We start from the raw sequence: 72,089 nt of genomic DNA, 5'->3' as shown, positions 1-72,089 counted from the left end.
ATATTAGATATTGGTGTGGCTAACGATAAATTTAAGAGGCGGTGACAATGTTTTAAAAATAAGACAACACCAGCCAGACGAACCTAGAATTAGAAGAGTGGTCAATTTGATTTGATTTGATTGTTGGATTGAATAAGCTATTAAATTATTGAGAGTCGGTCATAAGGGCAGTGCATTGTCAGTGTAAAATATTTTACACGGTCAATGCATCACAACCCTTAAAAAATATTTTATGTGATTTAAAAAAAAGTCAAACTTCTATGATAATTAACGGGTATGATTTTACTAACAGTGTAAAACTGCTTTACACCGTCGCTATATATATATATATATATATATATATGAAAAAATGAACAAATTTGGTGTGGCTAAAGCCACACTTAGCCTCAATGTAGGCCGGTCTATGTCCAACACCCAAGTTATTAGTGAATAAAAGGTGTAGAGTGGGATATGATCAAAATCGTACTCATGGTTGCATGTGTGGTGGTTTATATACTATTGGTGATAATTGGACTTATGTAGTATCTAGTTTGTGGTCGGCCCAGAACAATTGCTCCTAAACTTTTTGTGTCATGATGTACCGGAAGCCTTACAAGGAATTAGATTGGGTATCCTTAGTCTGTATCTTTTGTTGGAAAGTGAAAGAAATTTAGAGACAATTGCATTAAATGCTAGTACCATCATTGAGATGTTTCACAAGTTTTTTTAAACGCTACCCTAGGTTTGTAGGTTAGGGCGTGACGTTTCCCCCTATAGTGCTCGAGTGTACTCAAGTGTCGCTATATTTTTGAGGCAAAATTTGATCATTATTTTATCATCTTTCCATTTTCTTTCATTATGTATCGTTGGTTTACTTATCTTGCTCCGCTATATAATGATTATCTTGGCCTTTCAAAAAAAAAGTTCTTCTCACAACTTCACAACTGAGACTTATGCTTCTTCACAAATATTTTTCTTCCTTTCCTAAGCTTGTGTGACTTCTGATTTTTGTACCTTCTCTTTCTATTTGAATCCATTGTTCGTGATTCATCCTTATTTTCGAGTTTTTCTTGCTTATATTCGTTTCTTTTCTTCAATTCTTGTCTTTATTATGACCAATACATAAAATATCCCCATGAAGATGGTAAACAAACTTGATGATGAAGATTCTTTGTCCTCTACAATATTTGAAAACCCAGACGTTCCAAGTGTCAAGCCTTTAGTAGTTAACTGACCCGATCCTAACCTAGTTGTACTCAACGAAAATTTTGGGCCTCGTGAGGATTTTATAGAGAGTGTTGATGGAACCCTCAATGCTTCTACTAAGGGAAGTACTGACTAATCTTCTAAAGAATATGAAGAGGATAATTTAAGGGAAGTACCAACAAATCTTCTACTGAGGGAAGTACTGACAGATTTTCTAAAGAATATGGCTTTGAGAACGGGGTGTTGAGGCGCTTAAAGATTGCCTATTTTCAGCTTCACCCAGTATCCTGAGCATTGATAAAGTTTATTAATACTAGTGTGAATACCAGGAAAAAGAGTTGTCCCTGGGTTTCATCTTTTAATCTTTTTACTATGTCAAGCACCTCGAAGGATACCATGTGTGGATAAGGTTTGATTTCACTACGTCAAAAATCCAAAATGTTTGACATTTATATGGAAAAATGGAAGAATTTTAAAAATCACTTCCTTCTAGTAACTCCTTAAGCTCCAAAGGCCCAATCAGTATTTTGTATAGTCCTAGAGGGAGAGTCTACCCCCAAATATCCCTTTTGTCTCGAAGCCAGTCAAATGTAAAGAAGGGAGTTAAAAATGTTTGGTCTAAAACTATTTTAATAAGGAATCGGACAAATATGTCATACCTTATAAACATCTAACACTAGAAGAAGTGCCAATGAAAAAGGACTTGATAACCTTCTAAGAACACTTGGGTTTTGAAGAAGGTAAAGGTCCTTCGAATGTGGGGCCATCTTTGAAGGAGATGCAAATTATTAACACCTGGGCGATAATGGACGTGCCTGATGCATGAGGAGAGGAAAGATCTTTTTGGCGAGGAAATTTTTTTTCATATTCTTTAGACGTTTGCTAACTATCTTTGTTCTTTTTTTGTCGATACCATGGCGTTCGTCAAATGTCTTTTCTAAAGGAACAAGGCCAAGGCGATGGTTGTTGTGCTCCAAGATCCTTTTCCCACTACAGTTTCTACTCAGGAAAAGGTGACAAAGGACCATCTCTCTACAAGCATCAAGACCTTTCCCATTTCTCAGAACTATTTGGCTCACCTTGAGCACGATGAAAGGTAGAGTAAAAGGTCCAATGGCGGGTCTGCTTCAACAGTCGAAGATAATAATAACGAGGTAGATAAGAATCTTGCGAAGGAAGAAAACACAATCAAGAGATCTAAATCATATGATTGGAGCGATGTAAAGATCATCCTTACCATCTCTAATATTACTCTTCCCAATTTTCCAACCATTATCCTTCTCAGGTGCCTCATACTTCTCAGGAGGCACGGGGATGTGTCTCCGAGCAGGATATTGCTTATATTCAAAGCCTTTCCGACACCGATAAACTAGAGTTGATAGCGCATATCTTCTTCCACATCTTTCAAGGTGGTTCATTGATGAATTTAGTAGTTGTCCTTCTCAGGTTCCTCATACTTCTAAAGAGTAAAGATAAGGATCAATGGAAGGATAAGTATAAATCTCCTACGAACGAGTGGACCCGAAATCAAGAAAATAAGTCCGAGCTTCAAAAGGAGGTGGAGAGGCTACACAAGAAGTTGAAGAGTTTGTATGGTATCCAAATGGAAGTGGCTGAGGAGACTCTAAAGAAGGAGAAGGAAACCCATAAGGAGCATATGGCAACATTGAAGAAATAATTTGACGATGTTGTTGACGGAGGTATCAATGGAGTATTTGACGCTTTCAATAATGCTTATGACTAAATGGTGGTAATGCGCCAGAGTATCTATATTCTTTAGCAGAAGATACACTCGCATAAGATGGCTATCAAGGGGCAGATTGTCAATGACCACCATAGGAGAATGAGGATGAAGAAGGATGATTTTGTAATCTTTTTTTAATATTATTGAGCCTCTTTGTAATTTACTTCAAACAAGATTTCATTTCTCGGTAATTTATTTGCTTATCTTTCTTTGATGTGTTGTAGTGCTTTATGCATTTCATTTCTTAGTTGCCCATAATTTTTTTCATCGTTTTTCGCCCACCATTTTGTTTCATCGTTTTTGCCTACAATTTTGTTTCATCATTTATACACATACAATTTTGTTTTATTGTTTATCTTTCTACGATTTTGACATTAATGAGGACCATGCCCGACCAAATATTAGGTCCTCTTCCATGCCCCTAAGTTTGAACCCAATTTGAGGTCAATGTATCATGGGCTTCATCACCTATGCTCTGGAGTGGCTAGCTACCAAGAGGGTGAGTGTCTGCTATAGCTTAGTTTTCCATGATCATCTTGTACCCTATTTTCTTAAATAAAAATTGACACAATTTCAACAAGAGCTTTGTATTATTCATATCACAATATTACATAGGAGGATAAGCAAATATAATCTTTGGGTGAACTTGGAAAACTTAGATAGAATACCGCTTGAGTTTAACAGTGTTCCATGTTATTAGGACGGTGTCCCTGGTCAAAGTCTTAATGGTGTTGACCCGTCTTTAAACGGGGTTTTTGGGTTTAACTTCTTTGGGTCAGATTCGCTTGTTGTATTTGGCAGGTACAACTTGCTTAACAACCACACTCATCAGGGCGGTGAAATTCCTTTTCACTTCTAGAAAGTATATTTCTTCTTTGATTACTTTAGCGGAATCGTTTTCTAATGAGGGGCGTGTCATCCTCCTACTTAACTTTTTTATTTCGGCTTATTAAAATAAGATGGGTGGAAACTCAAATAATTAAAATCAAGGGATAAAAAATTAGCTTTTTAAAAATGGAGGATAAAAACTGCTCACTTTGCATTAATGTTAATTTAAATACACTAATAGATGATAAGGATAATTTGATAAAATTATTATTCTCACTCTTTCATTTATTACATTTTCTTAAAATATGTGAAAGGGTAAAAAAAGATATAGATATTTTAATATAGTACATATAAAATACATTTAATAAAGTGAAAGCGTGCAAGGATGCATGGAATGTTACTCGTAGATATTCAAGAATTATATATCTTTCATAAAGTTTTTCTATCAATTTGCCAATAAAAACAAGTCTGAGAATTATATATTAATAAGATAATTGTTTTTTTATTTGTAGATGAAATGGTAATAACTATTGAAACTCAGACACAACTGCAAGATACAAGGTTTGAATTCTGATGATGATGATGTTCAATCTACCAATATCAATATTTTACCAATTGGATTCTGCAAGATTCAAGGTTTGAATTCTGATGATGATGTCCAACCTACCAATACCAACATTTTACCTGTTGGATTATAATTTACAGACATCAAATTAATATTTATATTACATATCATCGTGAAAGAAGACAATTGATACTCTAAGATTTTCTCTTGAAGCTTCATTTGTGTTGCACTTAATTCAATTATAATTACGAAACATATGTTAACTTGTATGATTCAAGGTGCGGGATGAGGCCGATATTTGATATCAAAGTATTTAATAATTGTAAATTCATAAATTAAAGAATACATGGCCTCTTGAAATAAGTAGATGTGATACAAACCAATTGTTTAATGTGAATAATATTTCTATCAAAGTCAATTTTACCATTTTGAAATCTGATATCATTTCTTGTGTGTCAAGTTTTCTAAAGAAATATTATGATGAGAGTCATGATCATATTTTGAATTTGAGAACTTCAACTTCTATCAATAAGATTGAACAAGCTTTCATAACTAGTTCTAATAATGGTCATGTTCATCAATCACTTCATTAAATGCTAGAAAAGTAAGATATACTTGCATCTAAGAAATAAGTGGTCTGCATTTTCCACATCATGATTGCAAAGAGAGCACCTCAAAACCATATACATTCTCATTCGAATCAAGTTTCCTTATGTTGCAATAGCATTGTGCATTATCTTTCAAGTCTCTAACGACTTAGCAATAAATATGTAGCAATCAATGTCAAATGAATTTTGTCCAAAAAGATTTAATGTGATCCCTTCTGGTACAATAGACATCTTTAAAAAATAAATTACCATTTGTAAATTCTTCCAAAATAAGTTCATCAACAATAGTATTATCAAACGATAAATTAATCATTAAAATGTCTCCAGTCTTCAATGATTTTAGCAGATTCACTTATGGATATTCTTATCAAAATGTATTTCTAAAAATAATAAGTATATAGATTAGAAGAAGAAAACCTAAAACTAATGTATTTTGTGATTTTTATTTTCAATATGAAATATTGAGATTTTTTATATTTAAAAGTGGATAGTTTTAATAAAATATCCATTTTTTTAGTATGAACGGTGTAAAGCTTATGAGTTACACAATATTCTGAGTTGAGATGTGCAGTATAGTGGGGAAGTAGTTGCACTTGTTTTTTGAATTGTTATTAAAAAAACGTGAATTAGGATGACATGGTAACCACTACTCATGCTAGTCAACCCACCAACACCTACTCTAACTTATTTTCGTGACAAATTACAATCTCGTTTAAGGATTGTGCAGTTGACAAAGTGTGCTCTTAGAAGTTCACGATATTTCTTTAGGCTCTAATCTATTGGTAAGTTAAGAGCAGAGCTGTCTTTGAGGGTGTGTAAGGCGACCTACAGCACAGGGACTCACACTTGTTCATGTTTAAACTATGACGAAAAGGGCCTCTAGTTATATATTTCACTGCTAATTTAAGCTTAAATAGGACCTCTTAAAAAAAATTCACGATTCAACTGAAGATAATATTAACTTCTGAGTTCTGACACAATGCCTCTCAAAAGTTTGAGACGGCTCTGATTAGGAGAAGAGAAAAAGAAAAGATTTTGAAGAAAAATATATTTAAAAAATAAATATTTTTTTAAAAAAATATTTTTTTATAAAATAATAAATAAATTATCAAGAATATTTGGTTGAGATGATAAGAGTCTTTTGCAACTCAAATAGAGATTATGAAATTTTGTTGTCTATTGTGGTCCTCTCTAATTTGAAGGTATGCTGCGTACATATGATATTCAATTTATATCAAAAAATAAATACATATTTATTATTAACATATTTTTTATTTTTAAAATATTATAATAATATAGATTATATTTGTACAATTTATCTTAAATTTTTTAAAAATCTTTTAAATCTCTTATTCAATATAATTTTTTGTTTTTTAAATTAAATAAATTTCATATTACGAATTAAAATAAACTATTTAAAACGCTTCTCATCTAAATTCTTTCATTCTTTTCATAAATATTTTTATTTTAAAGTCATTTTCTCCATTTCATTTAAAACTTTCAAACAAAACCCTCACATTTTAGAGATTTTTTTTTTTTAATTTTCCTAAGACTAATTATAAATTATAATACACAATTAAGTTCAATAAATTTAAGAGACGTGTCTAAAAATCAAAGTATTTTGAATCAAATTTATATAGCATTATTTTTATGTATCAAAGAGTTTACTAACCAAATTTACATCGAAAGCTTGAATTAGTGTTTCAACTTTCAACATCATCTTTTCGATTAAATTTGTTTGATATAAACGCTTCTTATCTTTATTTATTTATTTTCTCGCTAAAAATAAAATCTATATTGAATTTGAATCCTTACTCGACTATAATTCCTTTATACGCCCCCATTAAAGCCAAGTTATGTGACTCAAATAGCATTTTAATATCGGGTTATAGTAGGCCTTAAATTACTTGCTCGTTTGCTTCAAAGCCCACTAGGTATGGCCATAGTATTACAATTTCCAATGTGTAAATTAGAGGGTTATACCTCTCACCCCTGCCTTTTAATATGACACCCTTACATTGGGATTATATGATTAAAATATTTTTTTAATAAAAAAATGAAATTGCAAAAGTAAAATTAAATATTTTGGACTTTTTCGAAAAAACTTTGTAACATTTTGAATTTGTGTGGAATTGTCCGGATATTCATAAGTAAGAAAACTATTTTTTTCATTTGATATTTTATATCGAATTTTATTCAAAATCATGAAAAATCTGATCTAAATGCATTAGATGTATGCATTTATATCGGATTTGAAAATGCACGATACCAAATATTTTGTATCATACCATATTTTTGAACAAATATGCTATATGCATAAGATTATACCATATTTGTTATTATATCTGGTGTAAATGCATGAGTTTATATAATTGATTTAATAATATATCTGGTTTAAATGCATCAGTTCATTCCAAATTTATTGATATATATGGTGTAAATCATGTGACACATGATAGTTGTGAAAATATGGTAAATGTAGGTGTGACATTGAATTCCTATAAAATTTGGCAGGCAAAGTTTTTTTAATTGTTTGATTTATTTTGTTTTTAGTTAGACAGAGAGGTATAGATGGTAGATGAAGTTAATGGTCATTTGTACACTAGAATTGGTAAAGTAGCTCCTACTGATTCTCACTGCTGGAGGATTGAAAAGACTTGTGAACTACACATTATTTGCCATAGAAAAAGTAGAGTTGGATGCTCCAGAGGCGAAGATGAGTAGACACATACTATTGTGCTCGATCATGTTAAGCTAGAGGCACACCGATAGGTGCCTAATAAGGTTGATACAAGTGATTATCATGATGGTCCTGTGGGTGAGGAATTATATGGATTTAAGTTAATTTTATGCATCAATGGTTAGTTGAAAGTAACTGATGATTTATGCTTTAATTATTACAGGACTACTTCTCAATAAATGTCTCTACTCATGGTTTGAAATTGAAGAAATTCACATCAATGCAAATGTCCGAGGAGGTTAGGTGATTGGTATATGTTGTTGGCCTGCTACCGCCGGTGGATTGTTCACTCACGATGCTTAATGCTTCTTTGTTATGTACTTTTGTTGAGCAATAACATAAGGATACAACTAAATTTCTTCTTATATTCAATGAGATTACGATTATCATGGATGATGTCTCCAACCTATTCAATCTCCCACTTGCAGGTAACTTTTCCACCCATTTGTTGATGAGAGTCGAGATTGTAACTATGAGTGTAGTTACACTATTTTATCTTTTTATGTACTAGGAGGTCGCTGAGGTATACATGTTGCATGCACTGTTTTGGCAGATAAGTCACACGACTACATTAATGTGAGGTACATAGCTCAGTTCATTGACCTTGAATTTCATAGTTAGGCATGTGATTATGATGTGGTTGCGCTACTCTACCATGCCATTAGAGAGGTGACTACATTTGAGACAAGGTAGCTCGCTAGTTATATGAGTCTATTTCATTTATATATAATTATTATGTGTATTTGTACATATTTGTTATGGTTAAATTGTATGTTTAATTAGTTATGTTTAAATTCTATATTTTATTATAATGTCAGAGTTATATCACATATGTTCCTCCACGGGCCACGAGATGGGGCTCCAAGAATTCTCATCCAGGAGGCCTTCAGGAGTATAGGCAGAGGATCAACACTCTGACCCTATAAGATGTTATTTGGACATTGTACACTAACCATAGTGCATCAACATTTTGACTACTATTTTTAGAATACCTGCAATAAGAGAGTATTATTACTTCTTATTCATCTAAGAGGTATCTTCACTAGTTTGGCTACGTAAAGCGCATACCCAGACTTTTCCATGTTAAATCATCTGGCAATATTGATGAATGGTTTCATGCTAACATGGTGAGCAATACCAATGCAATTAGACAAAATGCATTGATTGTGTCTTTTTTTGGTGTATGTATGGATGATTACTTAGAGTGGTATTGTAGAGTATCATACCATGTTGATGGACCTTCGTCCGTTGGAGGACATGACATTACACTGTCAGTACATGTTTAAATTTACTATGCCTATGTTTGGAGTTCTGGAAAAATCACGATGGAGACGTACGTTTTGTAAAATTTACCAAGTGTGTGTTTGGTAGCTTGGTGAATGACCAAGTGTGTGTTTGGTAGCTTGGTGAATGACCACTAGCGCACGTTTGTGCACGTGTTTTAATCTAAAAATCATAGTGGAAAGGTGTTAAAGGTGAAGTGGCGATGGCTCACCACGTTTCCAAACACATATTATGCCTATGTTTGGCATTAGGCAAAAATCACGGTCACAACCGTGCGTTAGGTGGTTAGCAGGTGAATCACGGTCAGAAAATCACAATGTAAAAAACCTTAAAACGTGAGGTGGTGGTGAATTACCGCTTTTACCAAATACACAATATGAGTTTGACAAAATTAAGGTGAGTCACCGTGATTTTACAACAGCTACACCTTAAAATCCTATAAAACTATTTCATTGTGAATTCTGCAAACCCATCATAATATCAAACATGTACTCAAACTTATAGTCACATATTACAAGCTGTTCTTTATAAACCCTAAGTTATAGAAACAGTCTTTTGGTGAATATATGGATCCGCAGACAAAATGAAGATTGTAAATGATTACAAAATCCATGAGAATTTTGTCCAGATCAAAATTAAATTACCTTGATAAAATCAAATACTGTTGAATATGAATAGAAAAGAAAACAAAAAGCCTTTGAAAGAGATGTAACTGGAATCTTTTGACCACACGTGTAAATCTTGATTACGTTAGGAGTTGAATGATCATAATCATATGACAATAACATGACATTATCTTAGTATCACACTTTCTTAATTTTATGTTTCTTCACTTGACAGCTGTGATCATCCCATTACGAATACTAAAAACTAATTTGTGCCCTTTAGACTCCATAGAGCATGAAAAGACATTGTAACTTCTCATTTTGATTTTTATATTTCATTTGATTTAGTGAAGGACATTGTAACTACTATAGATATTTTTCAAACATAAGATTTGATGAAGTTTTGAGTAATTTGATGATCATGACTGAATTGATTGAGGACAAATTCTTTGTGGACAAGTGTTGCTAGTATGAGATTGCATAATTGATATTTTTTCTGAATGGTTAAGATTACTCGAAGTAATTATCACTAGATGTGTGGCAAGAATTATTCATAAATGATAGACATAGAATTGTTGTCAGTTTCACTGCCATTCTTATTAATTTGGAGTACCTATCAATAACAACTGAAACTCAACCGATTTAAAACGGCCCAAAAAATCAATCGTTAGTGAGTTTAGTGGTGATTGGTACTAGACTTAGTAGGAAGGACCAGAGTTCAATTTTCCGTAGCTCTAATCGGGAAAAGGCTGGAGCAATTGATGCCAAAACTGACCTCCGAATCAGATTAGACGGTCCAGTGAATCGGATTCTAGTGGTAAAAACAAAAAAAGGGCCAAAAACAAGAATATATCTGCAAACCGAAACGGCCAAACTCAGTTCCTGCTAACCGCTCAAACTAGATCGATGTCCAAGACCGCTCACCGCCCAGACCCGACTGCAGACAACCAATGTGGCGTTTCTTGCACCGCTGCACACCACCACCTACTCTGGCCACTGGCCTCCGTGGCTCCGGCAGAAGCCCCCGCCGGGCCGCCTCTCTGCGGCTGCAGCGTCTTTTGCCGACTTTTTGGCTACTTTTCGGCTTTATGCAACACTTTTAAACGTTTTGAAATATAATTTTATTCACTTCATTACTTGAATTTCAAAACATATTTATACAATAATATTGATATTTAATCTCGATTTAAGAACATTAGCGGAGTTCAAACTCAAAACCTCCTAATTTAAGGTCAGTCTTTTTACCCCCTAGATCAACATTTGAAACTAAGTACAACAATTAGTCAAGAATCCGCACGAATTAGCTCTGGCTGCAATCCCAAAGTTGCATATGTATTGTTATTGTTATCTAGCAGCTGTGGGGACCTTGGACAATTGTTAACAACAGTGACTATAGAGCTGTCAATACTTCATAACCAGCTATGAACCATGCTGTCTAAGTAGTAGTAATAAATTAACATCTACCAATAAACATTTCAAATTCTACCTAGTACTGTGTTTGTACACAACGGAAACTCTTCTTATGTCCTTTACTTCACTAGCAAGCTACAGTGTGTATTGTAACACTCAATTGAACCTTCCTGTCAATAAAATTACCAAATCAACACATTGGAAATTCTTTATCTTTAAACAAAAATCATTGGAATGCAAATAAAATTTAGCTAAGACCTCTGCTGCACCGACACTTTTAAAAAAAAGGATTAGAATTTTTTTAAATTATTATTAATATCGACGTGTCAGTGTTAGTGACTTAGTGTCATATTTCTGGTATCTGTAGGACGTGTCAGTGTTAGTGACTTAGTGTCATATTTCTGGTATCTGTATTTTGCTGAGACCAGAATAGAAGAATGAGAAAGAGTGTTTGATGGTACTATATTACTAGAAACTGCTAGTAATAGAATGAATAATAGTTTATATGTAGATTAAAGCGCAGGTAATGGTATTGTGAATCACGAAAACTTCACGTGCAATTTCTGACTTCCTTGTTTACTACAACCGACCAATTTTTTATGAATTCCAAAATATACTATCAACGTTGGACCACTTTGATTACAGAGTATTTCAGACATTAATGTTATCACTTCTGTCTCTAATGTTTTTACTTCCCACACTTTCATTTTGTTTCACATTTAAACTAGTGAGAATCATTTGAAGTTTACTAATAATGTTGTGTAGAGACAATTGCTTAAGTTTACTACATGTCAGAATGGTAAAAGGACAGAGAAAGTTACATGCCTAACTCAAAAAAGAATGAACTACATTGAAACAATAAAAATGAGAACATGTCACTCATAGTTTACTCAAGTTACAGACTTTAGTTAAGTTAAAGTGATTATAAAAATGTTGATATTTGTCTTCAAATTTAATTTTTAAACTATAATTGTTGATATTTTTCTTCAAATATAATTTTTGAACTATAAATGTTGATATTTTTCTTCAAATTTAATTTTAAATAAGAGTGACAAGAGCATAGTTCAATATTAAATTGTGAAATATTAATTAAATCAGTTAACATGTTGATATCGATAATAATTATAAAAAATAAGAAATTAAATATAATTGTATGTGTTGGTATCATGTCGATGTCAGACATTGACACATGTTGGACATTGAATATGCCTTTGCGCTTAAAATTGCACAAAGACTTTGTTCACTTTACAAATCAATTTTGTATAGTTGAGTTAGACTAGACCACGACACTTAAGATGAAGCCAAGTTTAAGATCCGATAGGCCATCTACTATCAGATTTTCACTATCAGATCATCCACCAATTATACCTACGATCCAAATGTTTAGTCTCTAGGTTAAATAATGTGTTAAGAATTCCAACATTAGAAAATATATGGCTTGAATATGTATTTATATGTGAGGCAATTCTCACCTTACAAATCGATTTTGTAAGGTTGAGTTAGACGTAAACTCTAATTTTAAAATGGTATAAGAGTTTATCCAAATTCCATTGAGGTGCCGACTATCACATTTATGTTATCGGACTATTCACAATTTATATTCACGCTTTAGATGTCTAATCTTAAACATGAAGAGGTGTGTTAAAGAGTCACCACAATAAAAATAAATATGATCTCAATTTATATAAAGGGAGACAATCTTCACTTTGCAAGTTGGTTTTATAGAGATCGGTTGCATAAATCTCATAGATACAAGAAAGAATAGAAAACAAATAAGATGGTTATTAAAACAAGCCGTTGGAAGAAAAGGTTAAGCAAGTGTGCAATTCATGATTAATTTAATTAATCACTTAACTAGTTAACTGTGTTTTCATCACTTTAATATGTTATATAAAATTTCATGTGTCCCTTCATATGGAATCTCAAGTCAAAAGCTTGAAACTTACGTCCATGCCTACTTTTCTTACCTCTCTATAATCATGCAGAAGAAATTATAAAATAATAATAATTATCACTTTTGATTCATTACATTAGAAAAATATCCTTACATGTTGATGCAAAAGCCACTTTACCATATTTTTTTATTTTATATTTTTTTGGTTATAGTATTTTTTTTGGATATAACAAAAGACAATGTGAAGAAGGGGTGGAAAATTGTGGCCTATGACAATGTGTGTGAGAATCTTTGATTCAAAGTGTTAGGTCATGCACAAATATACTGCTTCCATTTTCTTGCAGACTGTTCCAAAGTTGTCAGAGACTCAGAATCCTCTTAACATATTCTGATATTCGGTTTGTTTTGGATATTCATTATTCAACTTTTGCTTAAAGGGTTTGAATTTAATGTCAACAAAATTTCACAGCTAATAATTCCAAAAACATCCCACGTAATTCAAATAGTGTCTAATTTAACCATAAATCATATGAGAGTTAAATCTCTTAGAGAGAGTTTTGTTTGGGAGTTTAAGATTTTAAACTCGCATTTTTTAATAGGTTTGTTTCATTTCGTCTGATTTTTTATAATTTTTGCGGGCGCGAATATTAACATATTTGTTTTTGTAATTACAAACTTTAAAATGCAATGTCTGTCGTCCCACTCCGTCCATTCTTCATTTTTAACGGAGCGGATCAAAGTTTTAAAAGTACACTCTCAACTATGTTCGTTCTGTCTCGTCCCATTTTTTTCAAACTTTGCACGGCAAACCTAAACAAGGCGAGCATGCCGATTTGCCATCCCTAGTTATTGTGGCTCTCTTCAATTCGAAAATACTTCATTGTTTTGGCAATTTTAGACTAAAATGTAATGCCCGTCATTCCGCTATGCTTCATCCTATTTTTTTTTTTTTTGGACGGGTCAAAGTTTCAGATTTACATCCTCAAATATATTCGTCTTGTCCTGCTCATGCTTCATTTTTTCGGACTTTTGCAGGATAGGCCTAAACGGAGCAGACATGTTGGTTTGCCATCCCAACTTAAAAAATATTTAGATGATGATAATTGGGGTCTAATTCTTCAATAGAGTCAAGGTAATTATGACATAAGAAACCTTTCAAATGGCTGTTGTTATGAAATCTTGTGTAGGATTCAACAAAACCAAACCCATATCCGTTAGTCATGCGCCTAATTATGTGGATCCAATGAAATATAGAGAAAAATAACAAAATAAAAAGCTTTACTTAGCAAAAAGAGAAAATACATTTGTCTTCATGTGCAACCATTAACACACCTATGTTATGCACAAATTAAGGGCATCTTAAGATCTAAGAAAAAACAAAAATGCATATTTACTCAAACAAAATGCTAATGGAAGATCCATTATTGTGGTGGTGGGTAGTGCCTATGCATATAGCACTAGGATTAGGACTAAAGAGTGTGACATAGCACAATGTAAGAAAGAGAGGCAACGTTGAATTGATTGGGTTTGTATTTTTTTTATGAATCCCTGTTTTTTTGGGTATGGTATGGATTCTAAAATGGTAAGGTGGGGTCCAATTGAAGTTTGTCTGGTGGTTTTGGAGGCATTGCACGCCCTTTCATGTCCCATTGGTGCCTCTTTACTAAGACCAACGTGGGTTAGGACCACTACCTCAAGTTCTATAAGAACCCATCATAAAACCAATTCTAAAAATCAAGTCTTTCATACACAACTCAAGTTCTAAAAACTAAAGAAAAACAACCCTTTTGTTTTCCAAGAGTTTCTATAATATTTCACTCATAATATGAAGATGGGTTCTATTGGAAGCTCAAAAAGATCAAGACTATCTTCATCATCAAGTAGAGGGCTTGGAGGTGTCCTTAAGGAACAAAGAGCTAGGCTATACATCATAAGAAGGTGTGTGGTCATGCTTCTATGTTGGCATGAGTAATTATGTGTGTGTATGGAAAACACTTAAATTTCGAAGATCAGAAGCTACACATTGGAACTTCTAAAATTTACGACCAGAGATCTCTGAACTTCTAATAGTATTATTCATGGTTGATCCAAACACATCCTAGTTAGTTAGTTAGTTGAGTTGAGGACTTTATAAGAGTTAGAAGTTCAAACTTGGTTCTTTGGCAATAGAAAAAGATTGGTTCTTTCTCTTTTAGGTTTTCCTTTTTGCCTTCTTCCTTTGATTCATGGTAGGGTGTAAATAGCTAACGGCTTGGATATTATGGGAGAGTGTAACAATTTTTTTCATGGATTGCTAGCTATACTCTTTATGTACATTAGAATATCAATGAATTATGTTAATGGTTAACAATTTCAATTTTGCCTCAAACTCCATTTTGATCTTGATGTTATTTTCTTCATTCAATTTCTCCTTTTATTTTGTTCTTTATTGAATCTTCTTGATTTGAATCTTGATTAATGGTTTTGTGTGTTCAGAAACATAGAAAGAATCTTCTGACTTGGTGGGTTTTCTTAGATTATGTGAATATTCAACCCAAAGAAGAAAAGCAATGATTTAGATTTTACATATTTGAGTGCTTACTTTTTACTATTTCATAGAACTTGTTTATTTGTGCCTAAACTAGGATAGTAAGAGGATTTAAATAAAATAAAAAATAAGTTGCTAAAAAGGGGAAAGCTTATGAAACAAAAATAGTGCATGTGAAGATTAAGTTAATTAATTACAAGTGGTATAGATAATTAGTCACATGATGTAGGGCCTTTAATCATTTGAAGTGAAGATTTTATGATAACTGTAGAAATGGAACTGCCAGCATAGCAAAAACATTTTTATATGGTTAACGATGGAATCTACCTATTCACATTTTTTTACCCAAAAAAGGAAGTATACATGTGAACTGAAGTGCTTGTAGCTTGAACATATGTGTGATAAAAATTATTTTTTATTTTTTATAACATTTTGAAAAACTATCGATAACATTAATTGCTTCTTCATTAGTAATATCTTTAACTATATTATTTATTTTCTGTAATTTATACTAAATAATCTATAAAATACTTACTAATTCTCTCATATAAAGAGTAACTTTGTAAAAATCATATTAATTATCAACAAAATTTAATATATATAGCTCTTATATTTTGAAAGAGATATAATATGATAGAAATTTTTATCGAGTATTGAAAGTAAATCTTATATTTATTTTTTTAAGTTGGTTACACAATTCTTTCGAAATTACTTGTATTAGATTGATATGCTAGTTATAACCATATCAATTTTCTTTTGATACACGCTCACTTCAAGTGACTAGCATGTTTTTGCATAAAAGGAATTTTCTCCCTATATAATGTTAAGTCAAACGCAATATTCATATTAACATTGGTGACACATTAGAATTATAATCTTATCATTTCAAATAGGGCTTTCCAATAGCTTCAAATTCAAGGATAACATTGCTTCTACCAACAGTTTAGATGAAAATCATAAACTCTAATGATGTTAAGTTGGCAACGCAACACTCCTACAAATTATATATTTTGTAACAGATTCTTATTATGGTCATTTATCTCACCAAAGTAATATCTTATTTATTAGATTTTTTTAAATCACTTTTTTTAGGGTCCTAATTATCAACTGTGGTGAAATATGGAGTGGCATGCTTTGAATCACAAAACTGAAATTTTATGTTTATTCATTATAAAAAGTGTGTTTCCATAATTTCTATTTTTTTAAATAAAAATTAAACTACTTTTCTTTACGGTCTAAAGTAATAATCGTTGAGAAATGTTAGGGACATTTCCACAAAGTTTCTTCTATTAACCTTGATAAAAAGTTTTTACCTATATAAGCTAAACTTTATTCACTTTAGACAAACTTTGTCATAACTCCGTAAGTGAAATCCTAACCTCTTTTGCCTTTTATCAATTTCACAAAACTCCAACATATATTCACAAAACTCCAACATATCTTTTAACTATTAAGGATCAAGGAAAAGTGTAACGAATCTTTGCAAGACGAAAACACGTAACTCATTTCTTTGTCTTGTTCAAATTTTTGGTATGTACGTGAAATAGTTTGCAACATTCATTTTATGAGTTACGTAGTTGTTGTTGTTAAAACAATTTGCCCGAGTTTGTTGTTTTTCTTGTTGTTGAGACACTAAATCATATATGTTGTATTTTTTTTGTTGAGTTATTTTCTTGTTTTTGTTGAGTTAATAAAAAACTTAGAGTTATTGTTGTTGTTAAGGTGATATTAAAAGTTTTATGTTGTTGTTTTTGTTGAGATAAGTAAAATATTTATGTTATTGTCATGGTTTTATTAGTTATGTTGTTGTTTTCGTTGAGTTAAGTAAATGTTTTATGTTATTGTTGTGGTTTTTGTTAGTTATGTTGTTATTTTTGTTAAGTTGTGCTTTTTTTTTTTGCTTTAGGAGGGCCAAGGCCCAAAAGAAACCAAAAAAATATCCTACTTGAGGATTCACTCCTACTAATTCACCACTCTTACTATCTCTGCACACTAAGTTGTACACAAAGATTAGGACAATCCTCAAAATAACAACTTTCTCCACTCATAGTAATACCATACATAGCTAATTAATCTGCACATTTGTTAGCATCGCGATGAATGTGGTAGACTCAAATTTCTGGTATGTCCTTCATAATACCTTTGATTTTTCTCAACATACTCCATCCTTTTCTGCATTTAGGATCTATGCTCTTAATGACAATCACTACTTCAATGTTGTCTAACTGTATCTGCGAGCATGCACCGGTCACAGACTCTTCAACGCTCCTCACATTCCTGCATTGAAAAAATTGCAGATTCCTATATTCCTTACAAATCCTCCTAGTCATTCACCTCTTTCATTCTTGATAATTCTACTACAACATACCAAGCCATGTTTGTTGAGCATATAATCCCTCATTACATGATTACATGAAGGCTAGTTTCCTTTTTACACGCACAATCACCATATAGTATGGATCCTTAAGAGTAAAAATAATTAGATATTGGTTTATTTTGAGACCATTATAATGCATCATCCAAATCAAACTTGTGATCCTCATAGGGACCCTGAAATTTCATATCCTTCTCCACTTTGTCTCCCTTGTAGCACCTCTCTCCACTATTAAGTTGTCATAGGAACTAGCAATTGAAAATTCTCATAAAGTGGTACGTCCCCAAATGCACCGGTCTTTTTTTTCACTCACCATGTCTGGTGGTTCTATTGCATGAATTCTCTCAACTATATCTTGAGGAAGCCAGTCCTTTAAATAATTTTAAATTCAGCCACCATTGTGATCAACGAGCTCAACTAATTTTGTAGATTACTATCTTTCATGGTTACTTTGAATAACCTCTCTAAGCTTGAGGCCTGACTCCCCCGAACAATCTTCCCAGGCTCAAATGCTTTTTCCACCTCCAATTTTCCACTTAGTTAATTTATCAATCATTGGCCAAGATTTCACTATGTATTTCCATAAGCTAGAATCATACTTCTTAGCTTCCAAGGCACACCCATCACCCACTTGTCTATGTTATTTCCTCCTCAAGACCTCACACCACATAGCTTTATCTCCACTTTTAACCTTCCACCCCAACTTAGATATGCAAGTTTCATTCATCTTGTTTTTGTAGATACAAGTAAATGATTTTTGTTAATGTGGATATTTTGTTGAACTATGTTTCTTTTTTGTTGAGATAAGTAAACGATTATGTTATTGGATACTTTTTGTTAGTTATGTTGTTGTTTTTTATGTTGATATAGGTAAAATATTGTGTTACTTTTATTTGTTTTTGTTGCCCTATGTTGTTCTTGAGAATGTTATTTCTTGTGCAGCTTTTATTTCATTCTGCTTAAAATGTCTAGAGCACAGTAAAGTGGTATAAAATACAATTGATTTTATTATATCGTATATGGATTGAGTGTTTTACCAACCCTTCACTAAACATATAACTTGTCAAATTGAATTAGAAAATAATAATCTAAAAAATTAAGTTATACTTTAAGAACAACTTACATTAATCAATATTTTTCGAACTTTATGCAACTCATTAATCAAATTGAAGACATATACTATATTGACACATTTTTTCATGTGGCAGAGAGGACAATATTTGACTTTTATTAACCATTGCCTCTGCACAGAATTGGCATCTTTTACAATTAGATGTCAATAATGCCTTACTCCATGGGGATGTTAATGAGGAGGTATACATGCAATTAGCACAAGGATTTCTCTCTACCTCTTCACGTTAAATGCGGGCTACACAAGTCTTTATATGTCCTCAAATAAAGCTTGATGCTAATGGTTCTTCAAATTGTCCGTATTACTACTTACATTACACTACTAGTAATCCAACTCTGATCACTCATTATTTATAGAGAAATATGCTCATAAAATAACAGTGTTCCTCATTTATGTGAATGATTTGATATTGTCAAACAATGATCTTGATGAGATTAATTCCATCAAAAACCAACTTGGTAGTGCATTCAAGATTAAGAAGCTTGAAAATTTGTGATTCTTCCTTAACATGGAAGTTTCTCAATCCAATTAGGGAATTACCACTGTCAAAGGAAATATGCCTTAGAATTTCTCCATGACATTGGCTTGGTCGCCGCAAAATCTGTCATGACTCCCATGGTTCGATCTTCCAACCTTACTACTCAAACTAATTATCCATCAATTGACCCTACTGAGTACATGATACTCATCAGAAGATTATGTTACTTAACTATTACCCAACCCAATATCAGTTATACAGTACAATAATTAAGCTAGCCCATGTCTTCTCATCATATAGTTCATCTCAAACAGTCACTCGTGTTTTAAGATTTACCAAACTATTCCCTACTTAGATATTATTCTTACCATATTCTTCCAAGCTTTACCTCAAGGCATCTAGCTTAGAGTGAGTATTAGAAGCTTGAAAGAGAGTATTAGAAGTAAATCTTGTCTTTATTTCCTAATTTAGTTATGTCATGAGATAGTTACATTTGTTTAGTTAAGTTAGTGGTACTAGGTAGTTATGGCAGCTATAACCATACCAATTTTTCTGATACAAGCTTATTTCAAATGACTACTAGGGATGTCAATGGGGCGGGGCGGGGACGGGGGATACATTCTCATCACAATCCCCGCCATTGAATCTATTCTCCATCCCCACTTCGGATCCCCGCTTCGGGGGGTTTTGTCCCCCATCCCCGTCCCCGCGGATCCCCGCGGGTCCCCACGGATCCCCACGGTTCATGCAGAGATCTATAAACATGATTTTTTTATATATAATTTTAAACCAAATTAATTGTAAAAGCTTCAAAAACTAACCGATAAATATATTGTTTTTACAATATTTAATCTATAATATCGAACAAAATTTTCAAACTAAAAAAAATGAAAAATCATTTATATCACTCTTTTACTAACAATACATATATATATATATTTTAAATTTGTGTATAAGATTAATTATATAAAATGTCAAATAAACTTACATAATAATTTAAAATTATATATAAATTAAGGACATTATGCTATTTTATTCGGGGTGGGGACTCCACGGGGCGGGGGATATTTACGCCACCCCCATCCCCGAAGTGCCTTCGGGGAGACTTTGATCCCCATCCCCATTCCTGCGGGGGGGAAATTCCCCATCTTTGGGCCCCAAACGGAGAATCCCCACGGAGATCCCCGCTAACAGAGGCAAGTTGACATCCCTAATGACTACCATGCTTTGTATAAATAGAATTTTCTCCTTATGCAATGTAAAGTCAAACACAATATTCATTACATAATTCTATTACCTAGTCAAATTTTAGTGAGAATTTGGGATATGATACATATTCAAATTTGTTGCAGTTATCAAAACCTCCATTCATGTATTTAAATATATATGACCGCTTGATATCTATACGTTCAAGATCAGATGATTTTGATTTAAAACAAATATTTTTTGAAAAATTAAGCCTAATTTGCGCGAATCGTGCAATCAATATAAAACAATTAATATCATATTAACTGCGTGAATGCTTGAAAATTTGATCGTAAGAGATTTAAATCCGTTATGGTACTAATAAAAGAGTTTTAAATTCATTTAAAAAAGAAAGAAAGAAGTGTTTTGATACAAATGAGCAACAACTTTTGATAAAATGATACATGTTCCAATACATTAAAAGTCTCATATATCCAATCCCATATAATATATAACATGTATGAATTTTTGTAGACTAAGCCAATTCATGAAACTTTATAAAAATAAATACTTAAATATAAGATACATATCCAAACTCATATTGATCAGAGTTGTATCCTTGTATTCTACACCCCTTCCTTTTAAAATACAATAGTTAGATACTGTTGTTGGGAAACATGAATTATGGCCTCAAGATAATTATAAACTTAGGACAAAAACCTACATAGTTGGTGTGCAACGACATTAGGGGAAGGTTGAGATGGATCTTGGATCCTCTTGTCTTCAACCTAACAACATCAAAATCTTGTTCAACTTTTTAATTAAGCTATTAACAGAATTATAAGTGCTTCCTCCATAAAGAACAAAATAGGTGAGCGAGTTAATAGTCAAATCTGTCTGCTTCTGTGGGCCTTATTGAATTATTGCCTTCAAGCCCATTTTCACGTGTGCCACGTGTCCACTTCATCTTGGCCACATTTTTTTCAACCTAAATTTTTCACCATTGAGTAATACCAACAACACAAACTAACAAACAAACTAATACTCATATGAAAAAAAATCATTCTTATCATTGAATATGTGGCATACTGTCATTATTATAGTTTTAGAATATTTTTTAGTTTTTTTTTTAAGGATTTAAGCAATAAATTGAGAAAATTTCTTTGGCTACCTCCCAACCTTCTAGTTCACTTCTGGTGAAAAACCCAAACTACCTCTGACTTCGGAAATGCATTTCCGAAATGCAAGAAAAATGTGTTTTCAGAGATGCATCTCTGAAAGCGCATTTTTTTTGAAAAAATTGTCTTATTTTCAGAAGTTCATTTCCGAAAACAGCATTTCGGAAGTTCATTTCCGAAATACTGTGCGTTTTGCAGATTAAGCAAAACAGCCCCCCTCCCTAATTCATTTACCCTAATCTTCTTCCAAACTCAACCCCAAAGAGATTTTTCTGCAAACCACTTCCAAGCTACATCAAAGGCTCCATCTACTTGCTCTACTACATTCAAAAGTCCTCCAATCTATTCAATCGGTAAGCATTTTGATTTTAAGATCTATGATTAAAATTTATATTAGGGTGTTTACAAATAGCAAAAAATGTATTAGGTTAGGTTTGTACTGATATTTAGGATGTTTAGAATGTGTAGACATAGGTTTGATTTAGGATTTTGGGGTCTGCCATTGGAGGTTGCAGAGAACTTCTGCGCAGGGGTGTTTCGGAAGTTCATTTCCGAAAACACCTCCATTCCCAGTTTCGGAAATGAACTTCCGAATTGTATTAGAAGTGCAATTTTTTTTAGTTTTTTCTGTTGTCTCGCATATTAATCGATTTCAACTGTTTACAGAAACATGTCAGGCAACCAACCAGCACGCATCAGACAGGGTAGAGAGACCCAGACTGCGTCGGCTAGACGCGAGCGAGCGGCGGCACAGCTGGCATCGACACAGGGACGGGGGCAGGGCCGGGGACGACGTGTGCGAGTTCCCGTGGAGATGGGCGAGGGTACCTCCTCATCTGGATCTAGGAGTAGGCTGGCTCTTGTATCTTCTTCCCGCCAGCGAGAGGAGGAGGAGGAGGAGGACGTGGCAGTGCCATACCACGAGGCGGAGGGGGTACCGGATGTTGACCCTCCACCTGGGGAGGAGGATGAGCAGGAGGACAGCTACCCGGGAGGGTCCATTGACACTTCTGTGCTGATATTTTACCGCGAGCACGTCGCTCGACGGATCTGGCATGCGGGACTACCATCATGGTCCGGTATCTCCCTGAGCGGTGCATGCGGCAGTTCGGATTTGTGCAGATGATACCCAGGTCACCCTTTGAGGCTGCTCCCGACACAGTGACCAGAGTACAGCTCACTGCCATGTTTGACGATTGGGAGCATCATGTGGTACCGGAGGAGTACCGTCGTATGCGGGTCACCCAGGACTGGCACAGTGTGGAGGGGTACGTCACATGGTTCTATCGGGTGTCACATCCTCTGCTGACACCCGACGTTCCTGGCGCTCCTAGGCCAGCACACGAGGAGATCCTGGAGAACCAGCAGGCCGAGGATGACCACGCGATTGATCTCCTGCCGATCTGCCAGCAGATAGAGATGCTTGGGCGGGACGTGTTGGATCGAGGTGTCGTTCTTCAGGGCGGTCCAGAGGCAGTTGCCGTGATGGAGATGATCGTCACTGATGCGGGCCGTGCGACGGCATACAGGCGGCAAAGGAGGGCCCAGGGTGAGAGGGTTAGGCATACCCAGTAGTGGGCGGGTTTATTTTTTTTTTGTTTTCGGATTGTATCTTTCGTACACTATTATTATTTGGATTTGGATCGGATCGGTTTGTATATATCACTTTTCTTATCATATTAGTATATTAATATTTTCTGTTTATATATCGATTATTTTATTTGCCGTCTATCTTTAATTCCAAAATCATAAAAAAAAAAAAAACACAGTTTCTGCATAATTCGGAAGTTCATTTCCGAAACCCCCCAAAATCTGAAAAAAGGTGTTTTCGAAAGTTCATCTCCGAAAGCACCCCCCATTTGGTGTTTTCGGAGATGAACTTCCGAAGTCTGAGAAAATTTTTTAAAAAAATTACTTCGGAAGTTCATTTCCGAAGCAGGGGTAAACTGAGTTTTTCGCTGGGGATGACCCCCATAAGGAGGTGACTAAAGAAAAAACCTAAATTAATCATCAGAAAATACATACCAAATTCAAATTAAATTAAATTATCTGTTAAGAAAATATTTTTTATTTATATAGGATTTTAATACATTGAAAAATTATAATGGCTAAGCTATATCTCAAAGTCTTACACATTTAAGTATTAAATAATTTTTTGTCCTAATAAAAATATAATAAAGACATAGATGGAGTAAAAACCATCAATGTGTTACCTGCTTTATAAGGCATTCTCAATTTGATATATGAGAACATGAACATTTCAATATTGATAGAAAAAAGTGTATTCATAGCAATCCTACACTGGAAAATAAAACATTTAAATGTGTAAAATAAATAGAACAATGATTTTTCTTATCTCTTTTGTGTATGTATTTTTCCTTAACTCACTTTTTATTTAAACTTTATTTTGAATATTCTATTATTGTGAGTGTGTGAACATAAAACTTTAAAAGATAGTTTAAAAAGGAACTTTAAAAGGTTATTTATTCATGACAAAATAAATGAATATCATCAACCAATATTGAAAAAAAGAGAGAGGATATTATCGAAGAAATAAAGTGAGTCAAGAGTGAATATTGTGTTTGTGAGAAAGACAGAAGACAACACAAGTTGTTTGGTTTGGTCAAATTGCAGCCTTATGGACACCACGTGTGGGTGTGTTATCCCAAACCCCACCACGTACTTTTGATTCTTTTTTAGTCACAGCAGTGTCCCCTCTTGTCTTGTGGTCCATTTCTATTTTTGATACATCTCCTCAATTCATTTTACATCCTCATCCCAACCTCTAATAATACTACCGTCATCATAATTCATAACAGAATGAAATAGATGTTGTTTTTTTTCTTTCGAAACTAATGATATGTATAATTTAAGTTATAATGATGTTAACAAATGTTATACAAGTATTGCTAGAATATTTAAGTTGTAATTGTGAATGAATATTTTTTTTTATATTATTTCAAACACTCTTAAATATTATAGAGTTTTTACGTAGGAATATCTAAAACAATTTACTCTATATTTGAGTTTGTATAAAATTGAAAAAAATTCGAATGTATGAAAAAGATCCTGTAATTTTATTGAAGATGATGCACATTTTTGTAATGTGTTTTTTGAACTTGAAATGACCAATTTATAGGTCAAGTTACTGATATTATACAAAGTTGCGACCCTTGATGAAACAACATTCTTTCAGCAACACTTTTATAAAAAATTGTATTGTTTTGCCTACAACAAAGTATACTTTTCAAATGTTACGCGTCGTGCCTAAGTGCTCAAGTTCTGCCTTCAAGCCTCCACTAGCTAGTGTCTTTACGCCCACGTCCTCGGACCCGGTTTCGGAGCCGGAGCAGGTGTCATCGATGACCGACGCAAGCGAGGGGGTGTATGGATGAGACAAGTGGCATAAAGTTTGGGATCACCACATTTGTCCATGTGACACTTTATTCTCTTTACCTCTTTTGTTGAGTTAATGAATATGACTTTTTATAAAGGCTTTCAATGTGAGTAACACTTTCTATGCCGGACTATTAATTCCCTTGTATTTATTGTCATTACTCACTTGCACATTTTCTTGTTATTTTGGGTATGTTTTGATTGGTGGTATGAGATAGAATAGAATTTACAAATAATGGATGGAATTGAATGGAACATGATGGAGTCTATTTCATTCAACTCCATTCAATTCTCCAGTTTTTATTCCATCCAATTTGGTGTGTAATTGATGGAGTGAGATATTATTAATAAAGTAACCAAACAATGGAGTGAGATCTATATTTCATTATGCTCTTCTCCCTTCCGCTCTGTTATATTTTATTCTCCCCTGCTTCGTTATGTACCATCAACCCAAACATAGTCTTTGGAACACACCCAACAGAAAAAGAGAAACAAAGAATGTTAATACAGTTAAATGTCTTTCGATTTGAACTTAACCTTAGTAAGTACAACACAAAGTATAATCAAAATATTAGTTAGCAATGCTTTGAACTGTTATTCCTTGGGATTAAACCAGTATTACCTTACACACACACACACACTCTTTAATGGTTCTTCGCTTATATCTCTTGCCTATCACTATTTACGGCCATGTGCTTTTCCTATTTAATGAATCTTTTGTTAGAGATACTCATATACTCTCTTTGAGACTACACCATCTCAAAATTCACATAGGTGAAGTTCATATTGAATTTATCTTTCTTAAGATACGTATTCTCGATATAGAACTTCATTAAGAGTTTGAAAACTCGTCCCTCAATATGTAATGGTCAACATTGTCACCTAATGTTGCATAAACATCCAAATCAACGACCTGTTCTTACCCAATGAATATTAGGTTAATATTTTCTTAACTTCATATATTGGATTCCTACCGTTATTGGAACTCTTATTCAAGAAGTTTCAATCTCGTACCTCTCGAGGTAGTCTTTACTAATCTTTGACCAATGAATTAATAAATGGATTAGCTAAATTATAGTTTGTGCGTACATATGTTAGTGAAATGATTACATCCTTTATTGATTTTCTCACTAAAGAATGTCTAAGACCTATGTGCCTAGACTTTCTATTGTACACTTCATTGAATGGTTTAGCTAGGGTGGCTTGGCAGTCGTAATGTATCAACACTTTTGAAACATTGTCTTTAACTAATAGAACTTCCAATAGAAGGTCCCTCAACCTTTCACCTTCTTGACCAGCTAAAGAAAGAGGCGCAAACTCTGATTCCATGGTCAAAGGAGTAATAAATGTTTATTTTTTGCTCTTCCAAGAAATCACACATTTAGCTAATGTAAATATCCACCCAATTGTAGATTTATGATCTCCAACACTCAATATCTAACTCACATCATTATATCCTTCTAGTTTAGCAGGAAACCTACCATAATGATGACTAAGATTTTTGGATTTTAAAAGATAATCGAAAATCCTAGTGATGGCTTTCCAATGTTCACCATTTGGATTTCTAGTAAATCTACTTATCTTACTAATTAAAAATGTTATGTTTGTTCTGGTGAATTGTATTACATACATTAGACATTAATTGCACTAGCGTTTTCCAATTAATCCACAACTCTTCCACCGTTCTTTTGAAATTTGACACTAGGATCAAATGGAGTGTTTACTTCCTTAAAATGTTGGTGTTTTAACTTATCCAACATTTTCTCAATATAGTGTATTTGACTACGTTCATAACCCCCACTATGTTGCTGTACTTTGATCCCCAAGATAGTGTTAACTAGTTAAGATCTTTCATCTTGAATGTGAAAGTTAGAAACCTCTTTGTTTATAAAATGTCATTCATCTTGTTGCTAATAATCAACATGTCATCAACATAAAGACAAAGTAATATTACAATGCTTTCACTTACCTTGGTGTACAAACATTTGTCGCAAGAATTGGGAATAAATCCATTAGAAAGTATGACTGAGTTAAACTTTTGATGTTATTGCTTTGGTGCCTGTTTTAAATCATGTAAGAACTTGACAATCTTGCATACTTTTTGTTCATTTCCTGGAAGCATGTAACCTTTTGCTTGCTCCATATAGATTTCCTCACCGAGATCTCCATTTCGGAATGTTGTTTTAACATCCATTTGATGAGTTATAAGTCATTTAGAGAAGCTAGTGTGAACAATACTCTAATTATCGACGTCCTCGCTACTGGTGCACATGTGTCGAAATAATCAACTCATTTTTTTTGTCTAAACTCTTTTGCTATTAATCTAGCGTTGTATGTGTTTAATGTACCATCATTATGATATTTTTTTCCTAACACCCATTTGAATCCAATGGGCCTTTATCCTTTGAAAATGTCGTCAAGTTCCAAAGTGTGGTTTGACATAATTGAATCCATTTTATCTTGGATAGCATCATTCCAAAAAGAAGAGTCCCTTGAAGCCATTGCTTGTTTGTAGGTTTTAGGATCATCCTCTACTTGTAGAATAATAGGAATCTTATGAATGTCATTCTTGCAATTTCCTTCAATTATATAAAAGGAAATAAATTGAGAATCCATTTCATTTGGTCATAGATCTTTAGCTTTCAAGGCTCTCTTGCTTATCCTAGGCTCAGGTTGGGTTTCAATAATCAGTGAAGGACTTTCGGGTTGTATTTCAACAATCCGTGTAGAATCTTCATCACGAAATTCTTGATTCATGGAATCTCATATTCCTTATCCTTTGCGATAAGGTTTTCAAAGAATTCCACATCTCGGGATTCAACAATTACACTAGACTCTGTATTTTAAAAGTATATGTGCTTCGTTGTTTGGTTCATATCCAATAAAGGCACATCTAATCCCTCGAGGGCCTAATTTAGTTCTTTTAGGATCCATGTTCATATAATAGGCTACACACCCCTACACTATAAAATAACCAATATTTTGTGATCTGCCTTTCCATATCTCATATGGAGAAATACCAGTTATCTTCAAAGTAATTATATTCAGTCTATGCCATAGGGATAATAATATTTCACCCCAAAAATTAAATGGCAATTCAGAATGTATTAAAATAGCATTTATCATTTCTTGACATGTCTGATTCTTTCTCTTGGCTATACCATTTTGTTGTGGTGTACTAGGTGCGGAATATTAGTGTATAATGCCATATTCTTCACAATATGCATTAAATTCTATAGAAAAGTATTCACCGTCCCCGTCACTACTAAGGACTTTAATACTTCCACTTAATTGATTTTCTATTTTCGCTTTATATATTTAAAAGGCTTAAGGCATCATCTTTATGTTTTAAAAGGTATACATGTGTGAACCTAAATCAATCATCAATAAAGGTAATGAAATACCAGTTTTCCCACAGATTAGCATGCCATTAAATTCACACAAATCAAATTGCACAAAATCAAACAAAATTTGACTTTCTTTCTACACTTTTGAAAGGTTTTTTAATCATTTTTTATTTAACACATATTTCTCATTTTTCGAAATCATTAATATTACATGGGATCAATCTGGATTTAATTAGTCTATTCATATTACTAATATCGATATGTGCTAATATAGAATACCATAAAGAAACAAATTTAAGCATATAAGCAGAAATAGAAATCTCATTAATAATATTGTCACTAGTACAAAGTTTGATCATTCCCTAAGCGGAATATCATTTTTGTACACCCTTGTCATTTCCATCCGATTCTTTGTTGAAGTAACAATCCTTATCTTAGTGTCCAAACCTTTGAAAATAATAGCAACAGACTTCCTTCATCTCCATAAACTTTTTGAATTTCGAACTGTGAGGAGCACCATTCTCGTTTGTCTGACCCTGAATTCTTGAATTCTTGCATGCACAATCACTATCATTCCACTTCTTCTTCTACCTTTCTTCGCCTTTATTAATTTTTTAGGATTATTTTTTCATTTTCTAGAAGAATTTGGTTTGCAAGGCTTATTTATACATATTATCTGAATTTCTTTGTTTCATCCTTAACTCACAAACTTCAAGAGATGCTTGTGATTCTTAGGGCTTCATTTCAAATAAATATTTGGATTCTTCAACGGCCATAACAATGTGAACAAATTTGAAAGGTAGAGCTCTTAGAACCTTCTCCACCTTTTGTAGTTCAGATATCGTCTCCCCACTCGACTTCATTTGATTTGTTAGAACCACCGGTCTTGAGATGAAATCTACAATTGCTTCACCATAATTCATTTGCATATTCTCATATTGTTTCCTCAAGGATTGCATCTTGATTTTCTTTAATTTCTCATATCCTCCATACAAATTCTTGAGAGTATCCCACACATATTATACTCTTTCTTCCTCAATTATCTTCTCATAGACATTCGAATTCACAAAATGATGGATCAAGAACAAGTCTTTTTCATCCTTCTTGTTCATTTTACGATGAGTAGTTCTTTGCACCTCAACACCATTTTCCTCTAATCTTAAGAAACCATCATTCAATATTTCAAGCACATCTTGAAATCTGAATATGACTTTCATTCACGCACACCCTCTTCATAGTGTTATCCCTTGTGCAGCTTTGGTGTCAGAAACTAGTATTGGATCAAACTCCAAACTCGACAGGGGTAGCTTCAGGATTTGACATGGTCGAATATGCAATGTTATAGTCGAAGTTTGTTCAAGCATACAATAGTCCAAGATGTATTATGTTATGTAGTAGCTATGTATGTTATGCATTAATGTTATCATCATACATAACATACATATGCTAGTAGTATATAAATAGGATTCTCTCTCACTTATTAGGAGAGAGGTTGATTGTTATTTTTACTTGTAATGATTTAACGTTCAGTGAAAAAGTGAATAAAATAACCATCATAACCATCTTAGTTACCCTCTATTCTTCTTTCTCTTCTTAAATTAAAAGGTTTCTTGTGTTTGATTAAGATTCCCTCTCTCTCTTTGTCACAGTTTTACTTTGTTCTTAACACCGATTTATCACAACAAATTGGTACATTGATCATGGATTAATATGCCATCAACCAAGTCGTTGGTCAACAGTTTCTACTTCAAGCAAGCTCTGTATTCATTCAAGATGAGTGAAGACAAAGTCTTGAATGAACAGTTGGATATGTTCAATAAGATGATTCTTGATTTGGAGAATATTGATATTAGCATTGATGATAAAGATTGAGCGTTGCTACTCTTGTGTGCTTTACCAAGATCTCTTGCTAAGTTCAAAGAATATCTTTTGTATGGAAAAGAGTCCCTGCACTTTGAAGAAGTCAAACTGCCTTCTACTCGAAGGAATTTAACCAAAGGAAGGAGCACAAGCTATCATCTGTTGGTAAAGGATTGCCCGTAAAAGGAAAATTCTCGAATAAGGATGGTTAAAAGGGTAAAGTTCAACAAAAAACTTATGGTGGTATTGCTCCTGCTATTAGGTGTTACCACTGTAAGAAGGAAGGTCATACTAGAAAAATATGTCTTGATAAGGTGAAGAGTTATGGTGATATCAATGATAATATCAATGCAACCATTGTTCAAGATGACTATGAATCATCTAATGTACTGGTGGTTTCAAGCTGCAACTCTAGCAAGGAATAGATTATGGATTCAGATTGCACTTGACACATGACTTCAAACCAAAATGTGTTTGAAGATTTATGTGATCAAGATGGTGGATAAATGTTGTTGGGAAACAAAAACGTTTGCAAAATAATAGGGATTGGATGTGTGAAATTCAAGGTTCATGATGAGTTAATAAAATTGTTGATTGACGTCAGGTTTGTACTTGATCTTAAGAGAAATTTGATTTCTCTTGGTGAATATGACAACAAAGGATATGTTTTCAAAGGAGAGCAAGGTATCCTGAAAGTCATAAAGGGGTCAAAGAAAGTATTGAGAGGCATCAAGAGGCAAGGCTAGTATACCCTTGAGGCTGAGGTTGTAAGTGGTTTGGAAAATTTTGCACCCACAATGCCTGTGTCGAAGACAACGCTATGGCACATGAGATTGTGCCATTTCAGTGAAAAGGGTCTGGTCAAATTGGGAAAAATCTGCTAGGTAGTGTCAAGGTTGAAAAGCTTGAATTCTATGAACCTTGTATATTTGGTAAAGCCTGCAGAGTGAATTTTAATAAAGGAAAACAAAGAACACATGGTTGATGATTACTCACGAAAGTTGTCAGTATTCACTTACAAAACTATGGATGAAACTTTTGATAATTTCAAAAGTTGGAAAACACTGTTGAAAATCAAACTGGCAGAAAGGTTAAGAGGTTGACGACCGAAAATGGCCTTGAGTTCTGCGATGAAGCCTACGCCAGTCATTGTGCTATGAATGTTATTGTAAGGCATAAGACTGTAGCAGGTAATCCTCAACAAAATCGTATGGATCAGAGGTTCAATCGTACAATCATATAAAGGGCTAGATGCATGTTGGTCAGTGTTGAATTGAAAAAGGTGTTTTGGGTTGAGACTGTCGTAACAATAGAATATCTGATAAGTAGGTTTATTTCAACTTAAAACACATGGAAGCTAATTAAAAAACCCACTAGGGCCAGATTAGTCACTTGTAAAAGTTTTTTCAAAGTAAAGGAAGTTGAAGGTGTAATGTCGAAGAGATTCAAGGCAAGACGAGTTTCAAGGGGCTTCACTCAGAGAGAAGGAATAGATTTGAATTATATATTTTCTCCTATTTTGAAACACAAATCCATTAGAATGCTCATTGCTAAGGTGGCTAAGTTCGACCTAGAATTGAAGCTAATGGATGTCAAAACTGCTTTTCTATATGGTGATCTAGACGAAACAATTCTAATGAAGCAACCTAAAGGTTATGAAGAAAAAGGTAAGGAGGATTATGTGTGATAGTTGAACATGTCACTATATGGCCTAAAGCAATCTCCTACGCAATGGAACAAAATATTCGACAAGTTCACGACACACATAGGCTTCACAAGAGTAACTCCGATCATTGTTTTTATTCAGGTTCTCACTTGAAAATTCACTTGTCATCTTATTGCTCTATGTGGATGACATCCTCATAGCAAGCAACCTCGTCAAATAAGTAATGAGGGTGATGGGTGAACTTAACCAGGAATTCAAAATGAAGGATCTTGAAGTTGCAACCAGGATTTTAGGTATCGACATCAAGAGATATAGAAAACAATTAAAATTATGCTTATCTCAAGATTCATATCTAAGGAAGATTATCGATAGGTTTGGTATGTCGAACTCAAAACATGTCATAACGCCAACAACTCAACAATTCAAGTTAAGTATAACTTGAAGTCCTAGTACTGAAGTCGAAAGAGCCTATATGAATAGCATACCATATGATAACATAATAGGTTATTTGATGTATGTTATGATCTATACTATGCCAGATATAGCATATGCAATGAGCCTTGTAACCAGTTACGCAATCAACCCTGGAAAGGCGCACTGGAAAGCCGTGAGATGGATCCTAAGATACATAAAAGGATTTCTTAGAAGGTCTTGATTTATGGTTGATCCAAAGGCGATGTTAACAGATGTGAAGGCGAAGGATTGTTTGACTCTGACTATGCAGGATATATGGATGTGTTTTCACTATGTTTGGTACAACGACTAGTTAGAAAACGATATTTTAGAAGGTTCTAGCCTTATCAACCACTAAAGCTGAATATATTTCCCTCACTAAAGTTGTAAAAGAAGCATTATGGCTTGAAGGGTTTGCTAAGGAACTGAAACTTCAAGGTCAAGCAATCACTATTAAATGTGATAGTCAAAGCGCCATACATCTGTCAAAGAATTTAGCCTATCATGAGAGAACCAAACACACTAATGTTAGGTTGCATTTCTTCGGGGATAAAATCGAAAGAGGAGAAGTCAAAGTGATGAAGGTTTTGACTGATCATAATGCGGTTTATATGATCATCAAGTCATTGCCAAGCAACAAATTCTTCCATTGTATGCAGTTGGTAAAATTGCATGATGATAGCTAGTTTGTTCCCATGGTGTTTTGGAGTTTGTTTCAAGGTGGAAATTTGTAGTTTTGGAATCAAAAGCTAGTATTGGATCAAACTCCACACTTGACAGGGTAGCTTTAGGATTCGAAAGTAGTCGAAATTTGTTCATGCATGCAGTAGTCGAAGATAGCTAATGTACTAACTATGTATGATATGTATTAGTATTATCGTCATATATAACTTACATAAGCTAGTAGACTATAAATAGGTTGCTCTCTCACTTGTTAGGAGAGGGGTTGATTGTTATTTTTACTTGTAATCATTTAACACTCACAGAAAAAGTGAATAAAATAACCATCATAATAATCTATGCTTCTCTCTTCTTCTCTCTCTTCTTGAATTGGAAGGTTTCTTGTGTTTGATTAAGAATTCTTCTCTCTTTCTCACGCTTTTTCTTCGTTCTTGACATCGATTTACCATAACACCTTGAACACTCGTAGATTGATTGAAAATTTATTGGAGGTTGTACTTTCATTTGCCCTTGATCGAAGTTGTGCTTCCATTTGTCTTTGATGGAGGTTAAAGATCAAACTAGGATTTAGATACTAATTTGTTGGGTAATTTGTATTTCAAATTATTTGTAAATTGGAGAATTTTAGAAAAAGTTAAAGGCAATTGAGAGAAAGATATTATTGGAATAGAATGAATAGATTTCTTTTTAAATGGTTGGTAAAACCTAAAACCAACTAACAAACTTAATTGTCAAATTATGACCGCTTGCTAGTTTGCTTATGTTGCGCAACACTTTCAAAATGTTATCAACAATCATAGTCAAAAAGTGAATTATATTCTATTACCTCCTTCAATTCATCTACTCACATTTTGTTTGTCTGACATAAGTGGGAGAAACCGGAGGAGAAAAGCCTAAGATAAAATGTTTAGAATTTTTCATAGCATAAATGTTAATGAAATATTTTATTTTTTTAAAAAACTTTACCAATTAATAAATATTATATACAACTTACTCTTTTTATAATAAAAATAAGAGCTTAAAGGAGATACATTGTATACAAAAATTTCACACTCTCATTCGATAAATATATATCGTTTTATCATGTCATATAAATGATTTAAAATTTTCAATTTAACTTGACAGAATTCATGATCGTAATTGATTTATTTTACAATGCCAATGCATCACCAATTTTCTCTAAAAAAAATAAAATAATAATAATGATAATTAATCTAACTAACTCTATTATAGAAACATAATATCAAACTCTTAACTAACTATATATATCTAATAAATCAGGTCAGCTGTTGTTAAAACATGGCACAAACAATTTTTCAGTGAGTTTGTTGTTTGAAACACCTAACAGAATGACATTCCCTGCAACTATATATATTTCCTTACACAACAACAATTAACTTTAATGAACATGATTAGTAGGGATTAATTAAAAGAATGGAATTAGAATCTTAGATATTGCTATAGATTCTCATTTTTTGGTTGATAAAATATTGCCGCGTATATTTTCATACAACCGTTTGAGATATGCACCCTAATAAAACCAACTAAAACTAAAATCTTATATTTTAATATATATAGTTTCATGGGCCATAGCCATACAATACTGCACTTGGTGAATAAATCGTAATTTAAAAACCTCATTTACACATTTATATTCTTACTTTCTTGATTTAGAATCTCTATAATTATTAGAAAGTTATGCATTTACTGTATTCAATCGCTCTAAATTAGGATTTGAATATACGTTGTTAAAATGTTACAAGGAAGAGAGATGAGTCATAATTAAATTCAATACCTTAAAGTAGGACTTTATTAAAAAAAAACTCTATAATAGAATCTTAGTGTTTAGTTAGTGAACTAAACCTTTATTGCATAACTTTTTTTTTAATTCAAATCAAATAACAAACAAATCAAACGGAAATAGATATTGTAACGAATCAAACTGAAAATGAAAAATATTAAAAATTAATTTAATTTTTTTAAAAAAAAAATTTAAAAAGTATAACTATTATGTTTTTCAATAAATAGATCGGTTTGAAAAAAACTTTCTTTTAATGATTTAGTGCGGTTCAGAATTTTAAATCGGCGATTACTAAACACTAATTTTAGTTTGGTTCAATTCTAAATAAATTAAAATGCTTCAGTTCAGATAACTTTTTCCTATAGATCGGTTTGGTTTTTTAACTAAACTATATCACTAAGAGTCCTAACCTTAAAATTTTGAATAGAGATATAAAGTGTCCTATACTTTGTACTCGAGTATATACTCTATTGTATGCTCTATTGTTATTGTCATTTAGATAAAACGGGTTCAATCTACCGCGCGTATGTCTGTTTTGTCTGTACGGAGGCGAATCAAGTTTTAAGACCCGCGCCCTCAACAACTCCGTCCCATTTTTTTCAGACTTTTGGCCACCCTTACTATCACTATCCCACATTCCTGCACAAAACTCAAGAGAAGAAAAAGAGATTGGTTTGCACCATAAATTAAAAAGCTAGTCCTATGATTGCATTGACTTAATTCTTCCACAAGGAACAAGCCAAATGTGTAGAAACAAATTGTGTTTCGTCATTGTCATAGCCAGATTGCTTAGGTTGTTCATGTCCACATTTGTCTATGGAGAACAGCAATGCCAGCATGAATTTTTGACCCAAAAGGCACATACTTTTGAACACTATAAAAGAACTGGGCCATTTTCTGTTACCACATTGAGAATTCAACTAAAAGGATAGATCACGAGATCTAACTCATTGGATTTGGATTGTCTCATCATAGATGACCCACATTTTTCTTACACACACTATAAAGAAAGCCTATGCCCCCCTTCTACAACGACCCGCGTGTTTCTTGACATAAATTACATATCTTTTGCACACAACGATCCATAAATTGTTATGAACACGAAAATCTAGTAGTGCAAAATATTTCAGGAGAGAATTTTTTTGTTTATTGTAGTTTTCAAATTCAAAGAATTAGTCTCTGCAGTTGTTAGTTGTTGACAGATACCTGATTCATACCATAAAAAATAGGTCGCTATATTCTCTAATTATATTTGCATAACAGCTAGTTAAACTAGCCATGACTAGTTAGTATTTTCTCTTCACATTTATTATGAATCATTGAAAAGGGTTTCCTATGCTATTGTAGGGCACCCTATACTCCCAATAGATAGTAACACTATCATGCTTCCCTTGAAAAAGAAAGCAAGTTTTTTAGGTCATTCAATTAGCTGTCTCTTCCTAGACAAGTTTCAATTTCATTACCTGCAAGGCTGGAACACTCTCAACATTCATGAATCTATCAACACATGATTTTAACAAACTCTAAGGTAGACAATGCATTTGTCTATGGGACCAATAAACCATTCAAAGATAGTAATATACACATAATACACACAACAATGTATCTGTCACTTTCACAGTGAGCAAGCAATATGTATCTTTATATGTGGACAAGTCAAGTTCCACATTCCATTGTTTTAGTACCTGGATGAAACATACTATGACTCTATAACTTCATCATACTAAAAGAAACTATTGATTACAGCTTCACTTCATATATTAGGTGAAGAAAGTATTAGTTGAATTTCTTGTAACCATCCCAAGCAAGATAGCTATCCTGCAAATCGAAGTCCTATAAAAAATAGAAGAAGAAAAATGTATCACAAATAGAGAAAATTTGGTGTGACATGATTAAAAATGAATTTAATGTAATGGAAGATCATTGAGAAAATAGGCATACCAGATGACTTAATCCAAAATCGGTAGTTGGTGAGTCAAGTTCAAGATTTAGGTAGTCCTCGATACCGTTCATGTTTGCAAAGTCAAGGTCAAGATTTTGGTAATCTTCGATACCGTTCATGTTTGCAAAGTCAAGGCCAAGATTTTGGTAATCTTCGATACCGTTCATGTTTGCAAAGTCAAGGTCAAGATTTTGGTAATCTTCGATACCGTTCATGTTTGCAAAGTCAAGGTCAAGATTTTGGTTATCTTCGATATAGTTCTTGTTTGCAATATCAAGGTTAAGATTTTGGTAATCTTCGATATCGTTCTTCTTTGCAGTGTCCAGGTCAAGATTTTGGTAATCTTCAATATTGTTCTTCAACTGGTCTTGTCCTAGATGAGCACATGTAGCAAGACTATGTTGCTCATTATGCTCTCCATCCCTATTCAGAGACTGGCCTGGAAGCAAATCCTTAAACGAGGGAAATGCTTCCGCAAATTTTTGTGAATCTAATAGGTTCTGTGACAGGTCAATGTCATCTATCCCTTCATTAATCGGAGTTTCTAACATCGACCTATACATCGACATATCTATATTTGCAAGCTCATCATTGTCATCCCGACTACCAAATATCGGACTTTCTAACTCAGGAAGGTTTACCTGAGTCTAGTGTGAAAGATAAACAAAAAGAACAAAATCATCAGCATAGCCTATTTTCATATTTCCACAAACTATCGTCACGAATCAAAACTACGAAAATTAATCTCATTCAGAATTGAATAGCATACAATAACAAAATGTCTAACAATTAGAAAGATCATTTACCTCAGGAGTATGATGAGATTCTTGAGCTTGGTCCATATCCGAGCGTTGCTTTATGAACCGATGAGGCTCACCAGCCACAGAATTGGGAGTGATAGGACTCTCTTTTTCAGCGGTGTGACGAATATCCTGATCACCTTTGGCCCGCAGTTTGACATGCTCCGGCTGCTGGTAAAAGACTTTCGATGCAACGTACTCTCCATGCTTTTCATTCTCTTTCGTCCCAAGATGATACTGATGCATAATCCAATTAGTTTTACCAGATGAATCCTGAGTCGAATAGAGAACCATAATCTTTTTACTTCCTATTTGAACCCCGTTCAAAAGAATCGGCTTAGTCTTTCCGGTCTTGTGCCAGCGGACATAACTTAAATCATCTTGACCATTTACTCTTCGACGCTTTCGACTGCCAGAATTATAAGCTTTTACCGCTCTATGGAAAAAGTGCGAAACACTTCCGTCTAGTGCAACACCTACATTTTTTTAATAATATAGCATATTATGTTGATCAAAATAATGACCAAGCATTCGAATTTGAGTAAAACTCGTGTTATCTACCTGGTAAATATCGAGGATGAGTATAGCAGATACCCTCGTCCATATCAATAGTAGGGATAAATTCGTCGATGAGAGGGTGAGATTTTAAGTTTTCTTGGCCAACTTTTGCAAGTAAGTGCAACATTATTTCTTGATCAGATGGATCAAATTTAACACCTCTAGGTAGTCCAGGCCACTCTTGTGTTACCTAACAACAGAAAGTTTCAAATGTTAGAACATTTGTAAGTATCATACTTTAGGACTAAAAATCCAAAGAAACATAAGTAATTTCATTATTTCCTTACACTTAAACTTAAAAATGTTAATTAACTCTTAGGTTACATATATGTGTACTAAGATGGTGAATGCAACCCACCAATTGGTGTCATGTACCTTTGTGGACAAAATCTGAAGGTACAATAAGAAACTGCCTATGAAATAGGTTTATGTGTGAAAGAAAACCAAGCTAAGTGTGCACTAATTCTTTCAAACAACAAGAATAACATTATGTGATTTTTGAAAAAATTAATACACAAAGAATATGTGGATTGTCAAGTAAATTCTTATTCCTCTTTCTCCCATCACTTATAACTAATTTGATGATTTTTTTGTTGTTATTTACATCAACCGATAATCAATTTCTTTCTCATTAGATATGGCTTGGAGACGAAGCAAGGAGAAGCAAGACAAAGTATATAATTTAGCAAACACTACATTAAAATTGAGTTTAGGCAACCATAGAAATCCGCGACCTAAATGAGAAAACGGATGCCTAACATTTTCAGCGGCGGTTTTCCACGCGCAGAGTAAACGGCCTTTGCTTATTCTTATAGGGCACGGTTTTTATATTTAGAGGTGAAAGGAGGAGATTATAGCTTACCTCACTTTACGCAGTTTACAAATCTTAGGTCCATAGTACAAAATGAAGGCGAAATAGAAGACAATGTAAATAATCGAATTCTTTGAAATGGAGGAAAACTCCAAGTGTTTTATGTGATACAAAAATACCGCTCAAAATGAATTTTTTTTTATCAAATAGTTGTAAGACTGACAATGATGTTCTCAACAAAGTGTGAGACTATAAAGAACCAACACGGAAATAGATTAAGCGTGTAAATGAGAATATTGAGTTGTATGTGTGGTAAGACTAGACGAAATAAGATTATAAATGATAATATTTGAAAGAAAGTTAGGATAACATGGTGCAGAGAGAAGACTTGTAAAATTTGTAAGAATTTATAGTGAGAATTAACAAGATGGATTCCCATTTGTGTGTCAAACTAAACTTTTAAAATAAACTTAAATAATATGATAATTATCTCACATATAACATATATTTATGATATATTTTATCCGATGTGAGACTCTTAAAATTCACAATGACATTCATGCTTGCAAGACTAGTATAATTGTGATGAAAAGTAGTAGTAAGGAAAATTATACTGAATAAATGAACACAAGTACACAACTAGGCATGGAGGAGGTTCAGGTTGAATATTTCCTACGAAACAAACCTTACACACACAAATGCAATATCTAAAACAAAACGTTAAAATAAAAAGATATACATACTCTACGGTTATCAATAACATGTTGACAATTTGGGCAAGCTGTAGTTGGATTGCTTCCCGATATAACTCTCTCGGTTGCTCCAGATGCATGCCATATTTTGGCTGCAATGCTACTTTTGTCCACCAACCACGAACATGATGGTCTGAATATATAAGAAAAAATGAATCACTAATAAATATAAACTTTATCAATCAATTGGTCCAAAAACTATGTTTAAGATGAAAATAAGAGACTGAATATTATAAGGATAGTGCAATTCAACTCAATTAAAAAGCTACAAATGGTAAAATTAATCAAAGAGGGAAATAAATTTTAGTTTCTAAATTATCAATAAAAGTAAACATGATTAAACATAAAGTGTCTAAATAGCACATAAAATAACAGATTTTGATACGTAAAAATAGTTATCATAGTGATTTTTTTATTTTTTTTACAAAAGTTGTTTTTAGGTATAAATTAGAATAGTGATTTTTTTTTTCACAAAAGTTGTTTTTAAGTATAAATTAGAAAAAGTGTTGAAGCGATTTTAGCGACAACATTAAGGTTTTGACATATCTATTAGGATTTGAAAAAATAGATTGCAACCGCGATCTGGGTTGCGACATTAAGGTTTTTTATATCGCCATGATTATATCCCAAATGTGATATGGGTAAAGACATCTATATTTTTATGTCTCTTTCAATCAGAATTTAGGTCACTTAAGTTGCATTTGACCCTGTCTTTATAAAATCGAGGACCTCAACGCGAGTGCAATTAAAACCATGATCTCTATGGTTGCATCGCGACTGCAATAACAATCACAACGTAGCCATAATTTGAAATTTTGCTCTTTGTGATCGCATTGCCCCTGTGATTACAATCGCACCATGAATTGACTACATCTTGCTCAGATCAAGGATTATAACACGGTTGTGACACAAATTCGATTTAAAAATTTGAACTTTGTGATCATATCAAAAACCTGATTGATTGCAATTAGCTCATTACCAAAGATCCCAACACAAACATGGTGCGGCCTCGATTTAATAATTTGAACTTTGTGATTGTATCAGATACCTAATTAATTGCAATTAGCTCATTACCATGAATCGCAAAACAATCGTGACGCTACCTCGATTTAAAATTTTGATCTTTGTGATCGCATCAAGTACCTAATTGATTGCAATTTGCTTAGTATCAAGGATCGCAACATAAGTGTGACGTGACTAAAATTCAAACCTTGATCTATGTACTCTCATCCCAACCACAATTGGGGCGCATATGACCTAATTGACTTAGATTTTCTTACCAAGAATCACAACTCATTTGTCACCAAATTGGGATTCAAAACCTTGATATCGCGGCCGCAGTTGCAATATTAGTAATCGTATTGTTATTGCACTGTGGTACTTGATTATGATAAAATTGTAGCCAATTAGGTAATATCAGCTACAATTTTCTCAGAATCCATGATCACGAGACAACTACAATGCGATCTCTATTTAAAACCTCGATCAACATTAGAAACTAAGGCCATATTACTCAACCAACAACGATATCCATTGAATTCTAAACTAGTTAAAAACAACTGCAAATTCAATTTGAAATTAAAAAGGATGATCACCATGGTTGGATATTATGCAAGCAAATCATTTTGCGGTGCATTATATTCTACTAGTAAAAAGTCTACTTTTATTAGTGAAAAATATAGAAAATCAGCTTTCATTGGTGACATTCCATTTAAAAAATCAACGATCTTTCCATTCAAGAAGCAAACCCTATTTGCATTAAAGAGAAAAGATTCACAAGACATTTTTGGTATTCTTCAACTAATTTTAAGTGGGAAAATAAGTGATACTTGATACTAAAGCAAGAAAGAAAAATAAGAGACTTACCCAGCCATACCAAAAGGGAGAAAAAAAAGAGAGACCTTGGTAGTGCAATTCAAGTATCTGTGTGAGAGAGACACCATATACTTATACTCTTTTTGAGGTTGCTTCTCTCTCTAAAACGTCCTATGATGTAAACGACAGATGTCAGTTCTTTGTGTCAGGAAGAAAAGTATGTTTAATAAATTTGTTCCCACTATTTTTTCTCCATTTTAAATCTATTTTATATATATTTTTAAATTATATATATTAATACTATAAATCATTTTTACACATCAAGTTGATCACGATTTTTATGTTTGATTCTTATAAAACTATTATTTATATCTTTAAGCGCGTTTAATTTGCTAAAAACAAGAAAACAAACAATACAACTTTTAATATATTCTAGATTTAAAAATTGATCATGACACGTGACAAAACAAATAGTAATAAAGCAAACAAAAATCACGTTATAAAGGAAATGGTAATAGATCAAACAAAAAATAATAACTCTGTCACTTGCATAAAGATAGATAAAGTTGGCCGACAAAGGCTTATAATTGGACCTACTTAAAATCGAGTTTGACTTGTCTCGTTTAATATAAAGATCAGATCAAACTCTTTTAAAATAATTATATATATATATATATATATATATATATATATATATATATATATATATATATATATATATTATTAAAATATTATTAAATATTTTGGCATGTTTAATTTGCTAAAAATAAGAAAACAAACAAAAACAACTTTTAATGTATTATATATTTAAAAATTGATCATTACACGTGACAAATCAAATAACAATAGCCCAAACCACGTGACAAAGTAAATAGTAATAAAATCTTAACACAAACTTTATATTATCTTTTTTTCCATTAATCTTTTTAGAAACAAATCAAATCATATTTTTAAAATTTTAATGTGAAATTTATTTTTAAACATGCTAATAGCCTAAATTCGATTTTGCGAAGTCCAAGCTTAACATAATGTCTATGTTAACTAATAGATTGTTGGACTTTCCTTAGGCCCAATTGGATGTGGGTTAGTGAACTATGTGTGCGTAAGTTTTTTGTTGTTATCCAACAAAGAGAATTAGGTCATTCATTCATTATGTGAGAGAAACAACAAGAAAAGCTAGAGAGAAAACATTATTCCTGCAACCCCTTTTCTGCACAAATCAGTTCCAGAAAATCAGAGCTTGCGTAAAATCCAACGGTCCGATCGTCCTAAAATTTTAGAACAGTGTTCATGGCTCATAGGAGTAAATTATAAACGGTGGAGATTGAATTCTCACTTTGTAAGTCAATTTGTCGAGTAGATCTTTGAAGTCAGAATTTCTTGGTGTTTTTGGATCGTTTTGCCTCTCTTTGTTCTTGTTGTATTCCTAGATCGATTGTAGATCTTAGGGATGGTAATGGGCAGGGTTTGGGTAGGGTACTATAGTACCAGTCCCCATGCCCGTGATTAAAAAAATCCCCGTACCTGAGCCCATACCTGCATAGGCACCAATGTTCGTACTCGTACCCTATGGGTACCTCAATACCCGTCCCATTGCCCGTTTACCCATGTTTGTGGTAAAATTAAATTGATTAATTATAAAATATTATATAATTTTAAGTTTTTTAACAATATTAAAAAAAATTATGCATGTTATTGTTGAGTTTAGAAATAAATAAACACTTTTATTAAAATGTGTAATAATTTAGTAGCAATATATATTTTTTAAATTGATAAATATGAATTTTTATATAATAATATAAATGATATTATATAAATATGTAGTTCGGGTATGGGGCAGGGTGGATAGTAAGATACACGTGCCTGCACCCATACCCGCTTATTTTAATGGGTAATTCCTCATGCCCGTACCCATTTTGCGGGTTTTTACCCTACCCGTTGTGGGCATTTTTTGTGGGTACCCATATGGTATGGGCCAAATTTCCATCCCTTGTAGATCTTGATGATGTTTATGTATGCCTCTAACTAGTGTTAGAGAGAATCTTGCTTGTACCTATTGTTGATTATAGTTGAGATTTTAAGTGGCCTACGGGTTCCGTGGTTTTTTACTCCTAGTTAACATAGGTTTTTCCATGCTAAAATTGAGTTGTGTTGTTTGATGTGTTTTTTTGTTGATTGTCTCTAAGTTGCATGTGATATTTGGGAGAGTTTGTGTTATTGAATTATTTTGTTGCGTTTGTGATTTCCTCTCAACAAGTGGTATCAGAGCCGTGGTTTGATTTGTGTAACAATGGAGACGAACACATCTAGGATGGTGAGTTTGAATGGTTCCAACTATAATGTTTGGAAAGGGAAAATGGAATATTTACTTTATGTGAAAGGTTTTCACTTACCGGTTTTCTATAATAAAAAACTCGATGGAAAAAGTGATGAAGAATGAACTTTGTTGCATAGACAAGTTTGTGGTTATATTCGCCAATGGGTGGATGATAATGTTTTGAACCATGTGAGCTTGGTGACTCATGCTCGTTCTCTTTGGACCAAACTTGAGTTGTATGCAAGAAAGAAGGGGACCAATCAGTTGATCTTGCTTAAGCAATTGATGTTATTGAGGTATAGTGATTGTTCACCAACGACAGATCATTTGAACACTTTTCATGAGATTCTAAATCAGTTTTCACCGATGAATCTTACTTTTGATGATGAAATTCAAGGTTTGCGGCTTCTTGGTACTTTCCTAATTCTCGGGAGACTTTTAGGACATCCTTGTTTAACTCCGCTCCGAATGGTATCATATCGATGGACTTGGCTAAAAGTAGTGTGTTAAATGAGGAGTTGAGGCGGAAGTCACAAGGTTCTACTTTAAATTCCAAGATGTTGGTTACTGAATCAAGGGGGAGACAACAACGTAGAGGTTAGGGTAATCGCGGTACTTCACGTTGTAAATCACTAGGAGAATCTAATAGATTCTCTCATATTAAGTGTCATCATTGTGGGGAAAAAGGATACATAAAGAGGTATTGTCGTAAGTTGAAAAGGGAAAACAAGAAGAAGAACTACATCAACGAAAAAAGGAAGGTAACAATAATGAAAATGTTGCTATTATTGGTGATTTCTTTATTGTTTGTGATAGTTGTGTAGAGAATGTCAATCTATCATGTGATGAGATGGATTGGGTGGCTGATAGTGCTGCTTATACTCATGCAACCTCGAGACGTGATCTTTTTTCAACTTACGATATTGGTGACTTTGGGGTTATTCGTATGGGAAATCATGGGCAAGCTAATGTCATCGAAATGGGAGGTATTTGTGTCGAAACTAGCAATGGGACTACTCTAGTTCTCAAAGATGTAAAACACAATCAGGAACTTTGATTTAATCTTTAATCAGTTGGAAAGTTGGATAATGAAGGATATGATAGTTCTTTTTCGGGAAATGAATGGAAGTTTAAGAAAGGCTTAATGGTGGTTGCTAAAGGAAAAAGGAATTCGAACTTGTATGTCGTCCAACTTAGGGTTTTGAAGTGCTACATCAATACTTGTGACAATGATATCTCATCCGAATTATGGCACAAGCGTTTGTGTCATATGAGTTAAATTCTTTGGGTATCTTGGATAAGAATAATGTGTTATATGGTGTTTGTGATGCAAAGTTGAGAAAGTGTTCACATTGTTTGGCGGGTAAGCAAAGGCGAGTTTCATTTATGTCATCTAAACCAAAGAGGGAATCGAAAGTGTTGGATTTAGTACATTTCGATATGTGTGGTCCAATGCAGACACGGTCACTTGATGGTGCATATTACTTTGTGACTTTCATTGATGATTGTTCTTGGAAAACATAGGCTTATACCTTGAAGACGAAATATCAAGTGTTAGATACCTTCAAGTCGTTTCTAGTATCTGTTGATAGAGAAACAGGGAAAAAGCTCAAGTGTATCCAAACCGATAACGGGGGAGAGTATATAGGACCTTTCGATAAGTATTGTCAAGATCAAGGTATACATCATCAAAAGTCTCCTTCAAAGACATCACAATTGAATGGGTTAGCCGAGAGAATGAATAGAACTTTGGTGGAAAAGGTGAGATGTTTAGTTTCTCAATCAAAGTTGTCGAAATACTTTTAGGGAGAAGCATTGAGCACAGTTGTACATCTTTTAAACCTCACTCCATGTGTTCCATTGAAGTTTGATGTTCCAAATCATGTTTGGAGTGGTAAAGATGTTTCCTATGACCATCTTCGGGTGTTTAGGTGCATGGCTTATGTGCATATTCTGAATGATCAGATATCGAAACTGGATGAGAAGTCGAAAAAATGTGTGTTTGTTGGGTATGGAATTGATGAGTTTGGGTATCGATTCTTTGATCTGGTTCAATGAAATCTTATTCGTAATCGTGATATCGTATTCATGGAGGATTAAACCATTGAGGACATCGATAAAGTTGAGAATAAATATCCAACTTTTGAAGACGAAGAAATGGTTGATAAATACCCAACTACTATTTCTCCTACCCCTATCACTTTCAAAGATAAGCCAATTGAAAATCAAGGTATGGATTTGAATTTTGATAATGTTTTAAATCCTAATGATATTGTTGATGTCGGTGCTACAGAAGACGTTGTTGAAAATGAGGTTGATCAAGAGGTTGAAAGTGTTCAGCAACTGATTGCTTCTAATGAGTTGAGGCAGTCTACTCGTGATAAAAGGCCTTTCGTTCGATACCCCTCGAACGAGTATGCTTTTCTTACCGACGGTGGAGAACTCGAAAGCTTTAAAGGAGTTTTGAAGAATTATAACAAAAAGGAGTGGATGGATGCCATGGAGGATGAAATGCAATCAGTTCGTGAGAATAATACCTTTGAGTTTGTAAAGTTGCCAAAGGGTAAGAGATAATTGAAGAATAGATGGGTTTATCACATTAAGCAAGATGAGTGTACTTCTCAAATGAGATTCAAGGCTCGTTTGGTGGTAAAAGGTTTTAAGAGGGAAGGTGTTGATTTTGGCGATATTTTTGCTCCGGTTCTGAAGATGCAATCTATTCAATGGTTCTTAGGTTAGTCGCTAGTCTTGATTTGGAATTAGAGCAAATGGACATGAAGAAGGCTTTCCTTCATAGTGACCTACATGAATAAATTTATATGGAGCAACCAGATGTATTGCTAGAAAAGGGCAAAGAAGACTATGTTTGCAAATTCGTAAAAAAGTCTTTATGGTTTGAAACAAGCACCTCACCAACGGTATCAAAAGTTTAACTCGGTGATGATAGAACATGGGTACAAGATGACCAAGTCCGGTCATTGTGTGTTTTTTCGGAATTCCTCCGAATGTGATTTCATTATTCTCTTGCTTTATGTGGATGGTATAATAATTGTTGGAAAAAATATTTCAAGAATTAAAGAGTTGAAGAACAATTTGAGTGAATCTTTTGCTATGGAGGACTTAGGGGAGGCTCAAAAAATTCTTGGTATTGAAATTGTTCGAGATCGAAATGAGAAGAAGTTGTAAGTGTCGAAAGAAAAGTATTTGGAGAAAGTTCTTCGACGTTTTAGTATGGATAAGGCTAAAATGGTGAGTATTCCACTTGCTTCTCATTTCAATCTTAGTCATAAACTATGTCCATCTACAGATGAAGAAAAGTTGAATATGAAGAATATTCCGTACTCGTCGGCCGTTTTTGGTTTGATGTAAGCTATGGTTTGTACAAGACCCGATATTGCTCTTGCTGGGGAACAATAAGTTGATCTTGTTCAAGCAATTGATGCCATTGAGGTATAGTGATGGTTCACCAATGACCAATCACTTGAACACTTTTCAAGGGATTATAAATCAATTGTCGGTGATAAATCTTACTTTTGATGATGAAATTCAAGGTTGGTGGCTTCTTGGTACTTTTTCTAATTCTTGGGAGACTTTTAGGACATCCTTGTCTAACTCTGCTCTGAATGGTATCATATCGATGGACTTGGCTAAAAGTAGTGTGTTGAATGAGGTGTTGAATGAGGAGTTGAAGCTTAAGTCACAAGGTTCTACTTCAAATTTCGAGGTGTTGGTTACCGAATCAAGGGGGAGACATCAAAGTAGAGGTTCAAGTAATCGCGGTACTTCACGTGGTAAATCACAAGGAAGATATAATTGATTCTCTCATATTGAGTGCCATCATTGTGGGGAAAAAGGACACCTAAAGAGGTATTGTCGTAAAATAAAAAGGGAAAACAAGAATAAGAACTACAACAACGACAAAAAGGAAGGTAACAATAATGAAGATGTTGCTATTGTAGGTGATTTCTTTATTGTTTGTGATAGTTGTATAGAGAATGTCAATCTATCATGTGATGAGATGGATTTGATGCATTAAGAAACCCACATGTCATTTTTCTTTTTGAGATAAATTTTCTCTTATAAATAGAGGGTTTTCCTTATGTCTAAATACACCAGAATTCTATATGAAAGTCTTCTTTCTCACTTTCTTCTCATTTTCTATTTTTCACTAAAGTTACTTTAGTGCTTTATGAGTGAAAAATACGTAGAGAATTTTTGTACATGTGCGTGTGCTTCAATATTGTTGATCAATAGTACAATTATCTTATTTGATTTATTTGGTTGGTTCCTCAAATTATCCTGGTAAAATTTTTGTTTGATTGTTGAGATTATCATGGAAAAATATCTGTTTGGTTTGTGGGATTAGCCGGTTAAAATCTCTATTTTGATTTGTGATTTCAGCCTTTCAAAAGCTCCATTGGGTTTGGGAGATCAATGTGTATAAAATATTTTGTATGTTGTAATAAGGTTCGTGAGCATGTACTTAAAAGCCAAGATATTTTATTAGTGTAACTCTCAAGAAGAAATTATTAGGGACAAGAGTAGGCCAAATTGTAGGCCGAACCTGTATAAAATCCTGGTGTAATATCTCTAACCCTATCTCTTTATTTTCTGTCTTTTTATTTTTCCTTACTTCCGATCTACTTTCTGATGTGTTAAATTTGTTTTATCGTAAACTAATATAAACTATTTTTAAAGTAAAAAGATTTTTTTAAATAACCAATGACAACAACAACTACAACAACCAAATCTCATTCCACTAAATAGGGTTGGCTACATGGATCAATTTTCACCATAATATTTTATCAAAGACCATAATTCTGTCCAAATCGTTAGTCTCAACATATTTCTTAATAACTTATTTTATAGTCTTTTTAGGTCTTTCTCTTTCTCTAATTGTTTGACTTCTCTCCATCCAGTCTGCTCTTCTTACCACATAATCTACATGTCTTTTTTCTACATGTCCAAACCACCTAAGTATATTTTGCACCATCATCTCTACTATAGGCGCTACCCCAACCCTCTATATAATATTTTCATTTCTAATATTATTCTGTCGAGTCTTACCACACATCCACCGTAACATCCTCATCTATGCTACAATTACTTTATTTTCGTGTTAATTCTTAACTGCCCAACATTTTTTCTCATACAACATCACATGTCTTATTGTAGTTTGATAGAATTTACCATTCATCTTGAGCGGTACTTTTGCATAAAATAATACATCTGAAACCCTTATCCATTTTAGACACCTAACTTGAATATGATGGATAACATCCTCTTCTATTTCTCTATCATTTTGTATTACGGACCCAAGATATTTAAACTATGTGACTTGAAAAGTGATATGGTCCCTAACTTTCACCTCTATGTTAGAAACTCTTATTCTTTTGTTGAACTTATATTCCATATACCATTCAAAGATAGTAATATACACATAATACACACAACAATGTATCTGTCACTTTCATAGTGAGCAAGCAACATGTATCTTTATATGTGGACAAGTCAAGTTCCACATTCCAATATTTGAGTACCTGGATGAAACATACTATGACTCTATAACTTCATCATACTAAAAGAAACTATTGATTACAGCTTCACTTCATATCTTAGGTGAAGAAAGTGTTAGTTGAATTTCTTGTAACCACCCCAAGCAAGATAGCTATCCTGCGAATCGAAGTCCTATAAAAAATAGAAGAAGAAAAATGTATCACAAATAGAAAAAATTTGGTTTGACATGATTAAAATGAATTTAATGTAATGGAAGATCATTGAGAAAATAGGCATACCAGATGACTTAATTCAAAATCGGTAGTTGGTGAGTCAAGCTCAAGATTTAGGTAGTCCTCGATATTGTTCTTCTTTGCAATGTCAGCGCCAAGATTTTGGTAATCTTCGATACCGTTCATGTTTACAAAGTCAAGGTCAAGATTTTGGTAATCTTCGATACCGTTCATGTTTGCAAAGTCAAAGTCAAGATTTTGGTAATCTTCGATAAAGTTCTTGTTTGCAATATCAAGGTTAAGATTTTGGTAATCTTCTATATCGTTGTTCTTTGTAGTGTCCAGGCCAAGATTTTTGTACTCTTCAACATTGTTCTTCAATTGGTCTGGTCCTTGATGAGCATATATAGAAAGACTATGTTGCTCATTATATGTGCGTAAGTTTTTGTTGTTATCAAACAAAGAATTAGGTCATTCATTCATTGTATGAGAGAAACAAAAAGAAAAGCTAGAGAGAAAACATTATTCCCCGCAACCCCTTTTCTGCACAAATCTGTTCCAAAAAATCGGAGCTTGCGTAAAATCCAACAGTCGGATCGCCCTGAAATTTTGGCACAGTGTTCATGGCTCATAGGAGTAAATTATAAACGCTAAAATTGAATTGTGTTGTTTGATGTGTTTTTTTTGTTTATTGTCTCTAAGTTGCATGTGATATTTGGGAGAGTTTGTGTTATTGAATTATTTCGTTGCGTTTGTGATTTCCTCTCAACAAGTGGTATCAAAGTCGTGGTTTGATTTGTGTAACAATGGAGACGAACACATCTAGGATGGTTAGTTTGAATGGTTCCAACTATAATGTTTGGAAAGGAAAAATGGAAGATTTGCTTTAAGTGAAATATTTTCACTTACCGGTTTTCTATAGTAAAAAAACGATGGAAAAAGGGATGAAGAAAGAACTTTGTTGCATAGACAAGTTTGTGGTTATATTCGCCAATGGGTGGATGATAATGTTTTGAACCATGTGAGCTTGGTGACTCATGCTCGTTCTCTTTGGACCAAATTTGAGGAGTTGTATGCAAGAAATACGGGGAATAATCAGTTGATCTTGCTCAAGCAATAGATGTTATTGAGGTATAGTGATTGTTCACCAATGACCAATCATTTGAACACTTTTCATGGGATTCTAAATCAATTTTCTCCGATGAATCTTACTGTTGATGATGAAATTCAAGGTATGAGGATTGACCCCACTAACAAATACAACACAACTATATCTCTAAGAAATATGGGACTAAGTCCACCTATTCAAATACAATCTATTATAGGTGTTAGAGGATGCAATTAAGGCATAGCTATCGCAATTAGGAAGTTAAAAACAGGCCACAATGAAGGCCGAATTTCCAACACTAAGAATCATGATAGTTATCCAAAATCTATGTAGGGTTGCATTAATTGAGAGTTTATAGAATATTCCAGATGTAATCACAAGGACGGTGAGATGGTATGTTTTTCAATTGGTTTGAGCTAAGGGCTTAATGAGTTGGAGGGCCTGAATTCAAACTTTAGTGAAAAAGAAAATATTAACATAACTAATTACTAACATTTTCCTATCCAAAGAAATAGATGACATGTTTTTCATTATCCAAAAGTCTATACTAAAATTAAATTGGAAGGTAAGAATAGATTGAGCTTAACTCAACCTTACAAAATCAACTTAAGTCCACTTATAAATTATGAAAAATCTCTCATTATAAACATATTCTTATGTCAGATCTCATCCCATGCAGGACTCGTGACAAAACATAATCCCACTTATGCAATATCACTAATAGAATTTAGCAAACAAGTGAAAAACCATAAAATACTTAAAAGACTAAGTATACTTATGATGAAAAATAGTAATGGAAATTATACTGAATAAATGAACATAAGTATAAAACTAGAGAAGGAAGAGGTTGAGGTTGAACATTTTCCATGAAATAAACCTTACACACAAATGCAATATCTAAAACAAAAAGCTAAATTGAAAAGATATACACATATCACCATTGTCAATAACATGTTGACAATTTGGGCAAGCTATGGTCGAATTTGTTTCCAATATAACTCTCGGTTGCTCCAGATGCACACTTGATTTTGGTTGCTATGCTAGTTTTGTCCACCAACCACGACGCTCTCAATATACAAGAAAAAGATGAATAATTAATTAATACAAGTTTTGACAAGAAAGTGGCCTAAAAATATGTCTAAGATGAAACGAAGAGACCAAGTATTACAAGGATAACACATTTAAGCTCAAATAAAAAGTTACAAATGGTAAAATTAATCAAAGATGGAAAAAAATTAGTTTCTAAAACTAGAACAAATATTGTTAAAGAATTTGACTTGTAGAATTTGTTGAGAATGTAATTCATGGTGTCGAAGCATGTTGTTGTCGAATCACCTAGTGTTGTCAAAACATTGAAGTAGTGCACCTTGACAGGAATTTTGACTTAGGCTTATATTGTTTGTCTTAGCAGAATTAGGTATTTTGTAGTTTGTTTAGAGATCAAACAAACTTAAAATCTATAAACAGGGAGTAATCCTATTATTGTTGGGTGTATGATTCACTTGCAGTTGCAAAGAATAAAAATCACAATTTAAAGGGCAAAGTGAAGTTCTGCAAAAACTCTCTTTTCTTCTTCCCCTATTTTCGCTGAAACCTTAATTTATTTTCTTCTCCAATTCATTATTTATTTTATTCTTCCATTATTGCTTATTCAGTAGAATCATCTTCCAACCAAGTTTGGTTGATTCACTTGAGTGAAGAGTGAAAAACAAGAGGCGAATTCGATCAGTATGATTGAATCTTGCTCATCAAGATTGATTCGGAATTTTTCATAGGTTTGGTGTAATTTCAAAATCTATAATCTAGAGTTCTAGTTGTATGATTCTTGAGAAACATAGTGCGACAAATCAGGTGATAAACTACCCGAATGGGCATTTTTTGGCGAGTCTCCCAATTCTGAAAAGTCATAATTATGAGAATTGGTGTTATTTTCTGTTATCAATATCTTTGGGATCTTGTGAAGGAATGAGTAATACCGCTTGTAGAAAATGCGACAGATGAAGAAAAAGTAGCATACAAAAAATTGAAGAAGAAAGCTTATAAAGCTCTCTTTATAATTCATCCATGTTTGATCCATAAAACTTTGAAAAGTTGAGTGATGTTGAATCAATAAAAGAAAGATAGGAAATTATGGAAAAATCATTTGGACGCGCTGAGAAGGTGAAAGAGATGAGGTTGCAAACTCGCAAAAGAACGTATGAATTGCTTAAGATGGAAGAAAGTAAAAGCATAACTGATTTCTTCATTACGGTTATGAAATTGGTGAATCAAATCAAGGTATGTGAAAAAGTGTTGACATCAATATTAATTGTTGCAAAGATGTTAAGGTCATTGGCTCCAAATATAGACCATGTGGTAGTTGCCATAGAAGAGTCGAAAGATTTATCAACATTGACAAAAGAAAAGCTTCAAGGGACCGAAGAGTTGGTGTTGTAGGTAGAGGAAGAGGTGGTGGTTGAAAACCTTACAACAGTTACATTTAGTATTTTAATTGTCAAAAGTATGGTCACTACTCTAGAGATTATCTTGAAAAACAGAAGAATCAAGAAAAATGATGTAAAGCTTGCAAAACATGAATAAGAAGAGATGTTGGTGATGGTCATAACAAGAGATGAAGAAATATTCAAGACCAATAGTTTTTGGATTCAGGATGCTCATCAAACATGACTGGTAGGAAAGATTGGTCTGTAAACATAAAACTCTCGATGAAGAACACGGTGAAAGTTGCAAATGATAATACTCTAGCTCTTGAAAGTATTGGTGATGTTCTGATTACGAAGAAAGATGGAAAAAAGTCGGTAATTTCAATGTATTGTATATACGAGCCATGAAAAGTAATTTTCTTAACATAAGGTAGATGGTCGAAAAGAACTACCAAGTGTCGATTCAAGTTGAAGATTGATCTGGAAGGCTCCTATGTATCAAATTATAACCTTCAAGACTTAAATTAGTACGATAAGGCACAAGTGCCTGGAAACTGCAACTAGAAGGGTTGAATGTATATGGAACTATAGACTTGGACACCTCTATTTCAAAGACATCAGAGATTTGAAAAGAAGAAGTATGGTTTTAGGATTACCAGAAATTGACATTTCAAACTAAGTGTGTGAAGAATGTGTTTAGGAAAAGCAGCACAGGAATAACTTCATCAAGGATGTAGGAAGCAATTTAAAGGCAATTCTTAAAATCATATACTCTGATGTATGTGGTCGTATCCGGATAGATTTGATTAGAGGTAATAGATATTTTGTCACATTCATAGATGATTTTAGTTGAAAAATGTGGACTTATCTAATCAAGAAGTAAAGTGAAGTGGTTGGGGTATTGGACAAGTTTAAATCTTTGGTCGAAAGACAAAGTAGTGGAAAGCTCAAGATTCTGAGAACTAATGGTGGTGGAGAATATGTGTCGAAAGACTTCGACACGTTATGTGAGAAAGAAGGGATTCTGCATGAGGTGGTGCCATCCTAAACTCCACAACAAAATGGAACTACTGATAAGTAGTGGAAAGCTCAAGATTCTGAGAACTGATGGTGGTGGAGAATATGTGTCGAAAGACTTCGACACGTTATGTGATAAAGAAGGGATTCTGCATGAGGTGGTGCCATCCTAAACTCCACAACAAAATGGAACTACTGATAGGAAGAATAAGCATCTATCCAAAGAACTTTGGGGTGAAGTTGCATCGACTACAACATACATTTTGAACAGATGTTCGATGAAGAAGCTAGAAAGAATCATGCCAGGTGAATGTTTGTGTGGTGTCAAGCCTAGTTTAAGTCATCTGAAAGTATTTTGATCTATAGCACATAGACATGTGACTGATCAGTTGAGAAGAAAATTTGATGACAAGTCAAGTCAAATGATCCTAATAGGATATTATTTGATTGATGGATACAAGATGTTCGACTTAGTGAACAAGCAAGTTGTGATCATCAGTGACGTGTTCATAGATGAGCTTAAGGAATGGGATTAGACTGAAAATGTAAAGATGAGCTTAAGCAATGGGATTGGATTGATAATGCCTCTAGAGACAATATTAAACATATGTCTCATAAAATAGTTGTAGTGGTGAAAAATTGAGACTAGAGCCATTGATTGACTTAGCTCAAACATTTTAGTATAGTCGCCAACGCGCTTTATTGTTTCCAAAGAAAATGGGAAAAAGAGCGAAATAAAATCCACACAAGTTTTTAACATAAAATATAATAAACTTATCAAAGATCTTAGGTTCAGGTTGGTTATGCAAGGGGAAGGTATTTGCATTTCACCCCTCACATTTACGGTACTCCGTAGGAACCTCTTTGAAAATATAATTTATTGTTGTTATTATTATAAACTGTTTATGTATTTTATTTAAATATAGTGAGATGGTAAGAAAATAAATTTTTTTAAAAGTGTGTTCGGCACGATATCACATTGTGTGCCTATACATACCCCTTAAGTGCAATAGGGAAGTTAGAGCATTTGTAGTGGAACAATCTTTTTGGGTGTTGAGCTTTAACAATACTCAACGGATTTTTAAAATATTAAGCTTTAACAATACTTAACAAGTTTTAAAAGGTGTCAAGCTTTAAAAGGTTCCAAGATTTAACAATACAAGGCAAATATGATTTAAAAGAAGTTGGTTGAGCTTTGACAATACAAAACCAAGGTTTGATTTAAAAGAGGTTGAACTTTAATAATACAAAACCATTTTTTAAAACAAAGGGTGTATAACTTTAACAATACTAAGCACAAAGTAAAGAGGGAGGAAAAAGAGAGTGAGTAGTACCTTGATAATTTTAGTCAATATCATTCCCATTCCTTTGGAGTTTAGGCAACATCTTAAGCAATCATTGATGATAAATATCTCAAGTAGTGAATATGATATAACGTGTGTATCATGGATACAATCAAGGGTGTGAGTTTAAGATAAACAAAATATTAATGTATAAACTCAAGTGAAAAAAAGTTTGATGAATAAAAAGATGACATACCTCAAGATCATTTCATGTATGAATGAATATGATATGATGATAGATGAATGTCTCATGAATGTGGGGTTAGTCCAAGAATGTGTGTGTGCGTGTGTGTGTGTGTGTGTATATATATATATATATATATATGTGTGTGTGTGTGTGTGTGTGTGTGTGTGTGTGTGTGTGTGTGTGTGTGTGTGTGTGTGTGTGTGTATACAAGTATAAAAACATAACCAAAGTATAAATGTACAAAGATGTAAATCAACAAATATATGTACAAGTGGATAACAAGGAAATCATAGCAACAAGTTAATATCAACATGTTGTTGCTCTCAAGATCAAAAGATTAAAGGATCACAAGATTAGGTTTTTAGCATATGTAGATAAACCTAATCATTCTTTATTCACAAAGTTTTGAATAAAGCCTAGGTGAATGAACTAAGGGATCATGTCAATGTTGTCAAGGTTGACTTATCTTAACCCTAAAGGGATCATACAAATATGTAAAATTCAATTGGTGAGGAATTAATTGAAAATATTTGAAGAATTTTTTTTAAAGGTATTAAAAAATACCTATTTTTGAATTAATTAAAATTTGATCAAATCAATTTTTTTGGACTTTTAAAGATATATTCACAAAGTATGTCCCATAAATTGGGAGTGTACAAAAAATCACTTGAAAATAAGTTGATTTGCTATATTAAATAAATTCTCAAAGTCGTGAAATAAAACAAATAAATGAGTGATAAAAAAATAGTTTTGGCCTCCAAGAGTCTTGAACTCAGACCCTTGTATCCACAAGTGAAAAGGTTTACCATTGAGCCATGCGCCCATGGTGATAATGTAATGGCTTACAAAAAATAAATATAAAGACAAGCCATAAATGTACAAAAACAAAAGAAATCACAAAAAAGCAAAAGGTGGGGTTCTAACCCGCACCCTTGGGCATGGTAAGAGTCTTAAGAGCGCGTACATTACCACTAGGGTGGCCATACAACCGTTTACTAAAACATTTTCAACAAAATATATTTTAAATCAAGTTTCAAAGTTCAAAAAGATGAACTTCATCTTCAACCTTGGTTCACAAATTCTGGAAATTTCAGCTCTCTCAAAACTCAATCTTTTTTAAAACTATAAACATGAAACTTGTTCCATTTTTAACCATGATTCCAGAAATGTATCAAACATTAATTTATTTTAATTGTGGCTCTTTAATTTTTCGAAAAATCCTCAAGAACCCTAACTTTTCAAAACAAAATAAAATGATATATACAAAGGGTAAATGATAGAATTGAGTTTTATTAAAAAGAATGCAGAAATGAGAGAGTTAGAGTTTAGAACCTTACCTCTTGAAGATGAAGATCGATGGAGTGTTTAGAGCACTTCCAGAAATGAAATGATGATCCTAAAACCTTCTTGGGACCTTGTTGATGCTAACTGAATGCTTCCAATGCTTGTAGATGCCCTAAATTGATCGACCCGAGTTCAAGCACAGGTGATCAAAGTAAAAATGGTGGATAGTGTAGGAGATGTTACAGATGTAATGTAATTGATCAAACGGCTTCTATGATATGTATGAAGTGTTTAGATGGTTGGTTTGCACAGAAATTGTTTGGAACGCAAAATTCACAAGTTTGTACAAGTTGGAATTTTAGAGCTTTCAAATGAGCTAGTGAAAATGAGATTTTCTGTGTCTTTGATTTCAGAAGCAAAGGCCTCTATTTATAGGCACAATTTGTGGTTTGTGGGGGGGGGGGATCACATCAAATGGTTGTTTCAAACAAAAGTTTTACCATTTTGCTTCTTGATGAAGAAATGAGAAAGTTACAGTCTCGATGGTACTTGCAATGCTTTAATCAAGACTTAGGGTGATTCTTCTGCACATTAGGGTGTTGCTTATTAGATTTGGATTACTTTTGGTGCAGATCTAACAAGTTAGAGGCTCTCAGCAAGATTTGTTGGTGATTAAAGTCACTTTACAAGAATGGTAGTGTGATCTTTATGCTTGAAAATGGAATGAATCAATGGTTAATGATCAAATTTCTAGGAAAATGCTTCAAAAGTTTGTGTAAACTTCTGATTAGGGAAATATTTACAAGCAAGAGGGTCTGCAAACAAATATCATGTAGCTTTGGTTCAAGATTGCAACTTGGTTCTTCATAAAAATGGCTTGTAACTCAAGAAAGAAACCCTAACTTCATCCCTTCGAATCTCCTAGCTAATAAATGCTATGGAGGAGTTCAGTACTTTTTGGAAATCTCTAAACATCCTCTACAACTTTCATGTTTGGAGTTTTCTTAAATTCTCAAGGGATCTTGATGGAAAATGGGCTCAAAGTTGGGTATTTTTAAGGAATAATGCTGCCTTTTTGCATAATTTTATAAGTGTTTGAAAAAATCAACAACTTTAAAACTTCATCTTAAAGTTTCCATCAAGGTTGTCATGATGTCAACCTTAGCCACATGTCATCTTGATAGTAATTCTAGACCCTAATTCTACAATTTACTAATTTAACCCTACATTAAAAATAAATAATAATAATAATAATAATATATTAAAAAACAAAATACATAACTCTAAAAAATATTAATATTTTATATTTTAATTACTTTTTTTAAATAGATACATTTATTTATTTAGAATCATAAACACTACATAAATACTAATATTCTTATATTTTAACTTTATTTCTGATTTTAATATTACTCTAATTCTAATAATAATAATAATAATATATTCTGGTGTAAAATATTATAAATTTATAACAATCTCTTTTCTATTCCACCACTTATCACTTTTTATTTTTAAGTTTTTTCTTTTCTTTAAGTTTTCATTAAATGTGCTATAAAAATATTATTTTATTATAATATTTTATTGTTGGTTACTATCTTTTCTTAATTAATTGGTAGAATGATCAACTTTTAGAAAAAGATAAAATTATCTTTAATTATTATTATAAATATATAGCAATCTATTTTCTGTTCCATATCCACCTACCATATTTTATTTTTCATTTTTTTTTCAATTGTTTTAGAGCCATAAAAAAAAATTTAATATAATATTTTATTTTTATTTATCGGTTACTATTTTTTTAATTAATTGGTTGAATAATTAACTTTTAGAAAAAGATGATAAAACTTTCAATAAATATCATGTCTTTTTCTATTCTTACACATCTTTATAACCATCCTTAATCCTATATTTGTTACTTACTCGCTGCTGCTTTTGCTATATATATAGGGGATGTATAAGTAGGAGGAATTTTTAAATAAGATATAAGAGGACTCAATATTAACCATTGGATTAATCAAGAGAGAAAAATTAAATTATTTATTAAAATATTAATATAACTATTATTTCTTTCTCTTGATTAATCCAATTGTTAGCATTGAATCCTCTTATCTCTTATTTAAAAATCCTCCTACTTGATATATATATATATATATATATATATATATATATATATATATATATATATATATATATATATATATATATATATATATATATATATATATATATATATATATATAGGGAGCATATCAAGTGAGAGGATTTTTAAATGAGAGATGAGAGGAAGAAATATCAACCGTTGGATTCATCAAGAGAGAGAATGTTAATACATTAATGAGGCTATTGATTTCTCTCTCTTGATGAATCCAACGGTTGATATTTCATCCTCTCATCTTTCATTTAAAAATGCTCTCACTTGATATGCTCCCTATATATATATATATATATATATATATATATATATATATATATATATATTACATATGAGAATGACATATTTATATGAGAACGTGAGAATGAATCTGAACCATTGAATTTTAAAATAAATGGTGGAGATTATGAGTTAATCTTTTTTCTCTCTCTCCTACATTATTTATTTAAAAATGTAGGAGAGAGAAAAAAAAATTCACGCATAATCTCCACCATTAATTTAATGGTTGAGATTTGGTGTCAAATTAAATTTTGATACCTATATATATATATATATATATATATATATATATATATATATATATATATATATATATATATATATATATATATATATATATATATATATATATATATATATATATATTAAACTATTAAATTATTATTAACTTTTTTATATAAAAAATAAACTCAATCTAAAATATCAATACAAATATATTTTATATTTATCTAAATAATTATTTATCGATAATAATTTCATAAAAATTTCCGCGCATCACGTCGGTAGACGTCTAGTAACTTAAAAATCATTGATTTGTGGAAAAATCTTCAGTTTGACAAAGTTGTAGATCTTGATTTTTTTCTTCGGATGAGGCTTTGGAGCAAAATATTTGGCCAAGTATTGAAGAAGTTATGATCATTCAAAGTTTAGCCTTAAAACATGTATTTCTGCATGAAAATGTCAAAACCCTAATTTGTTGACTTTTTTATTCTTGATTGATTTTCTTAATTGTTTTTTATCAAATGACTTTAATAATTATATATGCATGATTTTGATCTTCAAAAGTCCCTAGTTGACTAAATTCCTCAAAAGTCAAAGGTGATCTTGAACAATTGACTTTTCCCAGATGAATTGCAATCTTATAAGTATTAATTGAATCAAGCTCTTCCAAGCAAATGAATATTATGATTGAATTATAATGAGGCATTGGAGATACTTGAATCATGATTTGAGCCATGGAACCATGCTTTGACCAAAAGTCAACTTTCATGGGAATTAGGTCAAAAACCCTAATTTTGCACTAGATGAATTTGAAAGTTGTTGATCTTGAATTGATCAACATTTGGGCTTAGATCTTGATGGAGGGAATAATTTGAGAATATGATAATTCTCGGGCTTATTAGTGAGCCTCAAAACCCAAATTTGCATGAGCTCTTGATCAGTCACCTATCTTGTGAAACACACAACAAGTAAACACAATATTTTTTGTATATTTTTTGGTTAACAAATGATGCATGAATGATTATGTATAATGATAATGGTGATAATGATGATCACACTCCTTGAGATACAATACAAATGAGGTGGGATCTCAAGGTCAAAAATTGGGGTACAACAATAGTATCCACATTCAAAGTCATTGGGAAAATGTCAAAACTTTATATTAAAGTATGAGAACTATTGTTGGAAAAATTTATATCAAAGTCATTGGAAAATTGGGGTACAACAATAGTATCCACATTCTTTGTAAATGTCATTGGAAAGTTTTAAAGTATGACTTTAAAAATTAATGTAAAGTTTTAATGTAAACGTCAAAACTTTATATTAAAGTATGAGAACAATGAATATAAATTCAAATCACCGTAAAAATTATACTTACGAGCATCACATTTGTATTACGGGTATGTCTAGCCAATCATCTACTTCAAAAATTCCACAAGACAACTCTTATGAAGTATAAAAGGTTGTTGTGGTTCTTATTTTAATTCAAACGTGGAGAATCATGGAATCTCGTCTATCATACTATATAGTCTCTGAGTGTTATCTAGTTGAGGAGCTGTGGTCTCAATATTGTGATACAAGGCAGAATAATTATCTTTTGTGCTTGCGCCCCCCATAACAACTTTCTCAACTACTTTCTCAAGCATGTCCAACTGATCTAGATTTTGGTGGTTGAGTACACCCATTGATTTCAATTCTGTATCATAAAAACAATAGAATATAATACAAATATTAAAATACACAAACAATAACAACAACATACAACACAAATATTGCAAGTTATACTTATACCTCAATAACATCGCGGGTACACTTCTCTTAGTCAACCTCAACCATCCTCTCTCACTCCTCCTGCACCTCTTACAACATTCTTACACGCTCCTCCTACAATATCCTCTCTCTCTCTCCTCCTGCTCCTACAACATCCTATTTCACTCCTTCCGCTTCTCTTGAGTCCACTTCTCTCGCTTCTATTCAAATACCTCCTTTTTCTTTTCACCAATTATCTCTGAAGGTGTAGAAAAACACAAGAAAGGGGGGATTGAATTGTGTTCTTTATCGATTAAAATTCACTTTCTTTTTCTTTAACGTCTTTTGTTTCTTTTGTTTAGTCATATATTGGATTATGCTTTGATGTTGCGGAAGCATGAAGATGTAGAACTACATAACCGATAAGATGTTCATTTTAACTTCTAAAGGATATCAGAACTTCTGACTTGCTCAGTACAGTTCTGCAGATCAAAGCTTGGAAGTTCTGAGTTAAAATGACATGTGCAGAAAGTAAAAGACACATTCACTTTTATCCTGGTTCACCTTATGAATAAGGCTATCTCCAGTCCACCTTCTTCAGGTGATTTGCCTCTGTCCAGAGGTCTTAATCCACTATAACCAAATCATGATTACAACTGCACGATCCTCCGTCGTGACTAACAACCTGCACAGCCAACTGCTATGACTAACCATCAGGACAATGACTCGTTCAGTGATCTCCACGAGATATAACGTTCATTGACCCAGGAACTCTGCACAATGTACCCACTATGACTATTCCTGCACAATAACTCGTTGTGACTAACTCCCTGCACAGCAAACCATTGTGACTAACCTTAGATGATGAACCGTTCAGGGATCCCAGCAGGATATAACGTTCATCAGTCCACTGGAGATTACAAGAGTGCTTCTTTTTCAAGCAGATTCTCTCCTATCTTAAGCACAAATGTTTACGACACTCTGACTGGAAGTCACTTCTGGTGCCTAAACAATCTGTCAGAAGTTCCTAAGATATTACACACTAAGAGTAGCAACTCTATGTGTTTTATATTATATTACAAGTTATAACAGAACTTCTAGTCTTCTTCTTTTATATTCTGATTGAGATCTTCTCCTTCTTCTATTAAGCATATTAAGAGACTCAGCTCTTATGTTGGATCCTTCTTGCTTGATCTCTTTTATCTCCTGAAAGCTGATTAAGGAACACAGTCCTAATTGAGAATGCTTCTTTAGAATGATTATCATCTTCTTCTCCTGTAAGTAGATAAAGAGCAACAACTATTATTTAAATTCCTTCTTGTGCATATATTTTCTTAAGTAGAATCAGAACAACAATTCTGTTTTATGTGGTTATTCACATGGTCTTCAGCTCCTCCTTCTTTAATTCTGATCATAAAGCTTACTACAGCTTGATGGCATGTTGATGAACATCAGTATATATGAATCACTATCGAGCAACAACTCAGTGCATCTGGTTACATCTGTTATTCAACATTGTTATCCTCGGTTTTTTGTGGGACGCGAACTGACTCTTCTTTTATTTTTGAGTTGTGAAAATCAGAGAGTCGCCACCGACTTTTACTTTATCCAATTTAAGGAAAGGTTTATAAAAGAAACAGAAAAAGACCTTAAAGAGATTTTGGGTTCGGGGGGTAGGTTATACAAAGGGAAGGTGTTAGCACCCTTTGTATCCATGGTTATCCATGGGTCTTAATTGCTTAGCTCACTTGTTTGAATCGTTTGTTTTGCTTTGAAATGCTTGTATGTGGTTTTAAATATTTTGTAAGGAATTAACTTTGTAATGATCCTTGTGCGGATGTATACAAAGTGTTTATCTTTCGAAAGATATTTTGATGGTTCGAAAAAAAAGATTTTTAACTTCGTAATGATCCTTGTTTGGATATATACAAAGTGTTGTCTTTTTTGAAAGTTTGTTTTGGAAAAACAGTGATGTGTAAAAGCTTTTGTTGTTTTTGATTGAGCAAGCAATTAGGAGGTGTACCCTAAGTTTATAAGGTTCTTTACTATTTCTTTAGAAAATTTTCCTTGACTGGATACAGAAGAAAAATTTGAATTGTATTTGAAACGGTAATATTTGATTTTTGAAAAGAATAACAGAGGGATTACCCTAAGAGGTGCAAGTGTGATTGTGTTTTGTTTTCAGGTATATTATCTTTGAAATTAGTGATCTAGCGCTTTGGTTTTATTCTTGTCATATACACAGTTTTATATGTACATAAATTAAAGTGCGGGAATGTAAAATGCGGAAAGTAATTCTACGCTATTACATCGATTGTGCGAGAAATGTAAACTACGCTATTTACACAAATTTGACAAACTATACACTTATCTATGAATTTAAATTGCAATAAGATAAAGAGAAAATATTTTTGGATTTTTGGATGGTTGATTTTAATTAAAATTAATGCATAATTAATTTAATTAAAAGGTTAAGAATTAGGAATAAAATTTAAACCTAAAAAGTTAAGTCTAAAATATGTCCAATTTGTTTGTTAATTAATTTTAAAATAAAATTAATTTTTTTGTGATTTTTGAAATTGTTTTAAGATTATTAAGTTAATTAACATGTAATTATACAAATAATTATACACATAAATTAAACTTAAAGAGAAAAATATTCTAAATATGTGAAAAATTAGTTTATAATATATAAACTTAATTTAATAAAAAGAAAATATTTTTTCTGATTTTTTTTATAGGTTAGGAATAATTAAAAGATAAATATATAATATTATCTAATTAATTAAACAGAATATTTTAATTATTAAGAAAAATAAAATATTTTTGTGTCAAAAATTAAGACAATATTTTATCACCCTAAAAATATTTTTTGCATATTTTTTTGATTTTTTAATCAATTTAGAAGAGAAATTAAATTAATTAAAGAAATATAGAAAAATTAAATAAAAGGATCCTGTGTGGTTGGCTTGGAGAGTCCATGGTATGGACCAGCAGTCAAGCGCGTTAGATGTGCAATCAGAATAATCATGTGGCTCAGATGTGAAGGCGTGTGAAAAGATGATGGAAAGCGTGACACAGGATCTGGCTGGGGGAGATCACGCGCGTTTTTTCAAACGGGCGAATGAGAAGACGCCATGTCTTCGTCTTCTACCTCCGTCCGTTGGCTTAGCACCTGCAACCGTTGCTAAAGGTTTTAGCTATGGATTTTAGCCGTTGCTACATGTCCTGCAAATGTCAAAATTTCATACAAGCAATATAAATTATTTAGGAGACCATGGTTCAGCTTAAAATCGTCCCCTGAGTTCAAATATGCCACTGGTTTCTTCTAATTTTGCCTAAATCAAAGGATCCCAAATTTTAGCTTAAGAACCCTAGAATGGTATCTCCATGGATACACGACCAAACCTTAATTAAATGTCCAGAATCGTTCAGAGCACCAAACTAAACACAAATATGGGATTACATCTTATTGAATGTGCATGAATAATCAATTTCGAGTTGGTTTTTATTTGAGCAAACCGTGAGCTATATGTGCGTGTTCTTGAGGTTTCAAGGCTTGAAATTGATCTGGTTAGCTTCAGGGATGTTTGAGGATCGTGTTTAGATAATTATTTGGACTGGAAATTAGCTTAAACTCAGAATTCAAAATTTGAATTTCTTTGAAAATTTCAAGTTGATACAAGTGTGATACAAGTATGATATTGGTTCAAAATTCGTGTCTCCCTTCTTGCTGAAGTGTTCTAAGCTATTTATAAGCAATAGAGGTGTTGCAAACTTAAGCTAACAAGCTTTGAGTGTCTTTGAACTTTTGATTTTTTTTAATAATAAAAGCTTTGAATTTCTTGGCCATGGTTTCAATTTTCTTCACCCCTCTTGCCATAGGTCTTCTGTACCTCTATGCTGCAGAGTTTGGATCAAACTTGGTGGCTCATGCTAAGGACAAAGGCCTTGAATCATTATCTTGAACCATTTCTTTTTTAATTTAACTTTAAATGAAATAAAATTAAATTAAAAAAGAAATAAAAATTTCATGGGCCTAATGTTGGTCGTGGGAGCCCCTTAACATCATTAGAAACATGTTTGGATCATGAATGCTTGGCCTCTTTTGGAAAAAAAAAACAATTTTGATCATTGTTGGTTTCATGCATTTTCCCAAAAAATAGCCAACTTCAACAAGGGATAAATCCCTCAATTTTGATCATATGAAGGATTTCTTGTACTTTTTAGAAACCTTTTTGCATTTGGAGAAGTTATCTTGATGTTATGGGCTTTGACAAAAAACCACTTTTTGTTGACTTTGAAAATGACCTATAATGTCTGAGCTCATATTTTCCAAATGGTAAATCCAATGACCATGGGACGAATTTCATTTGAAAGATAATTAAATTTCCTTCAAAATAAGCTTTGGTTGGGATTTTTCGGATGAACGAGGAAAAAGTTATGGCCGGTCAAAGTTCAGTTGACTTTTTAGGAGAAAACCCTAATTTTGAAACTTAGGGTTTTGTTGATTTCTGAACTTTTCTTGATGAATTATGATCAAACATTTATCAAATGATGAATCTTTTGACAAAATATGGATGTTGAAAAAAATTTTCATTTTTGACTGTCTGTTGACTTTTCGGTCAAACTGGTCGTCTGTTGACTGTTTGAGCTGTTGACTGTGCGTCCGAGCGAATCAAAGTTTGAAAATTTGTCTGGTGGTACTTTGAGACATATGGAGATCCATGAAATCCATTTGAGGTCTCAAAAAACTTGTTCTCCTAAAAAAACAAAAACCCTAATTAGGGACTATTTGTGTAGGAGACAGTTAGGCGTACTTGATTTTTGTACAGTGTTGAGCCTCTGCTGATCTTGTGATTATCAGAAGACTTCTAGAACAAAAATCTTAGAATTTTTAAATATGAAAGATTGATTTGACTGGTGGTACAAACACAGAGAATCGTGCTGTCAGCGGGTTTGATTGTTAACTGACTGTTTGGGCATTAACGTAACAGTCAAAGTGAAAACTTTAACAGTTAAAGTTAATTTTTTCTTTTTGCTTTTTTTGTTGTTGTGTTAATGGTGAAAATTATTTACATGATTTGTTAGAAAAACAAAAACATAAAAATATACTGTACGCGAACGAAATTACCGATAATAATATTGAAAAGGATTTAATGCACAGAAATATAAATATTTAACTAGCAATAAACACACATAATATTATCTTACTAATTAAACGACAGTACAATAAATAATACAATATTTAATACTGACAGTACAAATATTACATAATATTTTAGCGAACAGTACGACAAATATAATGAACGGTACATTATTTGAAAGCGAAAGATACGACAAACTTTAAGTATGACGATTAAAAACCCATGCTATAAATAACAATATATAGATGTACGGGAGTGCAAGCATCCCAGGTCCGCATTTTTCAGGACTATGCAGATAGAAAAAGGACATGATCACCACAAAAACAGTGATGACAACAAGAAAAAACGTATCCACCCAGTTTGTCATTTTTGCCGGGGAAGAAGAGAAAATAATTATGAGATAGTAGGATAGAAATTTGGGAGGTGAGTGAAATTTGATGTGAGAATTTATGGAAAAAATGAGGGGCATATATAGAGTGAAAAGAAGGATGGAGACGTTGGGGAATGAAGTGATACCGTACAAAAAAGGAAAGTTTGAGTGGTAGTAGGATTTGAAAGAAAGTGTATGGAATAAAGTTAGGATTTGATTTGAAAGAAAGAGATTTGAAAAGAAATGAAGAGATTTGAAAATAATATAGTACAAAAAATTAGTGGGAAACAAAAAACCAATAATAATTTAATTGTTACCAGTATAGTCTGAATCCCTGGACTCTGCACCTGCAAAATTTGATTCTGTACCAATTGCGTCAGTATTATTTATCTGAAAATAAATCTCAAATAAACAGCGTGTGAAGTGATAAACAGTACTTGGCGTTTGTGTAAGAATGAATTCAACAGCGAACCAAAATACCGTATAAAAATATTCTAAAAACTGGGTATTCATAAAATCAGGATATTTATGAAATAAAATCCAAGATTATATAAAACTCCAAATTTTTAGACAGAAGTCTGTTGCCTTCTTTTTTTTTGAAAAAAGATGCGGGCAAATTTTGGGGTATAACAAACATGAATAATGTAGGCATTGATCAAGTATAAGTATATTTCATAATCTACAACAGAATCGGCTTCTTCTTCTTCAGATATCTTCTTCACTTAGGCTGGTGATTAGTGTATAACAAAACTGTGGATTTGTTCATCAGATACTGAGTATGTGTTGCCTCTATGTATCTTCTGATGCATGACTTCATATTTCTTCATTTAAGTGTTCACACTCAGCTGCTTTATCTACAAATGCCCAGATGTATTCTGCAGATTCTTTCTTCTTCTTTTGTGCGGAATATATCTTTGATTTCACACTTTCTTCTTTTATCCATGGATAATCCTTACTGGATATTTCCTTTTTCTCTTTCGGATCCATTCAAGGGATGAATGATCACTCACTCTTCATTCTGGATAAATTGAATTTTCACTCTGAGTAAGATGGATGGATTCCATATACTGTGGTCACTCCATACATATCAAGTTTGAAGATTGGTTCCATTTATAGCTTGATGAGTGGTTACCGTTGGAATGTAGCCGTTGCAATATGGTTGAGTATGGATTTGAATGCTTCGTATTGATTGGTTGCATGTATTCATGACAGAACCTTATCCTGATGTCAGTTGGCGTGCTATTTTGGTTTTTCTTTCTTCAATGTTTTGCATGTAGCTTACTTCTTTTTTCAACCTTAGTAGTTGTTCCTTTTAAATGTTGTAACCGTTTTGCACGTGATGATGTTTCTAACGGCTCTCCCTTAGATTCTAAGCTCTTTATATTTTACTCAATTTGTATGCTGAGTTGTAGATTCTTCATTGGCTTGTATATGAATTCAACTGATGTTTGTGTTTTGAATGTCGCTGCCTTGTGTCTTCAGAACTTCTAATCTTCATACTTGCTTGATCTTTAGATGTTTGCAAAGCTTCTTGTAATGATCTTTCTTGTGTATTTCCTTGAGGCTTTTGATGTACTTTCTGATTGAGACTTGTTGTATGTAAGCATTGATATTGTTTGTTCTTATGAGTAGTCTTGTCTCTGATTGTTGCTTCTCTTGCTTCTGATCTGTTGTCTTTGGCTTGTTTGACGTGTTCTTAATCAGAACATATGATGAATGATGTTTAGCTTCGTCGACCTTCTGGATGTAATTGTTGTACTCTTTTTCTGACCTGAATAAGATTTATAACATAGTATCTGCACACTAAATGAAACCAATAGTAATAAAATTGTTACTCACAAAATATATGCTTGTTATCATCAAAACTAGATTCTGAACATAGATTCTCAATCTTGTTCTAACAATCTCTTCTTTTGATCTCCTACAGTTTACTTTGTTAATTGGTTGTGATGGTCCAAAATGTAACTTCAAGTCGAAACCTCTTCCAAGATCATGGACACGCCCAATATGCTCCTCGGTTCCAATCGCTTCTACCAAAATATCATAACGATCTTGTGGAATGAAGCTACCAACTTTTGCTTTTTCAACTAGTACATCCTACAAGTGAATAGATAATCTATGTTCAAGTTTATTAATCATTAATCATTTTCATGCTCAAGTTTATTATATCATCCACAAGACAATCTATGTGGATCGCGATCGGGACTTTATAGGTCTATCGAAATAATAACTGCAAGCGCACAGTCTAATCGTTAAGTTTTAAAAGATATCGAACCCACAGAGACTGTGAATTAATATAGTACAATCCTATGTTACTAATTCAGCTAAAGCTATTAGGTTGTTGATTTTTTGGAGAAACGGCAAATAATTAAAGTTAGGATTAAATAAACGGATATTAAGATACCGGTATGTAAAAGTCAAACTTCAGGAATTCAATAAATCATTTGGCGTATTTTGTAATTATGAAAATATCTTTCAGTAAAAACCATTTATCTAAAAACCTTTATCTAACATTCTCATGCCCATAAAACGGGTTATATTACTAGACCTAGTGGATGCACTTTAAATCCAATAATACTTTTTGGAAACAAACAGAAACTAATTAGATTCTTAAAGGACTCTCGTGTGTTTAAAAACTAATGTTCGATTTACTACTATCTGGATTGATCCCCATGGTTTCGCGTGCGAGTTCTAGCCTTAGTTAATTTTCCACTCTCATGACAAAATCGTGTTAAATATCCTTTCACTCTCGTGACAAGGGTAGTTAAATTCAGTATAGAAATCATAAATCGGAAAGGTAATTTATTTTAGAGATTATGCCGAACTATTACCGAATTCTCTAGGTTCTTTGACTTACATACCAGTATTAATTCGTTTAGCCAGGCATATTATAAATTTCAATCATACTGCGTAAATGATATGGAATTAGCAATAACAGCATGGCATACAATAATATCAAAAGCATATAAATGGAAACTTGGAATTGAATTGAATAACCTGAAAACTTGATAATTCTTCAATGCAAATACAAAGTCTTCTTCAATTACAACTTGAATCTTAAATAGCAATTCCTAATTCTATAATGTAATAGCTCCTCAATGTGAGAAACTATTACTTTGGATGGTGATTAAAAGAGGGCTACGAAAATAATATGCAGAAGGGAAATAAAACTGCTTGAACAAATGAAAACTCAGAACAAAAATATCAAAAATACTAGAAACACAAGTGACGAAGGTTCAGCCAGAGAGAAAGAGCAAGAGAGACCTCCAAAGTTGCAACTGCCATTTCTTATATATGCCTTTGGTAGTGGCCTAGGTTTTCCTAAAATATAGGAAGCATTAGTTAGTCGTTTGCTGACTCCTTCAAATCAACTCTTTCTATTTCTGCTAGTGGGCTTTTGGATATCGGATAGCCTTATTTCTCTTTGTGTCGTTCGCAACACAGTTGTGCCGAGGGGCAAAACATAACCAATGTGTGTCGGTCGGGGCACTCCTGCTACGGTCGTAACAGGCCTTTTTCTGCATAATTTGACACACACTTATGCATTATAGCAGAAGTGTATATTTTTGGGATGTTTCTTTTTCAGTCCACTGTATAGCTTCATTTTGGCTTGAGAAATCATATGTTCCTGAAAACATAACAAAATACCAACGTGAAGCAACATAATCAATAAAATCGGGGAAATAATCCATGTAAATTAAGCCTAAAATGAGATACACTTTCGCGTTATCAGATAGATATTTCTAACTATATTCTTCTTATCTTTTTCGCTCTTAGCCAAAAATTCAGGAGTGGTGTGAGACTTTACAAAACCTTCGAAAATTTCTTATTAATAAATGAATACTTTACGTATAGCGGCGTTACGTTATCTTTTGGATGATTAATACATTCATCTGTGAGCAGTGTCTTAAAGCCCCTCCAATATTCACCAATATATGCAAGCCATTTTTTTCACTATACTATTCTCTAGAACAAAAAACACTTCATAGATTTACATAACAGAGTTGATATTAGTATTAAACCAAAAAAAATTGGTTATATATACTTGTAAAATAAATAAAAAATTCTCAATAATATCGTAATATCGGTCCTTATGCTATCTTTCAATTTATCATCAACATCGTTTCAATTATCTATCAAAATATCCACTCTGCTTCTACCATGTAATGCCACGTAACTCTTAAAATCATCAGCATTTTCACCATAAGCCTTTCCGGAGAGCGAACAACATTTTCGTGGGCTTTTTTAACCTTAATAAGTTACTCTTTTACTTTTTACAAATAATAGAGGTTGCAGCAGATGTTTTATGAGAGTTACTTGTCGAATCACCCATGTCTATGTAAATTAAGAAAAATAGCAACATATAATAGAGACACCAACATAAACATCAAAGCAATATCACACAACACTTCATCCTAACTAAAATAAATATGTGGTAGATAGAGACCATAAAATCATAATAAATAGAAATATGCAGTATAGAGATACTAAAAAAGGAACAACTAAATTGATGCTAGGAGATATCTTTCTTTTCTTAGTCCTACTTCTCCCAAGCATTTAGTCATTGAAATAAAACATCTTACATTGAGGTGGTGGATAACCTCTAGTTTCTATTAACTGTTAAACTACTAATCTTGTCCATACTTTTCTTTCAATATACATAGAGAAGAAACCCAAAAAATGTATTATTTTCTAATGGAATGAATGACAACATGTCTAATGTCCATTCACAAGTTTTCTTAAACCAAAAAAAAAGTTTAAATGTCATACTCATAGACAAGAAACACAACAACTAAAGCACAATCGGAATCATGATAACTAAAAACATACACAACAAGTTATGATGAAACATATATGGAAGAGTCTTGACATTGAAACATTTTAGTGGTATTACATTCCTAACACATTATCAAACAACATTTCAGTGATAATAAAATTTTGAACAACATTTAAGTGGTATTACCATTTTTCTGAGAGGTGAACATTTCAGTGGTGAGTTACGTACCTCAAACGTGGTGATAAGCTTCAACGAGTTTTGAAAATAGATGATGTTCGAGTTGATATTTAAAGATTTGACGTTGAAAAGAGATGATGTTCGAGTTTTAATGAAAATCGCCTAGGTTTTTGTAAAGAGAAAGACGGT

At 32.9% G+C, this 72,089-nt stretch overlaps 2 protein-coding genes across 2 annotated transcripts; one reads left to right on the top strand and one right to left on the bottom strand.

Annotated features, from left to right (window-relative positions):
* The first annotated feature begins 14,574 nt into the window (after positions 1-14,574).
* On the top strand, positions 14,575-15,231 carry LOC131613800 (small polypeptide DEVIL 4-like). Its single transcript, XM_058885443.1, has one exon. It carries the CDS (start codon positions 14,689-14,691, stop codon positions 14,833-14,835), a length of 147 nt encoding a protein of 48 aa, XP_058741426.1. The 5' UTR covers positions 14,575-14,688; the 3' UTR covers positions 14,836-15,231.
* Positions 15,232-36,493: 21,262 nt separating this feature from the next.
* On the bottom strand, positions 36,494-44,414 carry LOC131650749 (SUPPRESSOR OF GAMMA RESPONSE 1-like). The gene is made up of 6 exons (XM_058920455.1): positions 44,314-44,414; positions 39,796-39,937; positions 38,245-38,431; positions 37,690-38,159; positions 36,883-37,530; positions 36,494-36,774 (listed from the first exon to the last, which is right to left on the bottom strand). Exons 1-6 carry the CDS (start codon positions 44,412-44,414, stop codon positions 36,718-36,720), a joined length of 1,605 nt encoding a protein of 534 aa, XP_058776438.1. The 3' UTR covers positions 36,494-36,717.
* Between the last annotated feature and the right edge of the window lie 27,675 nt (positions 44,415-72,089).

The sequence above is a fragment of the Vicia villosa genome, linkage group LG1, assembly GCF_029867415.1.
Source record: "Vicia villosa cultivar HV-30 ecotype Madison, WI linkage group LG1, Vvil1.0, whole genome shotgun sequence".
Lineage (NCBI taxonomy): Eukaryota > Viridiplantae > Streptophyta > Magnoliopsida > Fabales > Fabaceae > Vicia > Vicia villosa.
Note: the sequence above shows the minus strand (reverse complement) of the source record. Positions and strands in the feature narration are given on the sequence as shown.

Excerpts from the sequence above, each read along its gene's own strand:
- LOC131613800 (XM_058885443.1), top strand. The coding sequence starts at position 14,689 with ATGAAGATGGGTTCTATTGGAAGCTCAAAAAGATCAAGACTATCTTCA.
- LOC131650749 (XM_058920455.1), bottom strand. The coding sequence starts at position 44,414 with ATGATACCATTCGGAGCGGAGTTAAACAAGGATGTCCTAAAAGTCTCC. Across the intron at positions 38,432-39,795 it reads ATGTTATTGATAACCGTAGA|GTAACACAAGAGTGGCCTGG; the intron begins GTATGTATATCT and ends TTCTGTTGTTAG. Across the intron at positions 37,531-37,689 it reads AATCTCATCATACTCCTGAG|ACTCAGGTAAACCTTCCTGA; the intron begins GTAAATGATCTT and ends CTTTCACACTAG.